The 58794-nt window shown below is 43.6% G+C and overlaps 3 protein-coding genes across 4 annotated transcripts; all 3 read left to right on the top strand.

Annotated features, from left to right (window-relative positions):
* The first annotated feature begins 23800 nt into the window (after positions 1 to 23800).
* On the top strand, positions 23801 to 36899 carry LOC136456364 (probable serine/threonine-protein kinase SIS8). 2 transcript variants are annotated; one of them, XM_066456198.1, is made up of 17 exons: positions 23802 to 24169; positions 25602 to 25941; positions 26322 to 26525; positions 26814 to 27002; positions 27117 to 27376; positions 28161 to 28244; positions 28400 to 28492; positions 31616 to 31711; positions 33495 to 33590; positions 33848 to 33965; positions 34375 to 34645; positions 34959 to 35082; positions 35173 to 35192; positions 35319 to 35475; positions 35847 to 36135; positions 36339 to 36411; positions 36559 to 36899. In XM_066456198.1, exons 2-17 carry the CDS (start codon positions 25720 to 25722, stop codon positions 36639 to 36641), a joined length of 2379 nt encoding a protein of 792 aa, XP_066312295.1. In that variant the 5' UTR covers positions 23802 to 24169; positions 25602 to 25719; the 3' UTR covers positions 36642 to 36899. The 2 variants fall into 2 exon arrangements, with proteins under 2 accessions (XP_066312296.1, XP_066312295.1); XM_066456199.1 differs by lacking the exon at positions 28400 to 28492 and having other exon boundaries at positions 23801 to 24169.
* A 2015-nt stretch (positions 36900 to 38914) lies between these two features.
* LOC136456365 (trihelix transcription factor ENAP2-like) lies at positions 38915 to 44113 on the top strand. Its single transcript, XM_066456200.1, has 2 exons — positions 38915 to 40838; positions 43761 to 44113. The coding sequence occupies exon 1, from the start codon at positions 39877 to 39879 to the stop codon at positions 40822 to 40824; it is 948 nt and encodes a 315-aa protein (XP_066312297.1). The 5' UTR covers positions 38915 to 39876; the 3' UTR covers positions 40825 to 40838; positions 43761 to 44113.
* Positions 44114 to 49568: 5455 nt separating this feature from the next.
* LOC136458695 (uncharacterized) lies at positions 49569 to 53474 on the top strand. Its single transcript, XM_066458621.1, has 9 exons — positions 49569 to 49961; positions 50157 to 50921; positions 51085 to 51168; positions 51729 to 51887; positions 51958 to 52014; positions 52296 to 52369; positions 52689 to 52785; positions 52860 to 52961; positions 53053 to 53474. The coding sequence occupies exons 1-9, from the start codon at positions 49929 to 49931 to the stop codon at positions 53119 to 53121; spliced, it is 1440 nt and encodes a 479-aa protein (XP_066314718.1). The 5' UTR covers positions 49569 to 49928; the 3' UTR covers positions 53122 to 53474.
* Positions 53475 to 58794: the final 5320 nt, after the last annotated feature.

Genomic DNA, 58794 nt, shown 5'->3' with positions numbered 1-58794 from the left:
AAGAGGTTTCACAAGGGGCTAAAGAAGCAAGGCTACAAGGTAGTGAAGAGAAAGTTTCCAAACAAGAAAAAAAAGGATATGCTACAATTGTGGTAGCATCGATCACTTCATTGCCAAGTGTCCATATGAGATCAAGGATAACAGATACAAAAAGGACAAGAAAGAGGACAAGGCCAACTATAGAAAGAGCAAGAAGTACATGGAGAGAGGCTCACATTGGACATGAATGGGACTCAACTAAAGAGAGCACAAGTGAAGAGGATGAGAAGATTACAACCGTAGCTATTCACAAGTCATCCTCTACACCAAGGCTCTTCAACAACATGTCCGACGATGACTACTACTTTCCTCATATTTTCTCATGGCAAAGGGTGAGAAGGTAAAATCCAAATCGAAGGCCAAACCTCCTCCACCTCCTAGTGATATCTCTAGTAGTGATATTAGTGATAACTCTAGTGATGAAGAAATTGATCAAATAACTAAAAATTTGGATGGAAAGACCAAATTATGCATCACTAAGCTAATGAAGGATTTAGAGAGTGTCCAAGCTGAGCTAGAATCTAGAGAGAAGACTCTTATCCAATAAGAGGATCTCTACATTGCTAGCAAAGAAGCTCTTGCATTAGAGAGAAGTGAGGTGGAATCTTTGCGCAAGGCTTTGGCCAAAGAGCAAGACGACCATGCTATCACAAAGAAAGTAAATAATGCTCTCAAGAAAAAAATATTGTGACTTGGATGAAAAGCACAAAGAACTTGAGCTACAATATGGCATTCTTTTGGATAGCAACTCACATCCTTCTAAGGCAAAATAAACCTCTACTCCCTCCACTAGTCAAGGTTGTGAAAAATGTTATAATCTTGATTTGAATGCCTATTCTACTAACCTTGCCAATATAGAGGCTATGAGAAAGGAGATTGCAAGGCTCAATGAGATCATTGGTAAAGGGTGCATGATCGACAAGGCTCAAATCAATGGCAAAAAAAGGAGAAACAAAAAGGGCCACAATACAAGCAAGGAAGGTATCCCTCAACCAAGCATGGGCTTGGACACATAAAAGGAGCCAAGACAAATGGAAGAAGGATAGTGAATGGCTATGAGTGTGTGCAGTTTGAGAGGAAGAGCAGAATTGGTACAGATCAGCCTGCACAGCCCGTGGCAGTGCCACGAAGCGACAGTGCCACGGTGAAGGACGGCAGTGCCACACCCTGCAAAAATGGGAACGCTACCAATTCTGTTCCTGATCAAACTAAGCCCAAGAAGAAGATGTTCTAGCAGAAACATGTTATCTAGAAGCCTAAATAATCAATGTGGGGCACCAAGAACAGGTATGTCTATCAACCAAAGACCCATGCACCTCAACAAAGCTTGATATCATGCTTTGTTTTGAAGAACAACAATAGTGAAAAAGTGGTTGCCAAATATGTTGGAAAGGAAACCAACATATATAGGAATACTTCTATTTGGGTTCTTAAGTTTCTTGTGACTAACATGCAAGGCCCCAAGTCAAGTTGGAGATCTAAATCTAGCAACTAAACTTGTTTTGTAGGCATACTCCTCCGGTGGATCAAGTTGGGTGCTTGATAGCTAATGTACAAATCATATGACCGAAGAAAGGAGTATATCCTCATCATATTCCCCGATGGCACACTCAAATGAAAATATTGTTTTTGGAAACAATTCAAAGAGGGATGTGATTGGTCTCGGTAAAGTTGCTATAACCCTTGAGCATTCAATTACAAATGTATTACATGTTGATTCGTTAAGTTATAATTTATTGTCTGTTTCTCAATTGTGTGAGATGGGATACAATTGTCTCTTTACAGATAAGGGTGTAGAAGTCTTTAGAAGGGAGGATTCCTCTAGTGTCTTTATGGGTTGACTAAAGAATAAGTTTTACCTAGTTGATTTCAACAAAAGTAAAGCTAATCTTGAGACTTGTTTAGTGACAAAATCTAGCATAGGTTGGCTTTGGCATCGCCGACTAGCCCATGTTAGGATGAGAAACTTGGCCAAACTTCTAAAAGATGAACACATCCTTGGACTAACAAATGTTTACTTTGAGAAAGATAGGATTTGTAGCGCTTGTCAAGCTGGAAAGTAAGTTGGCGTACCTCACCCAGCGAAGAGCATCATCACCACGAAGCAACCATTGGAGCTAATACATATGGATCTCTTTGGACTGGTCGCCTACCTAATTCTTAGGGGTAACAAATATGTTCTTCTTATTATTGATGACTATTCCCATTTTACTTGGGTATTTTTCTTGTATGACAAGTGCCAAGTTCAAGAGAAGGTGAAGATATTTGTTAGAAGAGCTCAAAAGGAGCTTGGTCTTCCCATCAAGAAAGTGAGAAGCGATAATGGGACTAAACTCAAGAATACTCTAGTTGAGGAATTTCTTGATGAAAAGGGCATCAAGCATGAGTTTTCAACTCCATACACCCCTCAACAAAATGGTGTAGTAGAGAGGAAGAACCGTACACTCATTGACATGGCAAGGACAATGCTAGATGAGTACAAGACGCCGGACCTCTTTTGGTGCGACGTCGTCAACACCGCTTGCCATGCCATCAACCGCCTCTACCTACACAAGAAGTTGAAGAAACCTTCATATGAGCTTCTAACCGATAACAAGCCTAAAGTGTCTTACTTTAGAGTGTTTAGGTGCAAGTGTTTCATACTTAACAAGAAACCCAAAACCTCTAATTTTACACCTAAAGTTGATGAAGGTTTTCTTTTTGGTTATGGATCAAATGAGCATGCCTATCGTGTTTTCAACAAATCCTTCGAAAGAGTTGAGATCACGGTAGATGTGACATTAGATGAATCTAATGGCTCTCAAGTAGAGCAAGTTGACTCAAGTGTTGTTGAAAAGGAAGATCCACCATGTGAAGTAATCAATCAATTAGCTATTGGGGATATCAGACCATAAGAAGACGAAGCCACTGAAGTGGAGGTTCCTCAAGTTGCTGCTGCACCAATTTCTGTTGACGTACCTAATGATGAATAGCAGCAGACCCCTGCTGCAACACCTGCATGCGACTATGCCGCACCTAAGAGCGGCAGTGCTACGCCTACACAATTAGCAGTAGCTGATTCGACTCTAGCTTGTGGACAAGACCTATAACCCATATTTGAGCAAGAAGATGATGAAGGTCCAGAAGATGAACAAGAGGCCATTGATCATCCAAGGCTAAGGCAAACAATACAACGGGATCATCCCATTGACAACATCCTTGAAAGTTTTTGAAAGGGGGTAACAACTCATTCACATTTAGCAAACTTTTCCCAATATTACTCGTTTGTTTCCTCTTTGGAACCTCTTAAGGTAGAACAAGCACTTGAAGACCCGGATTGGGTGATGGCCATGTAAGAAGAGCTCCACAACTTCGAAAGAAACTAAGTGTGGACCTTGGTGGAACGACCCAATACTAATATCATTGGCACCAAGTGGGTCTTTCGCAACAAGCAAGATGAGAATGGCGTGGTGATGAGGAACAATGCAAGATTGGTTGCTCAAGGTTTCACTCAAGTAGAGGGCTTGGACTTTGAAGAAACATATGCACCGGTGGCAAGGCTTGAAGCAATCCAAATGCTTCTAGCATATGCCGCTCATCACAACTTCAAGCTATACCAAATAGATGTGAAAAATGCATTTCTCAACGGCCCTATTCAATAATTTATCTATGTTGAGCAACCACTGGGCTTTGAAGATCACAAGTTTTCCAACCATGTCTACAAACTCCAAAAGGTGCTCTATGGGCTTAAGCAAGCACCAAGAGCATGGTATAAATGCCTTAAGGAATTCTTGCTTAAACAAGGCTTTGAAATAGGTAAAGCTGATCCTACCCTTTTCACCCGCAAAATTGGCAAAGATATATTTGTGTGCCAAATATATGTCGATGACATAATATTTGGTAGTACTAATCATTCTTTCTATGAGAAATTTAGTAGGATCATGACCAAGAGATTTGAGATGTGCATGATGGGTGAATTGAAGTTCTTCCTTGGATTTCAAATCAAGCAAATGAATGATAGAACTTTTATTAGCCAAACGAAATACACCCATGATATGCTCAAGGAGTTTGGCATGGTGAATGCCAAGCCTATCAAAACTCCCATGCCAACCAATGGACATCTTGATCTCAATGATGAAGGGAAAGCCATGGATACCAAGGTATATCGTTATATGATTGGCTCTCTACTTTATTTGTGCGCATCTAGGACTGATATTATGCTTAGTGTGTGTATGTGTGCTAGATTTCAAGCTAACCCGAAAGAGTGTCACTTAGTGGTCATTAAGAGAATCTTGAGATATTTAGTACACACTCCTAACCTTGGCTTGTGGTATCCTAAGGGCTCTAAGTTTGATCTACTTGGGTATTCGTATTTCGATTACGCTAGTTGCAAGGTAGATCGAAAAAGCACTTTGGAGACATATCAATTCCATGGATGATCCCTAATGTCTTGGAGTTCTAAAAAGCAAAATTGTGTAGCCCTTTTCACCATCGAGGCCGAGTATGTTGCAGCCGATGTATGTTGTGCACAACTACTTTGGATGAGGCAAATCCTTCAAGATTTCGGATGTCGCTTCACCAAAATCCCACCTTTATGTGACAATGAAAGTGCCATAAAGCTCGCAAACAATCCCGTAAGCCACTCAAGAACTAAGCACATAGACATCCGACATCATTTCTTGAGAGACCACGAAACCAAAGGAGATATCGAAATTCGCCATGTGAGCACCGAAAAGCAACTAGCCAATATCTTCACTAAGCCTCTCGATGAGTCAAGGTTTTGTGCTTTGCATAGTGAGCTAAATATATTTGATTCTCGTAACATGGTTTGGGATATAACACACCTTTGATTGATCAACTAGCATGCCTAGGACAAAAGAATTGCAAAAGGTTTAAATATTGTGCTTCAAAATGATTTATCAAAAGGAACATGTGCATTATGATTATTGTTTGCATTGATTATCTACTGTTGATCATAGTGTGCTTGAGATATATGTCCATATCCTATATATATAGAGCTATTCAGTTAATAGCTAAATCGTGCTGTTCTAGGGAGTGCGGCAGTGCCATGTATGGCAAACAACAGTGCCGCACTTTGAATTCTAATTGGAATTCAGCCCACAATGGCTAGTTACCACGGGGCCCATCTTTCCTCTTATTCCTTCCGACCCTAGGGTAATGATCTCTCGCTTCCCATTCTCCCAGGTGTCGATGCCACGCGCTCTCTCTCCCTTGCGTCACCACGCCATTGTCAAGTCGCACCACCGCCTTTTGGTAGTGCCACGTCGACCACCGGCCTTCTCCCTCATCGCCGGTGGCCACTGAAGCTCTTAGGCAGAGCCGTTTCATCTCTTTCCTCCCCAATCCACGAGAACCAAAGGTATAACCCTAGAACCATCCTGATCTATGCAATGGAGATCTTTAGGCTATGGATATTGCTTTTTGGTAGTAGTGTGGATGGATTGGAAGTTGAATTGATGATTAACTTGAATCAATATGGAGATTCATTGGTGGAGTGGAATCTACCCTTGCGGCTATACCGCAGGCAGACGCAGCAGTGCCACGGGTTGTAGTCTGATTCTCTCAAGTTTGTAGCCCCACTCGATCTGTGACTCTCAATATTGATTGGATTTAGTAACCAATCCCCATACTTTTCATTCACAACACTATCTTGCATACTATTATGCCTAGCTCCATATGTTGATAGAACTATATCACTATTATTCCTAGCTCCATATGTTGATAGAACTATATTTGCTGAGATTGTGTCATTGGTTGGAAGTTAGACTATGAGATAAGTTAGGTAAACAAGAAGGAGCAAGATGTAGTCCTGGAGAAATAGCTGGTGCGGCAGTGCTGCTCCCAGGTGTGGCAGTGCCGCATGCCTGGGGACAGTGCAATACCAGCTGCTTCCCTCGCTTGTACTTTGACTCTTCTTGATTACTTAACTTGTTTTATAGGCTGACTTCTACTCACCATTAAAGCAGTTTCTTATTTCGCTCTATCATTGTGCATAGATGGTCTCCAAAGGTGAAGATGAGTGAAGGGAGAAGAGGAAAATGACTGAGCCATAAGACAAGGACCCTCCTCGTTGTGGTCATGGGAGGATAGCAGGTGGTAGTAGCAGTGCAACAGCTAGAGAAGCTACAAGAGACAGGGGAGGAGGGGTCAGATGATCCAGGAGGAGGAGAACTTGGAGAGGGTTGGCCACACCATTCCTCCTGGTGCTTGCCCAAACACTCCTCCTCACCTTGAGGAGTTTGACAGAGGCTATATCAAAGAGTACCCTGAGGAGGTGATCGTGAGGCGTCCAGTTGACACCCGTGCTCATCCTATGCTCAACTATACGGGAAAATAGAAGATGGTGGAAGAAGCATGTGAGAACAATCCTTATGAGAAGCCAAAGGATTTTAGGGTGGACTATAGATTTTGGAATGAGTTTCATTCCAACTTTTATGCCTCAGTGATCTTCAACTCAAGGAAGTCCAAGATTGTGAAGATGCAATGTGTTGATTGGGAGGAGATCAAGGAGAAGGATGATCCTGAGTTCAACAAAGTGATTAAGGCTTGTGAGTTTTTTGGCCTCACTAACATCATGTGTTTCCAGTATAATTGAAATGAGGAAGTGCTAGCCCAGTTCCATGCTACCTTCTTCTATGACATCTATACTAATGAGATATAATAGATGACTGAGGGACGACACTATCAGTTTGACTTTGTGACTTTTAGCCTAATCCTTGGTTTTGGTGAGGAGGAGCGGGGCTTCACTTATATCCATGATGAGGCAAGAGCTGATGGCAAGGTTAGTGGCTTGCAAAGCTACTACTACATCTTGAACAACCTAATTAGGCACACTATCAATTCCAAGGATGAAGCAGCTTCAGATCTTAATGGGTATATGAGAAATGTGCTTGCTAGGTTTGCTCCTAGAGGTGACAAGTTCAATGTCCCTCGCTTCATGTGGCGTGAGCTAAGAAATGCAATGTATGATGGGAGAAAGGGGTTGCCATATGCCCCCTATCTCATGTTCATGATTGAGAGGGTCACTGGTTACAAGTTTGACAAAGATGGTCTCCACACCGTATACAAGATTGAGAAGACCCAAGCCTCATGTGCTAGCAAGGCAGTGAGATGCTCTCCATCAGTTGAAGACATGCCTGAGTCCTCTCGCTCTAGGTCTCGCAAGGACAAGAAGATGAAGAAGTTTGGGAAATGGATCAAGGTCATTTTCACTACTTGCACCTATACAATGAGGACCGCATATGAGGACCGGTTGGAGAACTGTGAGGCCAACCAGGAGGCTAGAGAGCGTGTAGGGCTACCACCCCTTCCTCCAGCTCAGTCATCGCTGAGGTTTGATAACCTCCCTAGCCTCTTCGACATGGATTTAGAGGATGAGGAGGAGGAGCAGCAGGAGCAGCTAGAGCTTGACCCTCACATGACGTTGAGTACTACATTATAGTCCTTAAGGAGGAGCACTAGTCGTAAGCGCCACACTTTGACCACCCATCACCAAGGGAGGGCGGTGGTGTCCTCCTCTGACGATGATGATGATGGTGGTGGTAAGGAGGCTGCTGTAGGTGGTGGTGGAGCTGCTGGTGGCGATGATGTCGATTGGGAGAACATCCAAGAAGATGAGGAGTGAGCTCGTTGGTCTTTCTTCTTTTCTTCTTTTTTTGGTGCTTTATGCCAAAGGGGAGAAAATTAGAGGGGTCAACAACTTTTTTGACACCATAGAGAGGTTACTGCAGCAAGAGCTTCATGTTCTTATCCATTGAGAGTGGACTTCACTAGGTGAGAGTTTGAGAGGCAATCAAAACTCTATTTTTGTAATAATACTACCTAAGTACTCTATATGTATGGATATGTATTAATCTGTGCTGTAACTTGTGATATAATTGTGCTAGAATGTACTTCTTTATATGTGTTACATGTTGTGTGGTGCCTATTCTTATCTGTGCTATTGCAGCAAGTGCGGCAGTGTCGCACCCTGGCTCGGCAGTGCCGCTCTATGGCAGTGCTGCGGCTAACGAGCAACAGTAACGCACCCAGCTGTCAAAGCTATCTTGTTGTGCATGAACTATCATTTGCATCACGGTTATATATTTGACACAAGTGTGCTGCACCCCACAGGAGCATAGATGTAGGTGAAGCTCCATCACTTTCACTAAAAATATGAATCTTGACCTCTTATGCTAATTTGAGAATTCACATTCTCCATTCACATATTTAGGTGGAGGCTCTACACCCATGGCTCAAAAACTCAGTATTTATTTCTTATCGTTTATAAGCTCTAATTAGGTTGTCATCAATCACCAAAAATAGGGAGATTGAAAGTGCAATCAAGGCCTAATTATGGTTTTGGTGATAATAACCATGTAATTAGAGGACTAATGAGATTTATCGAGATGATAAGCAGGGAATCTATGATCGAGGATGTTATACAAAATGGAGGAGCCCTCAATTACAAATGTTGATGGCTTCAAATCCTTAGTTTCACAGCCAAGACAGCCAGCACATCACTCTTACCCTTACTGTCTTGTCTAGTGCGGTAGTGCCACACCTAGAGAGAGGCACTGGCACAGAGCGACACTGCCATACTTGAGCCACGGCACTGCCGTGACTTAAGTGACCGTTGAGGGCTAGGGGGGTATTTATACCTTTCCCCTTCCACCCCAATGGCTCTCTCTATTTCCCAATCATCCAGTTCACCCAAGAACAGAAAAGAGCTTCTCTCTCCTCCATTGGTGACCTTGAGCTCCCAAGTTTCTCCATTGATTTCCCCATCAATCATTGAGAGAAAAAGGTGCCAAACTCGATTAGAGAGCAGATCCACTGATTTCCATCCTCTAAAGAGCACTGGGTTCACGTCTCAGTGGTTGTGTTTGTTACTCTTAGAGCTTGGCTCTTGTCGATGTTTGACCACTGATAGCCTGCCACGGGGGTACCTAGGGTAGTTTGTTTGGGCTTCAGCGTATGCAGAACTTGACAGTAAATGCAAGAGATAGTTGATTTATCCTAGTTTGAACCCTCAATCTTTGATCGAGTAATAGCCCTACGTCCAGTCGACGTTAGCCTTTACGTTGGATTGATTGTAAAGTGTTGTTCGTACAATTGTTAAAGTCCATCTCCTTAGGATCCCTGCCCTCCTTTATATAGTTAGGAGGTCAGAATCCTAGTCGGTTTACAATGAGAGTTCCTAGTAGGATTACAGAATAATACTACTACTAAGATTACAGGGGAAGAATCCTAGTTAGGCTAGATCTTCTCTCTTCCTTGCGGGGTATCCCATGGGTCCCGCACCGACAAGCCCCCGAGCACTTCATGGTTGAGTTCTGGAAGCCTCGTCTTGCTCCTTCAAGTCTTGTTGAGTAGGAACAAGCGTCGTCCGAGTGCTTTCTTGAGCGAAACCGTGTAGCGCTTCATGAGATCTTCGCGTGGTGTGTACCTTTTTGAAGAAAAAAGTACTCCCATTTGGATGCAGCCCCGAGCCTCTTGCTATTTGGCACAAGGAGCATGAGGGTCTTTTCTTGAAATTGCCCTAATTCTTTATCGAAGGGCTCCCGAGCATATACTCGGGTTCTTTGTCGAAAAGAGCTCGGATATAGCTATGTTTGGGTTCTTTTTGTCAAAAAGAGCCCGGATATAGCTATGTCCATGTTGTTTTTGTCGTGTGGCCTTGAAGTCGTCTGTCTTGAAGAAGTCTTCTGAGTGACGTGCGCTTTTTTGAAGGAAAAAGTGCACTCACTGAGTGTAGCCCCTGAGTCTCTTGCTATTTGAAACAAAAAGTTAGAGAGTCTTGAATCTGAGTTGTTCGAAAGAACTGAAAATCTCTCCTGCTACAGCCCCCGAGCATATATCCGGGTTGTTTTGTTCAGGAAGAACTTGGATGCAGGGTCTTGGCATATTCTCTGGTAGTCTGCTGTTGTTAGATGTAGTTGTGTGGTGGTGGTTGAGTGTAAATGCTGTTTGTTCACGAGTTGTACAGTGTTGGTATATCCTTTCAAATATGCTTATCCTTGGGTACTGTTCCTTCATGCCTGAGTCTTCTTTCATTGAATTATGTCTTTTCACTATGTCCTTTGTTAGGTTTGTTCTGCTGGTGCTCCTGGTCCATGTGCACCGCTCCTTTGGTCTATAAATACCCTCCTAGAGTGCTGTTTTAATTCATTAAGCGTTTTGTTGCTTGTTCTGAAGTCTCTGTAGTCATGAATATGGTAGTTTGTAAAGTAGAGCAGCCCCTGGGCGTATTTTGTAGTTCTTGTGTGTCTTGCCGTAGCTGGAGGGAGTCTTGTGATAGGGATTAGAGGTAGACTAATCCTGCGGCAGCAATGTACTAGGATGTACGTGGCGGTAGTTGGAGGAAGTCTTGTGATGTGGGCTTCATTCCTTCATCTGGTAGTTCTAGGTTGATCCTCGTCGCCTGTCCTGAGACTGTCCATTGTAGATCAATACCATATCCAGCATCACATCGGACTTGGGTAGACAGATGCATGTCGGCCTTCTCTGCTCCATGTTGTCCCGCCATGCTGTTGATTTCCGCCTTGGATGCGCTGCGTTCGTCCTTTGAAGAAAATAGTGTAGCCGAGGGCGGTTTGTTCTACCGAGTAGCAATTTGGAGCACGTAGTCGTTCCAGAGTCTAGCCATGTCCGGGTTCCTCTTTGCTACTTTGCTTTTCGTGGTACCGAGTTCGTTGGGTCTTGTAAGATGTGTAATCTTCTATTTTTTGAAACCAATTATAATGGAAAGAATCTTGTCTTTTGAGTTGTAATTCTTTATTTTCCTGATGTCCTGGTTGTTGATGAGATTTCTGAGTTCTTTCTGTAAGGATCGGGTTGTTGCGTTCCTTGTGAGATAACCCTTCTTTGCTTTACTATTGATGAGTTCTTTTATGGTAATATGATAACTCCGCCGTGGTGCTGGATGGATAAGTCTGAAATCTGCCCGTTGAACTATACCGTTGTGTGGATTTGAGCCATCCGTCATTTTAGCTGTGTCGGTAAATGGACCGTTGCATCCTCATGCCGTGTTAAAACGGGCCTGGTGGGCCGTGTTTTTACCGGTGTAAAATCTATTTAAAGGTCTTTCTCCTCCTTTTCTTTGGTACCCTGCCTTTGCCTTGAAACCCTAGCGTTTGCAACTCCACCATCGCCATTGCTGCCATCATCTGAGCGCTGCCATCCGAGCCATCTCTTTCCCTAGTGCGTTTTTGCTTCTGCTAGTACATGGGTAGGAAGAAAGCCACGAGCAAGTCCCAGGCAGCCTTTGTGGATGAGGAGTCATCACTTTCTGTGATCGAGAACCAAGAGTTCATGGCCATGAGGGCTGCCTAGAAGGTTTGGCCGGCTCCGACAATGACTGAAGACTAGCTTCACGAGCTTTGTTGGCGATGGTCTAATCTAGAGCAAGGACATTACTGAATGGAGGGCTCTGGGCGAGCATCGGGTTCCTGCTCCAGGTCCTGGTGAGATTATTCTCTTCATTTCCTTTATCCGTGCTGGACTTTGCCTCCCGGCTTCTGCTTTTCTTCATCGGTTTCTCGGCTATTTTGGGATTAGCCTGAATCACCTTGCCCCTAATGCTGTCCTTCATCTTTCCGTTTTCGTTCATCTTTGTGAAACCTTCCTTGGAATTCCTCCTTCTCTTTCCCTCTTTCGCTACTTTTTCCGCCTGAAGCCACAACCCCACCGCGATGACACCAATGTTCTTAGTGGCTGCGGGATCCAGTTTCGCCAGGGTCTTAAGAGCAATTTTTTGACTATGACCTGGTTGATTCTGTAAGGGATTGGCGTGCTAACTGGTTCAATGCTGCCAACTTGATTCCTCCTCTTTCTGTTCACTCTGGATCTGGTCCCTTGGTTAATGACCGATGGGAGAAGAACCCTGTGAAGACTGCTGAGCTCCAGACAATCCAGCCTTTTCTCGAGAGGATTAGCACTCTGAAACAGCAAGGCTTGACCGGCTTCGGTATTATTTCAAGTTTTCTTCGTCGCCGAGTTCAACCTTTGAAGGAGCGCGAACATTATGGTTTTGAGTACTCTGGGGCTGAGGACCCTTCTCGTATGGTCCCTGCCCTTGAGTTAACCGATGAGGAGGTGCTCGAGCATCTCCAGAAGATGCTGAAAGGAGTAAGCATCGTTCCGCTTGCTGTCCTTGAGTACAACGCTAAGAACCCGCCCCCTGCTATGAGTTGTTCTTTTCTTTATGCGAGTACTTTTGATTCTCTTTCGTTGTATCTACTTTTGCTTAATCTTCCTTGTCTTGTTGTTTTACTCTTTTATAGGAATTGGGGCATAATTTTGTTGATCTAATTCCCCTTGATGATCTCCCTGCAAATGTGGAGGCTGAGGGTAGTCTTGCTATGGCTTCCTTGACCAGTAAGTTTCAAACTACCATGATGCTTCCTGGTGTTTCTTCTGCATTTTCTGACGTATATGAAGAGTATGTTCCTCGTCTAGTTCCTCGAGCTCCTCGCACTTTCAGAAAGAGGGGGCAAGCGGATAGCTCTTCTTCTGCTCCATCTGCTACCAAGAAGTCCCATCAGACGAGTACTCGTCTAGGTACTCCAGTTGTAGCTAGCATGCTCTTAGGTGAGCATATTAATACGCTCTATCCTTTTGTTGTTTGCTTATATCTTTGACCGAGTACTTTTGTCCTTTTTTAGTTGGTGCTATGGTGGCCTTGGTCGAGAGTGAGGAAGAAGAGGGTGATGATGCTGCCCTCGTTACTCGTCGGTGAGTTCTTTTCTCGTTTCCCTGTTGTTGAACCCTTCTTTTTGTTCTGACTTTGGTCTTGTTCTCTTGTAGTAAGCGGTCATCGGATTCGAGTTCTTCTAGGGCTCCCGTACCGGCTGCACCACTCCTGCCATAGGGTGGTTTGAGTTCTTCTAGGGTTCTAGTATCTACTATGCCGCTCTTGTCGTAGGGTGGCGGTGATGTTTTTGTCGCTGTGGTTCCCCCTGCGAGGTCTTCTTTTGGCTTTATGAAGAAGAAGATAGCTGGGTGAGTGAATTCTGGTTTTATTTCTTTGCTTCTGTTCTCCTTTTTTCTTATTCTTTTTGACGAGTTTCCTTGTCAACTTTTAGGCCTTCGTCTTCCCCGAGCCTCTAGTCGACTTCTTGTCAAACCTCTAGTGCGCCCTTGCATACTGAGTCTCAGGACTCGGAACGCACGGTCATCGAGGTGGCTGTGAGGGGGATAGAGTCCGCTGCTGCTGAATTGCCAGCTCCCGAGGTGACCGTGGCCATGGCGGTGGGTTCATCTAAGGGGTTGGCCATTCTAGCTCCCGAGGTGACCGTGGCCATGGCGGCGGGTTCATCAGAGGTATTGGTCGTTGCTTCCCAAGAGATTGCCCTGGTCATGCCTTCTTCGCCTCGGCCGTCTTCTCCCTCTCCTCTTCTTGCTTTCGGTGGTCTGCCTTCGGCTGATGACGTGGTGCAGCAGTTTGATGCCACTCATCGATTGTCGAAGCTAACCGCCGCCTGGGGAAGCTTGTCGACCCTTGCGACTTCTTTTGGGGAAAGGCTCCAGGTAAGTTTTTCTGCAATTCTTTCTTTGGATGTTTGTTTTTCTTCTATCCTTATGTCTTGTTTTTCTTTCTCTCTTTTTGCTCAGTCTTTTTCTCATGATCATACCAGCTTCTTTTTCTCGTCTAAAAATGAGAAAAAGTTGTCTTTTGAGGTGAGTACCCTGAAGGTAGAGCTTGACATCTATCGGGCCAAGTTGGAGACTGAGCGTCAGATGCATCAGAATGAGGAGAAGGCTCTCCGTGCCCGGGTAGTTGAGGCAGAACAGCAGAGGGATGCAGCTGCCCTAGAGGCCTCAAAAAATGTGGAGGTCATGAAGGAGTGCCATGGTATCGCGAGTTCTTTTTCGCTTCCCTTTGTATTCAAGTTTGCTTTTCTACTGACTTGTCTTTTCTTGCCTGGTCTAGCTCTCTAAGTTGAAAAGCAGAAGCTCTCGGAGGGTATCGAGGAGATGAAGACACTCGTTCGAACTAGCCACAATAAGGCTGAGGAGGTAATTACTCAAGCTGAAGAAGAACTCACGCTTGCTAAATTGATTAGGTGTGGAGCTGACAGAGATCTTGTGTAGGCCCAAAAGACCGTCGAGGACTTGACTGGCAAGTTGGCAACGGCTACTGAAAACTAGAAAGCTTTGTGGAAGTCTTTTCAGTCAGTAGCCGACCTTCTTCGGACTTTCAGCAGACGATGGTCATTCTTGGCCTCAATTCATTCCCCAAGTGCCGACCCGTTTCTAGGAGTTCGTGAAGAGGTGTGCCCATCTTTGCACCAGGAACGTTCTTGCCTAGGTCCGGGTTCTTTCTCCGGATTTTCCTTTGTCCAAGGTTGCCGATGAAGCCGAGAGCCAAGAGTACCTGGATGCTGTTGAGAGGTTGGAGCCTGAGGTCGATGACTTAGCCAGGAAGATTGTAGATAATCTTAACATTGATGTTTCTTCCCCTGATGACAATGCCTGATGTAATCGACCTTTGTATTCTAGCTTCTGTAACAAAACACTATACTTGAAAACTAAATGGAGAATCTTTATTTTTTGTTGATGTCTTCTTTGTCTATATTTCTTTGTCTCGTAAACAACTCGGCTTTGGTAAATCATTGTCTTGACAAACTTTCTTGATCTGTCGAGTGCTTTTCTGGCTTTCGTTTGTGCCTTGTAAACAACTCAGTATATGTAGATTGATGTCTTGACAGACTTCCTTGACTTGTCGAGTGCTTGTCTGGCTTTCGTTTGTGACTTGTAAACAACTCGGTATAGATCGTTGTCTTGATGAACTTTGTGTTCTTGTTAGTACTGAAAAGACTTAGGACGTCTCCAGCTTCTTGTTTTTGGCTTAACTTGGAGTGTGGTCAGCATCTTGTCCTATCTCTGGTTGCAAAAACATCTTAGGACCGGCAAGCCCTCGAGCACTTCATGGTTGAGTTCTAGAAGCCTCGTCTTGTTCCTTCAAGTTTTGTCAAGCAGGAACAAGCATCGTTCGAGTGCTTTCTTGAGTGAAACCATGTAGTGCTTCTTGGGATCTTCTGATTGTAGCCCTCGAGCCTCTTGCTATTTGGAACAAGGAGATATGAGGTCTTGTCTTGAAATTGCTCTGATTTATGTTCAGGCTTAGTTTTAGTCATTTTCCTTTTTGGTTCGGGTGTTAGCTTATTAGCTACCCTCATCGGTGGGCTCAAGCATCTTTTCAGCTCTTTTGCTCTCGACCGGTATGCTCAGGCATCTTTTCAGCCATTTTGCTTTTTGTTTCGGGTGTTAGCTTGTTAGCTACCCTTATCGGCGGGCTTAAGCATGTTTTTAGCTCTTTTGCTCTCGGCCAGTATGCTTAGGCGTCTTTTCAGCCATTTTGCTTTTTGTTTCGGGTGTTAGCTTGTTAGCTATCCTCATCGGCGGGCTCAAGCATGTTTTCAGCTCTTTTGTTCTCGGCCGGTATGCTCTGGCATCTTTTCAGCCATTTTGCTTTTTGTTTCGGGTGTTAGCTTGTTAGCTACCCTCATCGGCGGGCTCAAGCATGTTTTCAGCTCTTTTGCTCTCGGCCGGTATGCTTAGGCGTCTTTTCAGCCATTTTGCTTTTTGTTTCGGGTGTTAGCTTGTTAGCTACCCTCATCGGCGGGCTCAAGCATGTTTTTAGCCCTTTTGCTCTCGGTCGATATGCTCAGGCGTCTTTTCAGCCATTTTGCTTTTTGTTTCGGGTGTTAGCTTGTTAGCTACCCTTATCGGCGGGCTCAAGCATGTTTTCAGCTCTTTTGCTCTCGGCCAGTATGCTCAGGCGTCTTTTCAGCCATTTTGCTTTTTGTTTTGGGTGTTAGCTTGTTAGCTACCCTCATCGGTGGGCTCAAGCATGTTTTCAGTTCTTTTGCTCTTGGCCGATATGCTCAGGCGTCTTTTCAGCCATTTTGCTTTTTGGTGCTCATTGGAAACAACTCGGAGAAAGCCATAATAAGACATATGTTTGTCAAGAAAGAACCATCTTTATTGATCATGAATATTGATGTCATAATAGTACATATGTTGTTGATGAGCGCTATCTTTGTTGATCATGAACATTGATCTCTTGTGGCTTGTATATATATTTTCCCTTGAGTTGTTTTCATGCGTAGAATCTTCATAGCTGGCTGATGTGCCATATATTGTTGACTTCTTTTCCGTCTTCAGTTATCAACTTGTATGTTCCCGGTCCGGTGACTTTTGTGACGATAAAAGGATCTTCCCATGGACTGAGTAGTTTATGGCGTCCGTCGGTTTTTTGTATTCTTCTTAGTACTAGGTCTCCGACTTGTAATGATCGAGACTGGGTATTCTTGTTGTAGTGGCGCCTTAATCCTTGGAGGTATCTTGCTGATTGAAGGGTAGCGTTTACTCTGACTTCTTCTGTACAGTCGAGCTCTAATCTTTGGGTGTGTTCTGCTTCTCCTTCATCATATTGTTCTATCCTTGGTGACGTCCGGATCAAGTCGGCAAGTAGTACGGCTTCTGATCCATAAACCAGGAAGAAAGGTGAGTATCCGGTGGCCCTGCTTATTTGAGTTCGTAGCCTCCATACGACCTTGGGTAATTCTTCAATCTATTTTGATCCATAGTCCACTAGTTCTTCATACAGTCTTGGTTTTAATCCGGCTAGTATGAGTCCGTTAGCCCTTTCGACCTATCCATTGGCCTCTGGATGTGCGACTGATGCGTAATCTATTCTGAAGCCGCAGTCCTATGCCCAACTTTGGAATTCTGTGGCTGTGAAGGGAGAACCCAAATCCATGATGATTCGATTGGGCATGCCAAAGCGGTGCATAATGTCTTGGATGAACTCGACTGCTTTGGCTACGCTGTATTTTGTGAGTGGTTTGTATTCAATCCACTTGGTGAACTTGTCAATTGCTACAAAGATGTACTCGAAACCACCTTTTGCTTTTTTGAGAGGTCCTACTTGATCTAGCCCCCAGCAGGAGAAAGGCCAAGCGGGTGGGATGCAGATGAGGTTGTGAGCTGGCACATGAGCTTGTCTTGTGAACATTTGACAACCTTTGCATCTTCTGACGAGTTCTTCTACGTCTTTTAAAGCGGTTGGCCAGTAATAACCGATGCGGAATGCTTTGCTGACTAGTGTTCTTGAAGCGGCATGATTTCCACAGCAACCTGAGTGTATTTCATCTAGGATTTCTTTGCCCTCTTCAAATGAGACGCATTTTAGGAGTACTCCTGATGATGCGGCTCTTCTGTAGAGCTTGTCTCCTACTAGGACGTAATTCTTGCTTCTACGAACAACTCGGGTAGCTTCTTCTTTTTCCGCTGGCAACTTATTCTCTTTCATGTAATCAATAAAAACCTAGGTCCATGAAGTGGTGACTACCAAGATCTGGGTGCCTTTGGCTGAGATTTCAGGGGTTATCTCACCGGGTTGTTTGATAGAGGGAGCTGATAACTCCTCTATGAATACACCGGGCGGGACCTTCGCCCTGTCTGATCCAAGCTTGGCGAGGACGTCTGCCGCAATATTAGAATCATGTAGAACATGTAGAATTTCTAATCCTTGAAAATGTTTTTCGAGCTTTCATATTTCTACACAAGAAGCGTCCATGTTTTCTTTGGTGCAATCCCAATCTTTGTTGACTTGATCGATTACCACTGCTAAATTGCCGTAAACGAGTAAACGCTTGATTCTGAGGGTAATTGCCACTCATAGCCCGTGGATGAGGGCTTCGTATTCTACTTCATTGTTTGTAGCTTGCCATAATATCTGAAGGACGTACTTGAGTTGCTTTCCATCTAGAGAAATTAGGAGGACGCCTGCACTGGCTCCGCCTAGCTTGAGTGATCCATCAAAGTACATCTTCCAATGATCAAGGATGGTGCTTGACATAGGTTGTTGAATTTCTATCCATTCGGCAACAAAATCAGCCAAGGCTTGAGATTTAATTGCCTTCCGTGGGGTGAAATCGATATTGAGAGCACCAAGTTCAACTGCCCACTTAGATATGCGTCCTGTTGCGTCTCTGTTGTGTAAGATGTCTCTGAGTGCAAAATCTGTCACCACGGTAATCTTGTGGCTTTCAAAATAGTGGCGAAACTTGCGTGAAGTGATCAGGAGTGCGTAGAGTAATTTTTGCACATGCGGATACCAGATTTTTTATTCTGTCAGTACTTTGCTGATGTAGTATATGGGGCGTTGTACTTTATATACACATCCTTCTTCTTCTCTTTCTACGACAATTACAGTGCTGATCATAGTAGAAGTTGCCGCAATGTACAACATCATGTCTTCGTATTTCTTCGAAGGTGTGAGAACTGGTGAGGAGGTGAGGTATTCCTTGAGCTTCTTGAAAGCTTCGTTGGCTTCTTTTGTCCACTCGAACTTGTCTGTCTTCTTCAGCAATTTAAAGAAAGGTAACCCATTTTTCACCCAGTCTTGATATGAAACGATTAAGGGCCGCCATGCAGCCTGTTAGTTTCTACACATCTTTGACACTTCGAGGAGGGCCCATCTCTGTTATGGCTTGAATCTACTTGGCGCTTGCTTCAATTCCGCGATGACTGACCAAGAATCTGAGTATTTGTCCCGAAGGAACTCCGAATACACACTTGTTTGGGTTCAATTTCCACCTCTATCTTTTCAGGTTTTCGAAGGTTTGCTTTAAGTCTTCAATTAGTGTATCCGGGTTCTTTGTCTTTACTACTACGTCATCTATGTATGCTTCTACGTTTTCACCGATCTGATCACTGAGGCACGTCTGGATAGCTCTTTGGTAGGTGGCACTAGCGTTTTTAAGTCCAAATGACATGGTTTTGTAGCAGTAGGCACCGAATGGAGTGATGAAAGATGTCTTGCTCTGGTCTTATTCTTTTAATGTGATCTGGTGATATCCTGAATAGCAATCAAGGAAGGATAATAGGGCAGATCCTGCTGTTGAATCAACTATATGATCAATGCGTGGTAGCCCGAATGGATCTTTCGGGCATTGTTTGTTGAGATCTGTGTAGTCGACACACATGCGCCACTCGTCCGTATTCTTTTTCTGTACTAAAACTGGATTTGCTAGCCAATCTGGATGGAGGATTTCTCTGATGAATCCGGCTGCCATTAATTTTGTAATTTCCTTTTTAATTGCTGTCTTCTTTATCGGGTGAGAATCATCATAGTCGTTGCTTCACAGGCTTGGAACCTTCATTTATATCAATTCTATGCTCAGCCAACTCTCTTGGGACCCCTGGCATGTCGGCCGGCTTCCGAGCGAAGATATCTTTGTTGTCCTGAAGAAAGTTGGTGAGTGCGAGTTCCTATTTTGCCGAGAGGTGAGCGCTGATTGTTGCCGTTTTGGAGGGATCACCGGTGCCTAGGTCAATTTGCTTGACATCGACTTCTTTTGGTGGTGCTAAGATGTTGGGTTTTTTAGCCGGTATCACTAGCTCTTCTGGGCTCATTTCTGCTGCAACAGTGGCTATTTCTTTTCTTCCATCGGCGGCCTGTGCTTTTATTACAATTTAGATTGCTTGAACATCGCAGTCAAAAGCGCGCTTCAAATCACTCCGAAGAGAAAGGACACCGTTAGGCCCTAGCATCTTAAGCAATAGGTACAGATAATACGGTATTGCCATGAATTTTGCAAGTGCTGGGCGCCCGAGGATTGCGTGATATGATGAATCGAAGTCCGCAACTTCAAACTTGATGAACTCTGTACGGTAGTTTGAGGGAGTTCCAAAAGTAACTTGTAGAGTGATTTGTCCAAGTGGCACTGCTGCCTTGCCGGGTACTATGCCATAAAAAGGCGTGCTTGTTGGTGTAATCATCTCGGCGAGTTGTAGTCCCATCTTCCTTAGAGTTTCTAAAAAATGATGTTGAGTCCGGCTCCCCCATCGATTAGTACTTTCGTAACAGTCATACCGGCAATAGTTGGATCTAGAACCAGTGGGTAATGGCCTACGTTTCCTACGCTAGTCCATTGGTCTTCTCTTGAAAATTGGATTAGATACTATGACCAATTGAGATATCTTGGTGTAGCAGGTTCTACTGCCATGATGGTTCGTAATGCTAGCTTTTTTTGATGTTTGCTTCTGGAATCTGGAACCCCGGCAAAGATTACTGCTACTGTCCCCCTGGATTTTTGGAATCCCTTGTCTTCGTGGTTGTCATCTTCTTTTTTCTGATTGCCTTTTTTGGTATTCTCCTTACTATCTTTCCTTGTGTATCGATCTTTGAAGGTGTAGCAATCTCTGATGGTGTGATTTCCTTTGGGTTGCAAGGGGCAACGCATGTTTTCAATGTCGTCATATCTTCTAGGCTTGGAAAACTTCCTTGATTTGTCAGTCACTGCTACGGTGTTGTCTGGTCCACGTTTTCTTTCATGTTGTCTGTTGTTTCGATGATTTTGCCTGTCCGGATTGTCTCGGTTGTTTCTATCCAGGAATCTTTCTTGTATTTTTTCCTCTACAGTAATCATCTTTTCCACTGTTCGTCTGAATTCTTCATTGTTTCTTGGGTTTTCTTTGCAGAAGTCTTGAAATTGCCACCTAGCCATGATTCTATGAGAGAAAGCTTCGATTACTTCTCGTTGGGTGATGTCATGTACTTAAGCTCGTAGTTCGCCAAATCATCGATAGTAATTTCTGAGACTTTCACCTCCTTTCTGCTTGAGTCCTTTTAACTCTGCGTGGGTGATTGGGTGTGTAATGATACCCGTGAAATTTTCATAGAAAGCTCTTTGCAAGTCTTCCCAATTTCTGATTGATCCTAGGTTCAATTTGTCAAACTACTGAAGGGGCATGGTTTCTAGGGCCATGGGAAAGAACAAAGTCTTGATGTCATCGTCCCCTTCGGCCAATTCAATCGATTGCGAGTAAATCATGAGCCACTGCCTTGGTTCGGTTTTGCCATCATACTTGGAGTGGTTGGATGGCTTGAACTTGTGAGGCAGTCGTATTGAAGCAAGTTTGTTTGCAAAACAGGGGAATCTATCGTGCGTTCTGGCTTCTGTATATTCTGATTCAGCGCCCCCTTCTTGCCAACTATTGTCTTGGTGAGAGTAGTTTTGCGTGGCTGTCCGAGTAGGTGCTTTGCTTCTGGCCTTTTTTGGTTGTTCGACTCGGTCGTTTTGACTATGATTTCTTCTACTTTCTCTGTTGTGACTTCCACTTGGTCCAAGTCTCTCGAAAGCGGACTTCCTTTGATTTTGATCTTCCTGCTCATGAGATGTTGACCTGTCAGGTAGTTTTGAGCGAGCCCTTCGGTCGTGCGTCCTTAGGACTGTTGACCGGAGAAAGTCCCGGAGCTGTTCTTGTTTTTCATTAGGATGTGAAGTCGCCCTAAGTTCTTCTAGTGCTTCTCGGATCTTATCATAGGGCGTATTCGCTGCTCGTCCTTCTTCTATCTCTCACTCTGATTTTCTTCTATTGTACTCGGCTAGGTCTGACTCATATTTGATCCAAGTTTCCTTTCATTGCTTAGCACGGCGTTGACGTCCTTGTTTCAATTTGTTCTTTCTTTCTCTGGCTTGCCTCTGACTCTCAGTCTCACCATCGTGCCCCTGGATAAATGGTGATATGTTGGATTCAGATTCATCTGAAGACCTGATGTCGGGTGCTTCTTGGGGACCAATGGTGATCGAGGACGGCGAATCATGAATACTTCTCTAGCATGTGTTGTTCTGTCATCGTCGTTGGTTTCTGTACTGCCAGAGTTGTTGATAACTTCAGTAGAGGCTTCAAGGTCACAGATTGAGTCTCCTTCTTGGTAGGGTAGAGCTGTTGTTGTTGCGTTGTCGACTAGTTGAGTGCCGTTATCCTCAGGAACAGAACCTGGCCAGTGGACGATGTAGTCTTGAGATGTTATAGTTAAGACGAGACCTTCCTAGGCTTCTTTCAGTGGCATTCTAAGCACCGGATTGGTGGATCCTTCGGGTCGTATTTGATAAGACGTTGCCATGTTGTGGAGTCCAAACGGAAGAGGACCCGACTTCTTGAAAGTACTCTGAGTGTACTTCGAGTAGTATTCTTGATAGGTTGATGTTGTATTCCAGAGCCTTGTCGGAAAAGAACTCGGTTTTTCGAAAGAACTCGGATAAGACTCCATCTTGGAAGCGGAACTTGAGTTTGAATCGGATGTGTGAAGTCACGAAATCTGAATTGGATTGGACATCACGAGCTGCGCGAATCTTCCAGCAAGCTGATCTGTCGTTGTTGCCAAAATGGAAAAGTCCTGATGATGATCTGAATCTTCGAGGAGATGGCTTTGGAGCTCGCCATCGTCGCTCGCCTCATAGATCCATGAACTGAAGATGAATGTTGATCCCTTTGAGAAGATCATGTTGTCGAGGTCCATCGAGCTCTCGGATGCAAAGTCGCCGAAAGCCCCTACCTGGCGCGTCAGCTGTCGATGTTTGACTACCGATAGCCTACCACGGGGGTACCCGGGGCAGTTTGTTCGGGCTTCAGCATGTGCAGAACTCGACGGTAAATGCAAGAGACAGTCGATTTATCCTGGTTCGGACCCTCGATTTTTGATCGAGTAATAGCCCTACGTCCAGTCGACGTTAGCCTTTACGTTGGATTGATTGTAAAGTGTTGTTCGTACAATTGTTAAAGTCCCTCTCCTTAGGATCTCTGCCCTCCTTTATATAGTCAGGAGGTCAGAATCCTAGTCGGTTTACAATGAGAGTTCCTAGTAGGATTACAGAATAATACTACTACTAAGATTACAGGGGAAGAATTCTAGTTAGGCTATATCTTCTCCCTTCCTTGCGGGGTATCCCGTGGGTCCCGCACCGATAGCTCCTAACTAGCTAGAGCGTCGCCCGTGGAGCTTGTCAACTTATGTGGCAGTCCCGAAAGGTTTGTAACTAATTCTTGCAGCTAGCAAACTCACCCCTCATCTCAAGAGTTAAGTCTCTTGACTTGAGAACGATGAATGGTTGAAAAGCCCTAAGCCTTAGTGGCTAACCTCAACAACGTGGAGTTAGGCAAGCCTTAGTGACGAGTTGAACCACATGATAAATCATTGCATCACCTTTTGTTTGCTTTACATTCTTGTGATTCATATTGTTGTTGAGGTAATTTCTAGGATTTGAGGTCGATCTACGTGTGTGTGATGTTCCTATCACTTTTTGCTGTCGTTATGTGTTTAATATATTTGCAGGGACCTCAGTAACCGCTTGGATCCAAGTTTTCTTTTACAGATTTTGAATTACATCACGAAATTGTCTGCAGGGGTGGCAGTGCCGTGGGCATAGAGCGGCAATGCTGCAGATTGAATTTGACAAAAAATTCAAGTTTTGTTTTAACAAGCCTATTCACCCTCCTCTAGGCTAACCAGAGATCTTACAACAACTCTCACGTACAAGCATTTATTTCTTTTCCGTTGCAATGCACGGACATATTTGCTAGTCTATATCATATCTATATCTATATTTATATACTAAAAATAATATTAAAGAGAAAAGTGATTTGTATCATATCTATTTTGACTCTACAAATTAATAGTCACTACCAAACCTGATTTGTTATGATTGTATTTGTGTAAACGTATAAAATACTATATATATTTTAAGTCAGTTATGTGATTATATTTGTGGTAAATTCTCTCTTATCTTTTGTAAAAAAATCACAACAAATAATAATACAATTACGATAAGTCGATACTGCAGCGAGATACAATATAGACCTAGAGTCATAGACTAGAGGCCCCACCAGGGCATTGGGCGAGAGGTGATCCCACCCGGGCATAGAGCGAGAGGCGACCCCACCAAGCCGTGGCCCCACGGTTTCCTGATTTCCTCCGCCTCGATGGTCGTCTGGTCCTCCCTCCTCCTTCCCTCCCTCGCTCCAGCGAGTACCGACGCCTCCCACCGCTGGAGACCGTACTTTACTGGCAGTAATCTTCCCACCCGCCTCGGCGCCTCCTCCCTCTCTCCCAACCTCGCCCGCTCTCGCCTCGCTGTTCTCCTCTGTCACTTCTCCCGGAGAAGCGTGGCTCCTGCAGCCGGCCTCCCACCTGCTGCTCCTCCTCCGCGCGCCGAGCACCACACGACGCGACACGGCCGAGCACGGCCGCTGCCAGTCCGCTGCTTCCGCGGCGCCGCCGCTCCACTCTCGTGCTGCAGCTAGCGGAACGGAGATCCATGGGGACATGAACCAGGGTTTCTCCTCTCTGTCGGTGAGTGATCCTGGGTCCTGGCTTGCTTCCCGTGTTGCCCTGTTTTTCTGGGAGTAGGTTCCGCTCTCAATTCGGATCCAAATCTCTCATTCTCTTGGTTCGTAGGTCGTGAATTTGCGTGCTGCGCTATTAGTCTCCTACCGATCCCACTCACGGTTTGGTTAGGTTCTTCGTCCCCTTCAGTTTGGGAGGTTGAAATTAGTTGACACCGTAGGAGTAGGAGATGGGACTTCTCGTTCTACGTATCATATCCAAACAGTCAAGGTGCTGGTGCAGTTTGTTTTGCAGAATTTTCGCGTGTTTAATTAACTTCCGCTCGCTCGACGCAAGTCCGCCCTGGCCCTGCGAGCATCCGCCCTGATTCTGCCCATTTTGGCTGGAAATAGCTTTAGCTTCCGAAGCGGAGTTGCTGATGTACCTCTAGTGTTTTACTCCATTGCATAGTAGTTTATGGAATTCTGGACCGTATTGGGGCTAATGTATGTTGTGTGGATGGGCTGAGTCGCCGTGAGACTTTTGTTTGCTTCTTTCTTGGAGGTTTTACTGTGGTGCTCAATTCAGGTGAACATGAGGCTGGATCTAGACCACAGAATGCATGGTGTCATGCACCAACTGCACACGGTCCACAGATAGTCCCCAGTCATAGATGCCTTTAATTGACTGCGTGTCTTGACGAAATGAACAGTACCCACTGCTCTTGAAATGTACTAGGAATCTATGATGACAGTGAAACTGGACAGAGTTGGATGCAAATCTACTATTCCCGCAGCAGACTTTACACTGGAATTTTGTTGTGAGCAAAGGAAAGAGGCCCCATGGAAAGTTTCATGTGATTACATTTCAAGTTGGTTGCCTTTTTTAGGATCTAATTGACATCAGTATGCACATCAGCTGATAAATAAAGGATGTGATCCACTTCTAATACTTGCTAGCCGGCCAATGTAGATCACTAAATAAGCCTAAGTCGATGATAAAAAGTTCCCCTCTCTCCTGGAAGTGCTTATGTAGTCACATGTTCTCATGCTTTTCAGTTACATGTTACTATCAAGTGGCTTGTGGTTTTTGAGAGAAAAAGGTAAAAGGTAGTTGAATTATATTATGAAGTTTGCAAGTTATACTTAACTTTCAAACAAACTGTAACACTGATAGCCTTTGTTTTTTTTTTTTTTTGTTAACAAAGTAATGCCTTTTGAATCATTTGCTTCGTTACTGGATGAATTTAGAATTCAAATTATGTGAAACCTGAATTGCACAATTATTTTTGCAGTAGAATTTGTCTATAAATTGTTTGTAATGAAAGAGAATGCAAGGTTTCCATGCAAGCATTGTTGCAATAAAAGCTTTAGATTCTACAAAAACCTTCTAATGAGAAAGTTGTCAGAGTGGCTTCTTATCTTCTATGATTTTATATGAACATCCTCTTTTTGCACAGGTATGAACTAAATTTATCAATGGTCCTATTGAATACGGAGCTACTATTATAGGGCATATTCTGTCATGCAAATGATGGTGGCTGTAAGTTGTGATTAAGGAACTCCATTGTCTGAGAAATGGATGAAACACCATCTAGTTCTGGGCAATCCGAAGCTAGTTCATGTGAACCTAATTGGTGGCCACCAGACTTATTAGAGAAGATAGAGTCTGCTTCCATATCAAGGAAACAGGATGTTTTGGGTAATCTAAGGTCCTCATCCTGGAAGGCTTCTCAATTACTGTGGTCAACAGGATTTTATTCAGGGTTAATCCCTAATGGTTTCTATTCAATCATCCCGGTGAGGATTACTCTTTAGCTAAGTACTTTCCCCCCTTCTGGAGACATTTCAGTAAACCACACTAGATTGATTTACAACTGTTTGCAAAAGCATACTAATCACTTCTATTTATCAGTGTCTTTATTCAATAAAAAAACAAGTTTCTAAATATTAGGCATCAAGGGAAAAGTGATAGAACTTAGATACAGATTTCAGTACTTCATAATTTTTTTTGTTAGCTTTCTTCACAATTTGATCAATACAATGATTTTGTTCCTCTAAAGAAAACAGATAACAATTTAGTGAAAAGTTTTCTTTGTTTCAATTCTTTATGAGTTTGGGAGTTTGGTATTTTCATTTTCTCTACTGTTATGCTGCTAACATGTGATCAATTCATGCAGGATAAAAAGTTGAAGGAGACTTTCCCAACAATTCCATCACTAGACGACTTGCAAAATCTTGAAGCAGATGGGCTTAAGGCTGACATAATTATTGTAGACATTGAGAGGGATAAGAAGATTTTCATGTTGAAGCAGCTTAGTGCTGCACTTGTGAAAGGGTTAAGCTCTAGCCCAGCATTAGTGATAAAGAAAATAGCAGGTTTGGTAAGTTTTTACGTGTTATTTGGATACAGTTAACAATTTTCTGTCTTCCAATGTGCAATTCTTTGGATCTCAGTTTCATGAATTCATCACAACATCTATTGATACTTTTTATAGCTACAGAACATTTAGAGCTCATTTGTGTAATGGTGTTCAAATATTTCCATGGGAAATTTTGGACACCTTGCATTAGCCACACTAAGGGCATCCTTGCTGAAATGATGTTAAGAGTTACTAAGCATTGCCTTATAGTTTGTTCATGTGAAACTTAGCTTACTTTTCCCATAATAGGTTTTTGACTGCTTCAAGCGACAAAATCCTGATGCCTGTCCAGCAAGAGGCTTGATTGAAGATACCCATTTCTTTGGAAATAAAGGACCACAACTTCTAGGGCAGATAAGACATGGATCATGCCGACCCCGAGCTATTCTATTTAAAGTTCTTGCAGATGCCGTTGGCCTTGAGAGTAAACTTGTAGTTGTATGTCTACTTTAAACCCCTTTCTTCTCTCTCTATATAGTCTGTTCTTCGTTTTGCATATGTTGTTTGTGTTAAAATATAAGTTCAAAAATACTTACAATATGTCTTTCATAGGGTCTACCTGATGACGGTGCTGTTGGATTTGTGGACTCTTACAAACATATGTCTGTGGTAGTTTCGCTAAACTCTATGGAACTGCTAGTGGATCTTATGCGATTTCCAGGCCAGTTGATTCCGTTTTCAGCTAAGGCTATCTTTATATCGCATATATCTGCTGCGGGGGAAAGTGACTCAGCTGAAAATGACTCCTGTGATTCTCCCCTTGAGCCCAACAGCCCTCTTTATGGATTGTCTGATAAAGTTGAAGCTGAAGGGTATGCTTATGTATTAAATATTTCTCTCAGTTATGTGATTCAGGTCTTGTCTATGTTTCCGTATACTGTAAATATCTATCCTTGTTCCATAAAAAAAAATCTATACTTGTTGTAGAAAAAAACGCATATGGTTTTACTGGTTATTTTGCATGTTGAGTTGTTGACTTATTGAGTGTTTCACATATTTCAATAATTTAAAGGAAAAGGTCAAATACAGTTGAATTTCTATCTTGAACCTTCAAATAAATAGCAGTAACATAGGATTTTCCAAGGCAGATAAGTGATTGTCATCATGGCTTGCATTGTTGGGTAGGCTAATAGTATTCTACTCTGTAACACAAAATTCTAATATAGGCAATTATAGCCATAGTAATGGAAGAAAATGAGAGTACCCTGAGAATTATTCTATCATATTTCTTTGGAATAAAAGGTGTACTCCATAGCTGGAAGACATAGGTACTTAGGTTCTTAAACAGCTGTTCAGCAGCTCGTAGATACTTTACTGAAGTGAATCTTCACACTGGTAGCAATAGAAGCTGAGATTGTTAGTGGCATGAAGGGAAGTATATACAATATATGAGCATGTTAGACAGCAAAACTATATGGATAATTTCATTGTACTATGTTATTGTCACAAGGTGTGACATTTGAAAAGCATGGCTATAGAGGAATTTACATGCTCAGATACACGAGTGACCACCAGTCAGCTGTTTATATTCATACCTTTTCATCTCAGTTTTGATTATGCGCAAGATGAGAACATTTTGTCTCTATCTCAGTGCAGAATTGAATCTTCATCAAATCTATCTGGACGATCACTGTGTAATATGATGTTGAGATCAAGGACATTTTCTGAAGGGAAATTAAGGTAACACCTAATAATGATTTCATAGCTAGTTTATTGGAAAGCTTGTTTATATCATCACTAGATGATATATTCTGCAATTTTTTATGGTAGCTGCGTCTATAATTTGGTTCCTTGTTCATTACATTTGCTTATAAGGTCCTAATTCTGTAAACCAGCACGTCATGTAGTGAACCAAATATAGCAAATGCCTTTTGGAGGCGCAGCCAAAGGAGAGGAGTTGCCGAGGAACCCCGTGGTGCTAGTTCCAGGTTTCCATTTCCCATTCAACTCTAACCGTTGATCACTTTAGTCCAGTTCTCTTTATCTTTTGTATAGTTGCTTAAATTTCTTATCGTGAAACCTTTATTGCTGAGATGAGGACAAAAGGGTTTTTTAAATTATGGTTGAAACAATTCTAGGTGCTATCCGTTATGATAGGTGTGCAAGATTCCTTTTGGAGGACTAACCTTTGTTCTTTTTGGTTGATCTTCAAATATTCTTATGTTCCTTAATGAAGATATCACTATTGATATCATCATAACTTGGCATTAGTAGCCCCTCCAGAACTTGTGCCTTCAAACTGTTGCAAGTTTGACCCACATTATCTTCATGCAACTTATGGTCGGCCATATGAAAATGGTATTTTAAATGTGCTATGAAAATTACTTGTGATACTTGGGGTTGCAAGTTGGCTTTCTCTCTCTCTCAAATACACATGATAACTGTATCATTGCATTAAGGAGAAAGAAAAAATATCTACAAGACATGCAAACTCACACAACCTTACCTGTTCAGGTGTCCCACACGCCTAATACACAAAACAACTCGATCGGAACAACTAAAACGACCTTTAGGAGGCAGCTGCCATAAGCTGTTAAGGTATAATAGTCAAGGGTATTAGTGTAATCTCCTAGTCTAGTTTTTCTTTTTACCTTAACATAAGCCACTCCAAACCTTTTGAAACAACCTATGCCAGAGGTTCCCTTCTTGAAAATTCTTCTAAGAACAACCTGAACACTTGGTGCGGCACCATTAAAAACACATTCATTTCTGCATCTCCAAGCTTCCAAGGTGATCAACGAGTTTACTCCGCATTTTCAGTGTCCTGGAATCAAAGTATTAATCCTAAGCCACATTCACAGAATACCTCTTGACTCGTGCTGAGAGGTCCGGTAAACCAGAGCGGCGTAAGAGTAAATACCAAACTTGTCTGGAGAAGACAATTTGTCAAGCTATGTTGAATTATCTCATACTCTTGATCACATGAAGGGCACTGTTTTGGATGAGGCAGTCCTCTGCGGGCAATTCTATCAGAAGTCCTTCATCTATTATGCGCTACCAGCCATGGAAAAAGAAAAGACATTTCCAATGTTTTTGAGGCGTTGCCTAGTCGTCGCCTAGGCGTCGCCTAGGCGACAAGGCGTGGTCGAGGGCCTGGGCGTCGGGGTCGCCACGACCTCAGCGTGTATGGCGTCTGCCTCATAGGGTTAGGCGTCGCCTAGGCGCAAATGGCGTCGGGCGGACGCCTACAACCGCGCGGGCGCCCAGGTAGCTTCTTCGCGTGGGAAATCTAGCGCGCGAGTCATTCACCGCGAGTGCGGGCGAGGAAAGGGGAAGAGAGAAGGCGGCGGACGTACCTCGACCTCCGCTGGGCGCGGACTCTGCTCGTGTCCACCGGCCGGCCGCCCCTGCCGCGGAGCCGGCCCTGCATCTGGCCGTCCGCCCCTGCCGTGGAGCTTGTCGGGCCCTTCCGCCCCTGCATCTCCGCTTGACTGCGCCTCCGTCGGGCCCTTCCGCCTGGTATGCTCTGCTTGTCTGCTCTCTGCTCTCTGCTCTCTGCTTGTCTGCTCTGCTCTCTGCTCTCTGCGCCTCCGTCGGGCGCCTCCACTCTGCTCTGCTTATCTGCTTGCCTTTCGTCTGCTCTGCTTGTCTTCCGTCGGGCCCTTTTCCAAATCTCGTGACTCTGCTTGTACTGCTGCACTAGTATATGTATGTGCTCTGCTTGTCTGCTGTCTGCTCTGCACTAGTGCGGGAGAAGAGCTTTTGGAAAGGAAAGAAAGGAACGTGGGCTCAAGAATTGGCAACAAACGAGGTATCTATGTGCTCCACTAGTATATAAAATTCTAGCTTACAACGCCTTACAATGTGTGTATGGCGTCGCCTAGGCGTCCGCCACAAACGCCTAGGCGTTGTGAAGGGGGTCCGCCACAAACGCCTAGGCGTTGTGCTCAAGATTTCCATATAAGCTCCCAGGGCTCAAAATAAATAGCCCCATCGAAGAAGGTCATATAAGCCAATTTTGGTGAATACTGACTGGATTCCACAAATCTCCAGCGATGATCATCCTGTACATCTGGCTGTAGCTGCAGAATAGTGACCAAGTCCCATGCACCAAGAATTCCAGAGAGGGTTGCAACAGAAAAGTCATAATTGATACCCTGAATCCATCAGTTATCCATCAGGACCTCTCGCAGTACACCCGTTCTCTCTTCTCTTTCGAATTCAAGCGAAAAGATTGAGGGGCCATACCAGCGATGGATCTTCATTAAACCAATTATCAGTCCAAAATAAGGTGGTATACCGTTACCCACATTACATTAGCAACCATGGCAATTGGGCAGAACCGCAGAAGGCCTTGACCGAGGCATGAACTTTGGATAGGGAAAGCAGCCCAAGGTTTGTCAGGTTGCGTTTTGGCAAGACATAGCCATTGCATCCTCAAAGTCCATCCAAAGGATTTAAGATCAAGCCCTCCAAGCTCTTTCAGGTGACAAACTGTCCATGCCAAATAATGTCCACCGTTTGCCTCTTTTCTTCCCCTCCAAAGAAACTCTGGCGGATTTTGTCTCTAGCCTTGATGGCCCAAGGAGGAAGGTAGATAGACCACCATTGAGGTCATAACATACTTGACCTGAAACAGTCTCCAGCCTGACTCATAAGATCAGCCTTCCACCCTGGCAAAAGATCGGCAATACGGTTGATGAAGTGGGTCGGCTCAAAACCCACCCATATACACTTTTATGCAATTTCTAGTTCATTCTGTGCATGTGGCTGTAGATCAAATGAAGTGGGTCAATAAGTTGGTATGCACAGGCTCACTTGCATCCATAACAATATTCAAAGTTGTGTTCTAGTGGTCGTGTCAGTTTCTGGAAGAACCAGACTGCCACTTCTGTCCTGTGACTAGAATGTGTATTATGAAACCGATTTTGGTTGTTTCATGATTATGGATTTATGGTTTCCATGTTTTTCTCCATTTAGTATCTACACCTATTTTGACCTACTTGAGTGGTGACTTACATGATAGTTATGGACATTGATCGTTGTCTTTGAACCCAGAGTATCTGTGTACTTATTGGACTTCTCTTTTCATTTTCCTTTCCCTGGTGTAGTCCTGAGCATCCATTAATGAGAGCAAGGGGAAGATCTATACTTGGTGGTGAGAAGCAATCATTTCAAGAATACACAGAATCTGGAGCTGCTTCAAGGTTTGCCAATCATGCTATTTTAGGGTGTCATGTTCTTGATTCTTCTCGTCACTAATATGTTGTCCTGGTGTCATAAGTTCCACTCATTTGCTCCTTCAGTCTGCTTATTTTCATTTTATTCCCTAGCTAGCGACAACTGTATGATTGTGTATATCCATTTATCTAGGAAGTGGATACAAGATTTGTTCTGTCTTTACTGAGACCAACTTAGTGTTTGGGTTCTTCATAGTGCAAAGCTCAATTTGAAACTGCATTTCTACCCTATTCTTTTTTCCCTCTAACACGCAGGAGAGCTGCATATCATTATGTTAAGAGAATGAGTCTAAATGACCCGTACAACTCCTAGAGGGGCAAGACCATGACAACCGAAATCACCGGAAAAAAAGAAGAAATGACCAACAGCTATACAGTCAAGGCCATATGCTACAGAGCCCTTTGGCTCCCCGCTATACACCACAATTTGACCTCATCTCTAATATCCTGCATGATGGTATTGAAACTAGGCTGAGTTCCCAAAAAAACACAAGTACAAAACCATTCCTATGCTTCCATATCCACCATGCCACTGAGACGACCAATGAGTTGAAACCCTTGCGATAGTATTTAGGATTTTTACCATATTCTGAACTCCTATGGCTCTCAGTTGGTGGTGTCTGGTTTTATACCGACTACCAGATACGGGATACATGATTTGGGTTATTTGTGGCGCTGGAAAGACAAATTGCTTTGGCTTTTCTATTTTGTTAACTGGAATATGATTGAACCATGTGGCGTACTCGTCGCATTTCTCGCTCCAAGTAACTCAAAAAGTGTAAATTATATTCCATTTTGTAGTTTATATGTTATACGAAAATACCTGGCACTTTTAAAGTTAGAACCTAACTAATGTTTGGATCACTCTAGGCATGTGATGTATTTCCTATATTCTAGAAATCTGAAGACTGAACTGTGTGAACTAAAAGCCTGACATGACAAGTGTAGAGAACTTGGTTTGCAATGGTTGATGCAATAAAGTTTGAGCTATCTGGACTACATTTTGAATTGCTCTGTCAGGTTTTAATCATGGAAACCATTTGACAATAATCAAGAATTTTCGATAAATGAAATATTCAAAAGAATAGTTTTTGGTGTATTTTCTTTCATCCTTTTTCTAAACTATGAATGTGGCTATGAGTGCCACAGTAAGAAGTTCTGGCTTTTGTAGCTAACATTATCCAGATGGATGAGTATTCTTCTTCTTTTTTTTTTTTTGGAGAGCTCTTTTCGTGCTCTATAGAATACATGAAACTTCCAGTCTCACCTATATAGCCAATCAAAAAGGATGCTTGATTATGTGAGTACTTCAATAGCTGAGCACAGTTGTGGGCAAAATGTATGTGAAATGAGTTGTTTTCTGCCAAATTGCGGCTAGTGTTGTGGTCGAGGTTGGTTTGTGTTTTCTTCAAGTGGAGAGTGGGTATAAAATCTTCTGTTCGGTGTGAGTGGGTGTTGTACAGGTTCTAAACCCATCTCTTTTCTTCTTAATTCATAATGCAGCTCTCCTGCACGTTCGAGAAAAAAAGAGTTGTTTTCTTATGATTTGGCCGGCTGGGGTGTCAAGAAATCTTTACTAAGGGCAAAACAATTGTTACTTTTTTTCTTTCCCTATGTGAAACCTCTTTTTTTATGAATCTATGTGGAACCTCTTTTTATATGAATCTATGTGGAACCTCTTCTCATAAGTGTGAAAAAATATTTTGGTTAGCAATTCTGTTATTGAACACACAATCATATGCACTTGTAGATCAGATGGTCTTGAGGGCACTTCAACTTCTAATGCTCGAAGAATAAGGCGAAGAAGCATTAGCATCACCCCTGAGATTGGAGATGACATTGTGAGGTAATTCTAGTTTTGAATTATTTGATGATAGCTGATATGTCCATTTTTCCTTTTCATAATTCACTTATGGCATGTGTTGCTTTCACTGTATCTCATTTTTCACGGCATGTTTTGCCCATGGCTGAGCCTACATACTGGCTATCTGTTATCCTCATCGATCATCATACTGCTATGTTTTAATTTCATATACATACAGGTAGTCTAGATACTGTTATTGAGCAAGAAGCATTTATTTTTAATTTTAAACTGTTTAACAGGGCAGTTCGGGCTATGAACGAAACACTAAAGCAAAATCGCCTCCAAAGGGATCATGTCGAAGGTTCATGCTCATATGTTACGGAAGACCAAAGCAACGCCAATGACTGCCCAAATAAAGTATGCCTCTACAAGTTGCATTGTTTTCTTCTTCTTCTCCATATTGGTCCTCTGTATCTTGTGTGCACAAGGAAAATCTGTAGTGGAAACCACATCTTAGGTGGAAACATGGAAACCAATTCAGGAAACGTATTTCGATCACTCAAAAAATTTGTAACTTGGCACATCCATTATGCATGTATAGATAGATGTACTTAGTCGCACTTTTGCAAAAAAAGGGGTACATCTATGGATGTACTGTAGATGTGCCAAATTACAAATTTTCGTTTAGTGATCGAAATACTATTTTTTATTTGGTTTCCATTTTCCACCTAAGATGTGGTTTCCACTGCATATTTTCCTGTGCATGTAAATGTAATTGTTAGTTGAACCTTGGCAGCTTGGGCTTAAAATTTATATTCATGTTTAGGATGATGCATCTCGGGGAATTGGTGCTATTGACAGTGACTCAAGAAACCGAACTGGTTCTACTCAGAAGGCCGTGTCATTACCTTCTTCGCCTCATGAATATAGGGGTCAAGTTACCCCCAAAAATGATGATTTTATAAGTAAAGAGAAGATGGCATTGGCATGGAACAAAGTTTTCCAGAGCTCCCCATTTCTTAATAAACCTTTGCTGCCGTTTGAGGAATGGAACATAGATTTCTCCGAGATAACAATTGGCACGCGGGTTGGAATAGGTAAGTAACCTTGAACTTCCTCAACTATATTCACTAAAGTCTACAGTGTCCTTATTATAGCTTATATGCTCAATATCCTATCATATTCTTGTATTGCCAATTATGTTCTTTAATGTGCTGCAAAACCTGTTTAGTGCTTCTATTATGGTGTGCTCTCTTTTCACTATGTCCTTCACTATATTTGCATTGTTGTTATCTCATATTTCATTCTTCTGCTTAGAAATGACACAATTCTTTTCTGGTTGTCTTTTGACATTTTTGTTCCTGATTATAGGCTACCAAGCTATAACTATTTACTGAATTGTTTCATCAGGATTCTTTGGAGAAGTTTTCCGTGGTATATGGAATGGAACTGATGTTGCCATCAAAGTGTTTCTAGAACAGGATCTGACAACTGAAAACATGGAAGATTTTTGCAACGAGATATACATCCTGAGGTATCAGAAATTCTCTTGATTTTTTTACTCAATGTCCTATTTTTCATTATATATTAACACTAATTGTGGTAACTTATTCTTTCCTTTCAGCCGGTTACGACACCCAAATGGTAACCATCCCTTTTGACCGATGTGAAACAGTTCTCAAACTGCTCCACACTAGATACCTAAACTACCTTATTTCTTGTAAGATTGCTTTCTAACCGTGTGTGTATATATATATTTGTGTTCTGTAGTTATATTGTTTCTTGGTGCATGCATTACACCTCCACACTTGTCAATGGTTACTGAATATATGGAAATGGGATCACTGTACTATCTCATCCATATGAGTGGTCAGAAAAAGAAACTTAGTTGGCGTAGGAGGTTGAAAATTATCCGTGATATATGCAGGTATGATCTTTTCTATTGCAGAATAACTATTGCTCTATATTTTTCTTCTACCAATTTTTTTTAAAAATATTTTTTCTTTGTAGCACTGTTGAGCCTACCCAACTTGCTTGGGACTAAAAGGCTTTGTTGCTGTTGTAGCACTGCTGCATGCGTGAAGTGGAAAGTAGCATCTAATATGAAGATGCCATGTTAATGACATGATGGATGCTATTTTCCCATTTGCACAGCTCTAGTGTTACTGAGCAATTTGACCTTAAATGATATCAGCCTTTTTAAGACAATTGAATTAGTTATTTTCGTCACTTAGACTTTAATCCTGTCGACATGCCTTTTAATGAATTGTCTGAAAGATTATCTTGTTCACTTAAAAGGGGATTGATGTGCATACACCGCATGAAGATAGTTCACAGGGATCTCAAAAGTGCAAACTGCCTGGTGAACAAGCATTGGACTGTCAAGATCTGTGACTTTGGTCTATCTCGAGTGATGATTGATAGTCCTATGACTGATAATTCCTCTGCTGGCACCCCAGAATGGATGGCCCCTGAGCTTATACGGAATGAACCTTTTACAGAGAAATGTGATATATTCAGCCTTGGTGTTATCATGTGGGAGCTGTGCACATTGAGTCGCCCATGGGAAGGCATCTCCCCAGTTCAAGTAATCATTCATCCACTATTTTATCGATATAGTTGCAGCATTGACTGAAGCATGTGTTGCATTTTTATCCCTTGCCCAAATATACTGTTCTTCTGGCTCAGAGCCTGAGACCACTTTTAAAGTGCCTCTCTGATGCATTCATGTTCTCAATGTTCTTATGGTCGGGAAAGCTGTTAACTGACAGATGATCTGGGCAATTACAGGTGGTGTACGCAGTTGCTAATGAAGGGTCACGGCTTGAGATTCCTGAAGGACCTCTCGGCAGGTTAATTGCAGGTAAATACTTAGAGATCGCCGAGTTTTCTTGTGTGATTTAACTAAGTGGAGATCAGATTAATTAGAAACGTCAACTCATGTTGAGTTGATTAGTTTATATCCTGCTTCTGTTGCAGCTTAGCGACTACTGTTTTTCGTTTGGTGCAGATTGCTGGGCAGAGCCTGAGAATCGGCCGAGCTGCCAGGAGATCCTAACCCGTTTGCTGGACTGCGAATACACTGTCAGCTGAATGGAAGCTGCTTGCTCGTCCACCCAATTCCTGCACAGGTGAAAACATTTCTTGTATAAAACCTGTAAAAAAAAGGCTGCCGATTCTTGGGACTTGAGGTCACATATTGAAGCCCTGTGTTTTTTTACAACGACGACCCTTTCTCCCAAAAATGTAAAAAATGCTTCCCTGGTTATAGAAGAACATGTCTGGTTCGAGATGCATCGCAGGGCAAGCTGGTTGTTGTACCTTATTCTAGATAAGTAGCATGCCCTCGAATCAACCAAGTGATTGTTCTGAAGAATGTTGCCAGTGCTCTGAAGAATGTTGCCAGTACTCCGGGGAATATGGTAAGGAAGTGCACGGTGCGAACTGCTCCCTCTCGCCCCAAAAAGAATGTCATGCCATCCTAGATTTGGAATAAAAATATTATCAAAATTATATCTCTAATTAGGTTTATCATGAAAATATATTTTATTATTTATCCAATGATATATTGCATATCATAAATTCTTAGTATTTTTTATATATTTGGTCAAATTTGAGATCTATTGACTCAGGATTTGGAATCTACTTTTTCTTTTTCTTTTTCCCTTAGAAAAATAACTCAATCAAAATCCAATCATTGTTTTTGGACGGAGGGAGTAGGAAGCTATTTATCTCAACATGTAAGATGTCGAATTAGGCAATGCACTATCACATACAATTAAAATTTATTAGCACATGCAATTGTAATGATTATGTCAGCGAGACAAAATTATTTTGTTGCTCACGTCATCATACCATGTAATCTACTAATCTGCAATTCCCGCGGCAATACGCGGGGTGGGTATGCTTCTAGTTAATATAGAAATACATGTAAGCATAGACATATGCGTCATTAAAAAAAGTACGAGCTTTATTCTCTTATTTTTACACAATAAAATGTTATATGAGTTATATCTTTTAACACTGTTGGAGCTGCTCTTATAGAAAACCAGAGATTATTGCACAATTGTTTTTATCTTTTAAAGTTGAATTAAATATCCCATGCATTAACTTTCTACTTGGGAAAGAGAACCATATATCCCATGCGATCTAATTAGTTTTTCTGGCCATATGACATTGTGTTTGGTAGTGGTTCATACTCCTGTCCCAAATTAGTGCACATCTCGCATTAAGCAATTTTATGTTTGATCAAATAGATATAAAATAGTAATGTTTATGACACCAAAAATAGATATCATCAGATTAATCACATCATATATTTTCACACTAAACATATTTTTTTATAGATCTAATCAAACTTTAAGATTTGTTGACTCCTGTGCGAGATGAGCACTTTATGGTTTGTTTGGTAGGAGACCCGGACAACTTGCCTGTTGAAAAATATTGCATGAAAGTTGCCTGAAAATATGATGGAATATGCCTTGTCACTGGTGAGGCAATTTGGGTTATAGTCTGTTTGGTTGGAAGCCTATGCCTCATAACACCGTCTGTTTGGTTGGAAGTCTATGCCTTGGAACGCCGGTAAGAGAGAATAAAACATTAATCTGTGTTTAATGGCATTGTATATGGTTAGTTGAACTCTTAATGACTCTTTTAGATACTAACGATTTACATTATACTTTTTCTAGATTTATAATAAGATTAAAATAAATATTTTGTAATCACAATACTTTTTACATATATTTAAATTAAAAAGAGCGAGAGAAAATAAAATGAAAGAAACGTAGTAATCATTGGGGATGTCGTTTGCTTGATTTGGCGTGTCTTTAGAAAAGTTATGCTGCGGCCATACAAATTGGTGTGTAATCATGGCCATTAGCCCAGGCAAGAACGGTGACCGGAACGGATGTTCTGGGCCTGTTTGTATAGTGGACTCCTAGGTGAGCTCTCCACCAGGCCACCATTTTGACGCCCAACATCCCAAATCAGACGCCTCGGAGCCGCGCTCGCGCCACGTAGCTTTGCTGGGTGCAAAACGAACACTACCCTCATTTTCATCGGTCTGGGTGAGCTACCTTTGTTTGGACTAAGAAGTTTACTGGGATCTCAACCAAACAGTGGGTTCTCAACCAAACAACATGTAGATAAGCATGCATTTAGATAATCGCCCTGTTCGTTTGGACTTGTTTGGCTTATAAGTCATGGTTGAAAGTGCTATTGGCGGGTTTGGTATGAGAGAAAAATACTGTTCATTGGCTAATAAGTCATGGCTTATAAGCTAAATACGACTAAGCGAACAGGCTGAATTTCAACATAGATTCGCATCTAGACAGATCCTTATTTTGGGATCGAGGTAGTAAACACTTGCTCCAATACCTTGTTCCCTTCAATTTTCTGGCCATATCCACTATACTTGTATTGTCATATCCACGGTACTTGCATTATATTTTGCTCTCGTGCCCACGAGGGGTATAGGACTAGCAGTTACTGTACGAACTGATTAGACGTTGATTCCTTATAGTCAAACCTAGTAGTGAGGTGGCCGGGTGACGTTTGTATTGTGATTAAAAAAATAAACAACGGGTCGTTGGCGCTACGGCGAGAAGCAACCACAACTGTGGTCAATGACAGCCTCACTCAATGGTCAGTGGCACCCCGCGAAACTCGGCGTGCCAAAAAGGAAACCGCCGAAAACAAAGCACCCAACTGCCGGACTTCTTCCACGCCCAGCAGCCGCACCCATCTCTTTCGGCGCTGCGCGGGCGCGCCTGCCCCGAACGAACGGCGGCCAGCCGCGACCGCGATCGGTTCACGAGTCCTGCTTCGGCACGGCGCGAGCCGCGTAACTTCCCCGGCCCGCACCCGCACCCACCTATCCCGCGCCGTGCCGGCCGGCCGGCCAACCGAACCACGCCGAGGCCGATCTCTCTCCCTCTCTCTCTCTCTCTCTCTCTCTCCGACTCCGTCCCCAGCGCCAACAGCTAATCCCTCGCCGGCTCGGTGTCCCGGTCAAACCCGACCGACGGGCCGATCCAACGGCGGCTGCTCGCCCACACGACAGCCCCATGCATCTGCGCCGCTCCTCCACGTGCCGCGTCGCGGTCGTCACGGCCCACGGGCCGGCGCTCCTCCCCTCGCCGCCCGCCCCCTCCCCCTTCTTTTATTCCCCACCCCCGCCTCGTCTCCTCCACCGCCGCCCCCTCATCTATCCACCCGCCGCCCGTCCGTCCGTTCGCCCGTCTCCACGCGCAAACGAGAGAGAGAAGGATAGGTCGTCGTCATCGTGACTCGTGAGGCGGAGAGAGATCTGGGAGGAGGAGCCAGAGCCATGGACGGGAAGTTGCCGCCGCCCAACCCGAACCTGCCGTACCGGGAGGACTGCTGGAGCGAGGGCGAGACGGCCGCGCTCGTCGACGCCTGGGGCTCGCGCTACCTCGACCTCAACCGCGGGAGCCTCCGCCAGCCGCAGTGGCGGGAGGTCGCCGACGCCGTCAACTCCCGCCCCGGGGCCTCCGCGCGCCGCCGCCCGCCGCGCACCGACATCCAGTGCAAGAACCGCGTCGACACGCTCAAGAAGAAGTACAAGGCCGAGCGCGTGCGCGGCGGGCCATCGCCATGGGCCTTCTACGGCCAGCTCGACCTCCTCGTCGGGCCCACGCTCACCGGCAGCAAGAAGCCGTCCCCGCCGCGCGCCGCGCTGCCCGTCTTCAGGAGGCGCCAGACGCCGCCGCGCTCCCCGTCGCCGCAATCGCCGCCGCCGCTCCCCATGGCGCTCCCGCTGCATAATTACCGCCGTGGCTCTGACCTCCCCTCCGCAAACCTCATCCATAAGGCGGCGGCCGCCGCCGCTGCTGCCGCGGAGTCCGACTCGGAAGATGGCTACAACAACAACGACTATGACGATGACGAAGGCTCTCAGCAGTCGCCGTCGCGTTCTGTATCTTCTCGCTCCGGTGGTGGTGCTGCCGCTCCTGCTGTTGGCAGCAAGAGGAAGATGAGCAGCGGGAGTGGTGGATTCGGGGAGCTAGCGAGGGCAATTGAGACCTTCACGGATATGTACGAGCGCATGGAAGCTGCTAAGCAGCGGCACGCTGAGAAGATGGAGAGGCAGCGAATCAAGTTCCTCAAGGATCTGGAGCTGAAGCGGATGCAGGCTTTTGTGGACATGCAGCTGCAGCTTGCGAGGGCAAAGCACGCCAGGAAGGGTGATGCTTCCTCAGAGATGCTCATGTCTCTCGCTGCACTGCCATTCCTCAGCAGCCCTGCTTACCTTTAAATTGGAAGAGTTAGGTAAAGGAATATTTCGGCCTTAAAATAGGATACAGTCAGACCCTGTTCGGCTCGCTGAATCTTGGCTGAAACTGGCTGAAAACACTGTTCTAGCTAAATTATTGTGAGAGAAAAACACTGTTTCAACTGAAAAAACAAGCTGAATAAGCCGAATATGGGGTAAACCGAACGGGACCTCAGTTGGTTGCTGTGATAGACTTGTTAGTGGATTGTTTATTATGTGCTTGCTAAGACACTGTCGTTGTTTCATACGAACCACGGAGGTATTGCAGGTCTTTAAAATTTAAATGTACCTTGCAATGCATTATGCTCAAGTTTTTCTTAGATGAGATGGAATTTACTGGTTTATGACATGTAACTGTCAATGTATTACGAATTTAATCTCAGCTACCTTTGCTCTGTATCACTTACATTCTTTTTTGGCAATTTCTGTTTATACATGATTGGTCTGCAGCTTTGCATGATGAGAAACCTATGCTTTATTTATGATACCACAATATTTAATGACTGATGTTATTTCATTGTCACCAGCCTTTCTAGTTGGGAAGGGAACTAATAGTTTTTTAGTGTATGTGACCCTTCGCTATAATGCTACATCAAATTCTGTGTTCCCATTTTCATTCATTTGAGATGCTTGGTTGTCCCAGATGATATAGGGTAATTTTATTTACATTTCTAGTAGCTGGGGATGGAAAGTCAAATATTTCTCTCTTTTTTGGGATAGTGTATGTAGCATCTGCTACGTCAACTATGTGTTTGGTGTACATGACTGGTTTGTTAGATTTTTGGTTTCTTGTTTTGGCTTTTCTTTTGAGATGCACTATTGCTGAAAAATCTCTGTTTTCTGGTACGATCTTTAAAGACTGACTGGAACCAGGATTAGAAGATTAGTGGGGTATAAGTTAATTCAAAGATTCAAAGATAAATTACTAACATGTTAAGTTCTTCTCAACCTCATGGGCTTTAGTAGAAAAATTGGGTCATGACAGGGCCATGGCCCCTGCCAGTCCCCTACTGGCTCCATCACTGCTTAAAGACATGTTCATTAGTGGATGATGGTGATCCTTTGTATTGGGTTTCATTTGGAGTCTTTGTGTTTTTGGAATTTGAGGATTTTGTACTAGGGTTCAGTTTTGGGGGGGTTCTGCCTTGCTGGGAGCCTGGGAGGCATTTGAAGATCTGATTCTGAACTTCTCATCTTAGTTGACTGAACTGGTGATGAATTAAAATTGTTCAATGGTTTTCCGTTGCAGAATGGTATGCTTCTAATGTACCCAATGTGTTTATGCTTGTGCCTGAGATATCTTAATTTGGGATTCTCACAAATCTTTTCTGAAAAAAATAGCTCATGCCATCCTTATATAAATGGAATTGATGTGCACAATGCTGATAATCAGAATATGCTTTTTGTAGATTCATTCTAATGTATGTTATAATGGCCTCTGCTTATGCCAATTTGCTTGGGATGTGATACTGCATTTTTATGTGCCTGTTAATTGCACCTACTGTATTTGTTTATTTGCCATGGTAGAATTTGTCACCAAAAGTAGTTTACATGTATCCGGATCTTGCTGTGTTCACATTATGGGAGTTGCAAGCTCCTGCATGATAATTCTGGTTACTTAATTAGAACACTTAGGCCGGTCTCAGTTGGAGTTTCATGTCCTAGTTTCCAACAATCTCCCATATGTTGGAGACAGTGCAGAAGAATTTTATCCCCATGAAACTCTCTTTATTTCCATGAAACTTTTATCACCAATCTCTTCATAAATATAGTGCCATGTCAGCATATTTAATGTCCATGAAACTCTATGAAACTTTCATTGAGATTGGCCTTAATGGTATGTACATGGGTATCTTTGCATTTGAATTCTGTTGTAAGCCAATACCTTATATGGTATCCAATTGTGCTAGGGAGACAAAGAGCAGAGCATCTGTGAACTGCAATGCTCATTAGCCACCCTCGACCGTAGAGCTAAACTAAAATACTAAATTGTGCTCAACTTACCATTGTGGCCATGCCCATGCAAATATTTGGAAGTAACATGCGAGGTTTTACTCCTATTGCAAGTTTGGCGCTTTTGCTTTTTTTTTTCTTTGATTGGCTTCTACCTGTCCCGATTTGCATTTTTTTTCTAAACGTAATGGTAGGAGCTCTGCCTTTTATTTAAGAAAAAAAAGTTTATATACAATAATGGCAGAATCTTGTGTTGTAAACTTGTAATACACTGATATTGTAGTGGTACTTCTACAAGGTCATTGATGTCATGTGGCAACAATGGTTATACTGTGGATCCGCCCCTGCAATAATGTGGCATTAAGCTCCCCCAAACAAGACGGGGCACAACTCCTTTTCTGAAAGGAGCAACCTAGGATACCCCTCGTAGCCAAAAGTGACTCCTACACCTTCCGATTTGCAAAATTGGCATTGTTTTGATACGGCGAACACTTTCTCCCCAAATCATAGCATCGAAGGGTTTAGATCCCCTTCAATTTCAAATACTCTAAGCATTGTCATATTTAAATGCTCTTGGCGTGCTGAGTGATGGTTGGCGTCAACTGATACCGATCTAAATTTTTTAGTTAACAATCTTTATCCAATTTTCTATTATTACCTAATGGTTTTTCCCCAGTTTCTCTTCTGCTTTAATATAATGAATGATGATATGCATCTCTCCTGCAATGTTCAAGAAAAAACAATCTTGCAAGCGTTATTTAAAGACTACAGTTGTTTTTTTTACTTCATTGCAGCATGCTTGTGTATTTCTGATCATCATTAGTTTTGGGCTTCATCATCAGATTTATTGTTTGTACACTTTAACCATCAGATTTGTAACTTCAGAAAATTCTACCACTTGTTCACAACAGTATTGTGTACTGATATGTTTATTGATCTCTGATTCTGATCATCTGATGTTCCAGATTGTTAGGAGCTAACGGGATGATGTCGCTCTCAGATGAAGATCGATCTGGGCTCGGTGGTAGATTGGTACGGTACATAGATGGCCTGAAGTAGTGAAGTTGGTAGTGGGAAGCTGAAGTGGAGTTGCTGATGCGCGATGCCTGTTCTCGCCAGTCGCCCAATCAATCCCCATGTGCCATGGTCGATGAAAGATCAGAACCCCTCAACCTTTTATAGTTTTTGCGTTCCTGAAACAGTCATGTAAACAATGCCCAAAGGCCTTTGTCTGCTAATTTGTTTTGCAATTTTCATGTAACTAAATTTCAAATGGTTCAGTTAAATTTATATATCCCATGACATGGCTATGACCGATGGATGCATTTCTTATTTATCCCTCTATAAATAAAATACAATTCTAGATTTAAGTTTGATCAAGTTTATAAGAAATAATATTAGTATTTATGTCTATAAATAGATTTACTATAAAATATATTTCATATTTAATCTAACGCTACATGTTCGATATTATAAATTATAAATATCTATAATTTTATAATTTTTGTTATATTTAAAGTTGTTCGACTCTTTATGAAATGATAGTTGTTTTTTCTTCTTCTTTTGAACCCGAGGAGTATGTATCAGTGAGTTGATCAGACAGCAGCATTCGTATCCAGCAGCTTAGCAAAGGCTCCGTTCGCTTCGCTGAAAAAACAAGCTGAAACGTTGTTTCGACTGATTTGTTGCGAGAGAAAAACACTGTTCCAGCTAAAAAAACAAGCTGAAAAAAATCAATAATCAATGAGCATAAGTACTACTCTGCGCGAATGCATAAATAGGGACAACAATTGATCGGGTACGATGCGGGTAGAGCAAATATCCGTTTGCAAAAATGCTTGTAACGCGGGTGCAATTTTGCGCCCGTGCCCCACAGGTCGTCTGCATTAATAAGCATATATAGAAAGATAAAAACAGGTGAAATTTGTTATCTATATGTCGCTATCACATACGTATGTGCTATGGAACTATACAAGTTTTTAAAATACACTAAATATTTATTACTAAGGTGTCAAATATGTTGTTACCAAGACGATTTTCTTATATTTTAGGTCCAATAGGCACGGCACCTTAGACTGTCTCCAACCGGATAGCCATTACGGCACCCAAACCCATTTTGCATCGTCCAAGAGAAAAAAACGACGTCCAGCGGCGTAGGCAAATGAATGATGCATTTTGCATCGGCAGCGAGTCGAGACCCAAATATAGGTCCTCTGTCCGTCTCTCTCTCTCTTCGTTTCCCGCGGAAACTTTCACGGCGCGCCCGCGAATGAAACCGGCCGTGCTCGGTCGTCTGTCTTTGGGTCACCTGTTGGAACATGCAACGTTTGGGTGGCTGACCTATTTTTCCTGCAAGACCCAAAACAACAAATGCATGTCCTATTTGGGTAACGACGGTTGGAGTCAGTCTTACGGGTGCGATTTTGCACCCGTCCCTCCTTTTCGAGGCCTGACCCAATGAAACTTGCGATGCGATTTGGCACCCATGCCTGCACCCTAGCAGGTGTGGCACCTGCACGAATCCACACACACGAGTCCAACTATCGTTCCTACGTTACTATCTCATAGTCATAGTACTAAAATAAGTGTACATATATGTTGCAGTAGCTTTTTTACTCCCTATTTTCAAAGTGTAACCATTGCATACTGAAATAGTACGTACTTAATAGGAGTAAGGGTAGTATATAATTTGGATGTAACAGTGCTGTTCGCTGGTCTGGTTCAGACCTGCCAGCCGGTTGTTTCCCCTCTCAAGTTACTATTCACCAAACCAGCTGAACAATATTTTTCTCTCACAACAAACCAGTCGGAACAGTGTTTTTCAGTCAAGTTTCAGCCAGCCGAATAGGGCCAACATTGATCTCCTCTAAGAATTTTAGAAATGTATTTATTTTGGGCATAGAGAATGTGGTACTTGATACTTGTCGAGTGCCTTGTCAGTCGTCACGTGCGTCCAGGCGTCAAGGGTGGCAGGGCCTGAACTCTGAACCAAACAGGCAAACAAACGGGCAAACAGCTGCTGCCGCTCCTTTAGGATTTCACGGATGGGGTTCGACAGCCAAGTCATTCAATTCTGTTTTCCACTGTCTCTTTATGCCTCTCTAGAAAAAAGGAGCACCGTCGGGCCAATGCACCAAAGCAAAGCTGCAAAACACTGCATGTCGCTGTACAACAGCCTTGCTGAAAATTACGAGAGGTAATCTCCATGTTAGAGGAGTCAGTCAATCTTAACTTTGACTAGTTCTTTTAAAAACTAGTATCAAGATTTGTACCTTCAATTAGGTTTTGTATAAAAATATTAACTTAATGATGTTTATTTGGTATCATATTAGTGTTTTTATATATTTGGTGAGTTAAGCTTGTTCCCCAAAATACGAGATGGAGACATATTTTAGAAAGAAAAAAATAGTGCAATTCTGCAATGTTGTACATAACTTGTTCCGAAATTCCGCTTGCCTGCTCCCTTCTTGTTTGGACACTACAGATCCATTTTACTGGAACTTGCTAGAAAAATTACTCCCCCACTTTAACAGCCCGGCTTTTCAGCCGAAATCAGTTTATTCTCTCTCACAGAATACTATTGAATCAGTCAAAATCAGCCGAATAAACCACCGGCAGAACAGGGCCATTGTAAACATGAATTGTCCATTTGTCAAAATATATATATGTATGTTTGTTGCAAAATGGCTTATTTGGATCCTCTAAATCGAGCTGAATTGAAATTACTTTCTTAGACCACTCGTTTGGATGGGCCGTGAATTGGAAAGCAATATTGTGCGCTATTCCACGATCGGAATACGTAACCTACATTAGATTCACGACCTAAAATTTTGAAATTGATTCTAGAGCACCCCCTCATCTCTCCCGACGCTTGCCGAGCGCTGCTGCTCTCCTCGACTTGTCACTCACTCGACACATATCCTTGGGAAGGAAGCGATGAGGCCAGGTGGAGTTGATGAGAGCAGTTTGGACAAGAACGACAGCCATGGCTGTGGCCTACCTCTTGGAAATAAATTATGTTACACCCAAACAAAAATGCTAGATTACAATCAAATTATGGGTAATTCAATTCAATTCCCCTTAAAAGCAATTGTTGAAATCTTGTTACTTGAATTAGATTCAATTTATAGGATACAAAGAGAAGTAACAATTGATTTTAAGTAATATATTGTTTCTACTAACGGTTAGTAATATGTTCTAGGAGAAACTAGTGGACAAACTTTCCTTGAAAGACTTTCTCTAATCCAAACGTCTTATAAAAAAACTAGCAAGATGCTTCGCCGATTGCGCAACTAGTATATCATTTGATTTTATGTAATTTATCTTGCACTCTTCTCGCTCATTTTTACACACATGTCACATTCTATAGTCAATGCTCCGTTAGCGTTTGTCGTCATTAGAAGTATTGTCCATCATGAGCAGGAGTGGATCCAGCGTGGAGGCTCAAGCCCGTCCATAAGCCATCTGCATGCATGCCATATATATTTCTTTGTTTGTAGTCACCCCTATGACCTCGGCCTATATATATGAACCTCGTATATCATCACTTTCTCCTGAAGAAATAAATTTGATTAAGTAAATAAATCTTTTGTTCAAACATACTATCAGGCCGGTCCGGTCCTATACTTTAAAGAGCCCTATGGCGAACTAATGGGGCCCATAAAGCTATATATTAATACCTAATTATACTTGCAAAGCGCAAAACAAATTATCTCATTTAAGATGTTTAATAATGATCCTTCGTTTCCTTTTCTGAGCCCCGGACAAATGTTTCTTAGGTAATATTGTAAAATTTCAACACCTAATATCCTAAACTAGAAGAAAAATATTTCACCACATGAGACTATTATCTCTTCTACACCTAAAATATACGGACAGTTATCGTCAGCGTTGCCTCGCCCACTCTCGCTCAAAGTGAAAATCGTGTCTGCACTACGTAGTCCGCATCGTCATGGTAACATTGAATTGAATATTTTAATATGTAGATTGCAGCCACCAGACGAGGCGTCTAGACCCTGTAGTCTTGTTGCGAGGCTGTAGCCTGCAGACCGGCTGGCTCCAACTATAGCAGAGCAACCCTGTGTGACGGATGACGATGATCCATTGATCGACGATCCTATCGCTAGGCGGCGCTGCGTCGAGTTCCCGAGAGGAACAACCGAACAGGCGGAGACTGGAGAGTCGCGATCGTGAATTTCTTTGGCAAACTGAATCAAAGTCGACTTACCTTCCGAGGCTATTGTTATTGATAGCTGGACTATAGCCTATGGGGCTTTACTGTTTATATATCTAGGTCTGGGCCCTCAGCGCTCCTCCCCCCCCCCCCCCCCCCCCGCCGCACCCCCTTAGGGTTGGCCCTTCGTACTATAAATGCCTTCACCCTCTTTAGGGTTCCTCTACCCCTTTTATCCCCCGCCGCCGCTCTCTGCTCTCCGCTCTTGACTCCACCTCGCTCTCCACTCTCCTCAATGTGCAAGTGCGTCTCCCTTCTTCCTCCGGCGGGAAGGGCCTTGTCTGGCTCGCGACGGCTGCTCCCTCTTCCGTCTCGCCGGTTGATGGGGTGTGCCTACGCTTCTTCGTCTTCTTCTTCCTTGGGCCTTTAGATGAGGAGACGCGCAGCGGTGTTTGACGTGTTTGTTTGTCTGGACTTGGGCTTGTGGTGGACCCTGGTTCACAAGCTCGAGTCATCTTCCTCGCTTGATCTACTTCCTCCTCACCAAGCTCTGCACTTCTTCGTCATTGCTTCCTCTCCGTCCTTCAAGCAAGGTGAAATCTTGGCATTTTGTTTGTCATGTGGCCTGATTCGATGGTTTATGTGTTATATTCCGCTGTGATGCTCAGATTTTGGGGGTGCCTCGAGGCAGTTCTTGGCTTAATCCTATGCGGTATGGCTGGATCTGTGATTGCCATGTATTAATTGATGATATTTTCATGCTTTATTGTGTTGGCGATGATCTATATGTGCTAGGGTTTACTATACCACAATAGTTGAGATTGGGATCCACTTAGTTGTTGTATGTTCCTGCTTTTCTTAGTTGATGATGTTGAGGTGGAGCCTCTAGGTGGTTGTGCTCTACACACAACAGCTGAGGTGATGAGCCCTTGTCCACCAATACAGTTTGATGACTGAAATGATGTGTATTTAGAGGTCAACAAGATTTGCTTGAACCTAAAATCAAACTTTTTATTTATGCATGTAGATGAATTTGCAGCAACAAAGATTTGTGATGGCTTCACATGCTACTGCCATGGTAGTTGTCATGGTAGCCGTTCATTTCTTCCTAATTGAAGAGGGGTAAAGTGGATAATGAACCAATGGCCATGTTCGCTTCGCTGAAAAAACAAGCTGAAACACTGTTCCGCCTGATTTGTTGTGAGAGAAAAATACTGTTCCAGCTGAAAAAATAAGCTGAAAAATACGAATTATAAGACAAGCGAACAGAGCCAATATGTTATGGCCCTAGGTTAGATGCAGACGGGCATAGGAAAAAAAAACTCTTGTTTACAATTCTGTTGACCGGTGATATTAAATACCCGACAAGACTAAGGATAACTAGAGCACCATTTTTTAAACTGTACAACTTGTTTAGCAAAAAAAACACGCCTACCAGACGGTCCTGTTCTCAGAAGTCGAGGAACTGTTTGGTTGTGACCCTGGCAAAGGTGCCTAGGCCAGGCAGCTCCCCAGACGCCAGGCAGCTCCTCAGGCCGTCGATTTTTTAGCGCCTGTGGTCGCGTGGACCTGCCTGGGGGTGCGCTGCAAGCCAAACAGAGAATTCACGGCCGCGTCGTTCGTCCCCTGCTCCTCGACCTTTTCGAGATGGTGGGCCCGGAGCACCCTCCGCCTTCCGCTTTTCAGTTCCTGGCCCTCCCTCGTCCCTCCTGCCCTCGCCGTTCTGGAAAATTCACCTCTCGCCGCTCTCCGCCTCGCCGACGGCCGGGTCCTCGCGACCCCATCCCCAGCTCCCTCGATCATCAGCCAAACCTTCCAAGCCTCACCGCGCTGCCGAGCGCATCGCCGAGCCCCCGCCCACCCAGACAACCTCGCCTCGAATTGTCCTCCCGTTGTTCGTTGGCCTCCTCCTCCCCTCCCCTCCCCTCCCCTCCTCGACAAGTACCGTCGGCGTGGATCTATGCGGACTCGTCTCCTGTATTATACCTCGTTGGTAAAGAGTTCATTTCGGTTCTCCTTTTTCCCATTTCCGTTTATTCCATGCCTCTGTTTCCGAGATGATTCGTCCGCTCCTTGTTGCGAGTTTTTCCGCCTTTTTTGCGTGCTTGCTGGAGTTTGTTTCCTTCTTTTTTCGCGTTGAGCTCGCCCCCGATCCTCATTGCATTTTCCCTTTTTTTTTTGTTTGCAGGGGATGGAGGTGCAGGTGGTGGATTTGTCTTCCGACTCCGAGGGCGAGGTGTCGGCGCACTCGTCCGATCACAAGCGCCCCTCTCGGCAGCCGGCTCCAGACCCCAATCGCGGGGGTGGCGACACTGGTTCCAGCGCCATGGACATCCTCTTCGAGCAAGCGGCCGCGGGCGCGGCGTGGGGTGACGCGCTGAAGAAAGGGAAGGAGAAGGTCGTCGAGGGGGAGAGCGCGGGGCCTCCAAAGCACCATGTAGAATTGCTCGGTGCTGCTGGCCGCGTCCTGGGAGCTGGGAGTGATCCGTGGAGCGCAGTGGTGAGCAAGTGCAAGGCTTGGGACGGTGGGAATAACGGAGCTGGGTGTTGGGGTAGTTGGGGTGACCGGGGTGATCAGCTTACTAACTCGCCCCCCATGCCGGGTCTACGGTCAGAGAGGAAGGGGTTTCATGAGACATCCAGTGACAAGTGGAAGGGTATTCTTGGTGCAAGCCCTGCTGATCCTGTCAACTCACTGTGTAGCTCCTGGGATACTGACATGAAAGATAATGAGGATGAAGGATCTGCGGCTGCTCGTGAAATTTCTAGCTGTGATGATTTTCTTATGGAAGATAGTAGCTCGTCATGGCTGTCGAAGATCAAAGGGCTGCACTTCCCACTTCCTGATGAGCATCAGTTGAGAACCAGGCAGATTGAGAATGATGAGGCGTTTGCCCGCAGACTTCAAGAGCAGCTCAATCAGGAACAGCCAGGCTCTCAGCATTCCGAAGCGGTTGTTACCCTGGACTACTCAAGTCTTAATATTTCTGTTTCCTTTTGGTGTCTTTTCCAACTAATTTTTGTTTCTTAGTAGTTGATTTTGCCTTTTGTTTGTATGCTTCTGATTAGTTGATGTGGATGTAACCAATTACTTTTTCATTGCTGACATCTTGTAGGTTGATACAACAATAGCCTGGACATTACATGAGCAAGATGCTGAGCATGCCAGATTTGCTGCAAGAGAAGGCCAGTCTAGTTCTGTAAGTTGTCACGTGGTGTGAGGGTAGTTTATCGCTTGCGAAATCAATGTAGATATGTTTATGCATAGCCAGATCTTTTATTTATGAACTGTTATGTTGATACCTATAGTTTTGTTTGAAAGTTATGGAACACATTGTCAAGTTGGCCAAGAGCTATGTGTTGAAACTGAAGAGGATGGCGTATCATCGTATCTGCCTCTAACCGTCTGAAATTCAGCACTTGGTGGATTCATTAATTAGAAAACAAGTCTCAAAACTAAGACATGTCTACATGCATCAACAAAAACATTATATATAACTTAAAAATATCTCTTCCTGCCCACCATTATTGGCTTACTTTTTAGTTTTGTGCACATATATTTCCCTGTATTGGCTATGACATTTCATATCTATTGTCCATTCTGTTATATATATAAGAAAAACCTATTCTCATTTATATGAACATGCATCCTGAATTCCTGACTCATGTACATATTCTCTCCTATTTGCTATTGTTTTCCATACCATTTTTCTGAATTTCCATAGCATCCTTTCTTTTCTAAATGTACTCTTGTTCTCAGAGCCAGAGGGACAGATCAATGGCACACCTATATTCTTATGGACGTCACTCACCCGTTCAAGGTTTTGCTTCTTGGGCATCCAACCGTACTCCAATTCCAATGCCAAGCAGAAGAGGTTTGCAAAGAAACTCCAACTGCCCTCAAGCGGAGCAACGCAATGTGAGACACTTTTAATTTGTTTCCTGGACCTCCACCTCTGTCGCGTGCACTGACATTTTCTCATTGTCAGATGCTTATCTCTCAGTTAACCAAGGGATGCTTCGGAGAAGACATGGACCTAGAAATGGTTAGAACTTACTCTATATGCTAGGGAGGATCATGCTATGTTGGGATTTTGGGGGCCTTTGCCTAGAGCCTTCTTATCTAGTACAATACTAAAATGTATGTAGAAGCAACTTGCATATACTAAAATATTCGCACATCTTGCATTATGTTGATAGTAACAGAGAAAGTATGGGGAAAAAACTTTTTTCAGATCCCTAACTGGATGTGAAGAGGATATTTCTCAAACATTTGAATATCCACATCACAATAACCATGCTGAGTTCTTTGTTTGGTAACATGTAGAGAATGGCTGTACTGGACTCGCTTTCTGAAGCATTTAGGAACTGCGAGGACACACTTTCTCCAGATTCTGACAAGTAAGCATTTACTGTTCTGTAGCATTTTTTTCCCAACACAATGTTTGTTTAGATGGACATTTCCGCAACTATGTGTTCTCTTATTTTGATAATTTCATACCTGGTACCATGTTTGGTTGATTGTGTGCTTACCTTGTAACACATTCTGCAAAGTTTCGTGTACAGAAGCGTGAATGCTCCAAATAGCTGACGTGTGCTCTGTAGTAGCTAGTAGGTGCCTGAAATGGCTTGTCCCATGGCCGTTGACGTGTTCTTTCCTTGCTTGTATATACTTCTTGGTTACATCCATTCTGACTAATCAACTTTTTATCACTTATAGTGATGATTATGAGGACCGCATAGCATTTGATGTCGACATCCAATACAGAGGTGCTTCTGATGATCAAATAAACAGCCTGCCACTATCACTAGTTGAGGTATGAATTCAGTCTTACTGAAGATGGATCGTGCATCCCCTTATAATTTGACTCCAATCCTTTCATTTGTCAAGGGTGAAAATTGTTCGGATGAACCCTGTAACATATGTTTGGATTGCCCTGCTGCTGGTGATTCCATCCGGCATTTGCCATGCTTGCACAAGTTTCACAAAAAGGTACACACCCAACAGTTGAATGATTCAGAACTGTTTTCTGTTCTAACATTCCAGTTTAATGTGTTCATTGGATTCAACTCTTCTTCTGCAGTGCATTGACAGGTGGCTCGGGATGAGGACGTGGTGTCCGATTTGCAAGTCAAATGTATTCTCCCAGTAGGCCGTCGGCATCTCTTATACTTCTGGAGTAGCATCTCTTATACTTTTGGAGTAGCATCGAAGATAGACTATAGCTGACTAATAGGAGGCGTTGGTACTGCTGGTATAGCTGTGATGTGAACGTTGTGCTGTTGTTGACTTTGCTCTCTTCTGCTCCGTGGTTATCTGAAGGGGGAGCATCTAAATGCTGTGGGTGTGGAGAATTTTTCTGCTGTGGGAGAAGGCATGGAAAACCTCCTGTTCTGCTATTTCCGTTTGTTTACCTTATTGTCGGCCTAGAGAGTTTTGGGCGGTGCCATGACCTGGGTCGCAGACTCGTAGTTCCAACTTCCAATTACAATTGTCTCTGATCCAGTTTGATGTTTGTCAATTTTCTTCACCTATGTGTCTAGGATCTCAGGCCTCGTAGCTGTAGCTCGGGGGATTAGCACAGTCGTGCCTAATAAGTTGTTTCTCTTTTTCTTTCTTCCATGATTATACGGTGATGGTGGGATGCAGGTTAGTAGTACACAAAGGTGGCCCGTCCTGCGAAATTGTCTTCGTGGCTCATGCGAAGCAGTCGCAACTAAGAAGCTCGCGGGAGCGGCAGGACACGATTCGCGTGCTAAACACAGAATAAGGCGATGACCTAGCTAATTGTCCATACCATAGTGGTTTAGAAAAATTATACCATTGAACGGAACATGCCGAGGCGATGACCGACCTAATTGTTTGTAGATGATGTCGTCGTGGCAGGTGGAGGAGATGACCGACCTAATTGTTTGTAGATGATGTCGTCGCAGGTGGAGGAGCGATGTTATTGGCGGCCACAATAGTCGAAGCAATACCGCCTGCGTTAGCCTTTAGTGAACAACATGAGTAGGGCTGGACGAAAAACTCGAAGCTCATTAGCTCGCTCGGCTCGTGGCTGGCTCGACTCGGCTCGGCTCGGCTCGTTAAGATAATGAGCCGAGCCGAGTCAAGATTTTAGCTCGTTAGCTATAACGAGCCAACTCGAGTCAGCTCGCGAGCCGCTCGCGAGCTAAACGAGCCAAGCTTCCAGGAAAAAAGGTATCATTTAAGGTAGTTAGATGCATGAATACTATAGTATTTTATTATACTTGTATATATATTAGCACATATTATTATTTTTATTTGATTTAAGGTTGTTAGATTCATTTCTTTTGTATTATTATTATTCTCAAACTTTAGATAAATACAAATATTATATTTTGTGTATTTTTTATACCTGGCTCGCGAGCTTAACGAGCCAGCTCGAGCTTTTAACGAGCCGAGCCGAGCTGGCTTTCTGGCTCGTTAGGATAACGAGCCGAGCCGAGCTAGCTCATTATCTTAACGAGCCAGAACGAGCCGAGCCCAAACGAGCCGAGCCGGCTCGTTATCCAGCCTTAAACATGAGCATGCTCTCCCCATTACCGGTGCACATCAGCGATCACGATGGAATAGACTATGGTAGCTGCGCAATAGAGACAAATAAAAAAAATGTAATTTACTATCTTAGAGATTCTCGAGCCTAGAGGCTCTCCATATATAGTATCTTATTATGCAGCTTTTCTAAGAGTGGTTAGTATATATACATGGAGAAGAACCTATATCTCCATATCAACCAGCAATATGGTACTAATTAATGTTGTAGTTTTCACCTCCATTAGTGGGCTTAAACATTAAAGTCCCATTAGAGAACATAGATAATGGACTTTGATATTTATTAGAATTTTTGTATTTGGGTTTAGGAGAACTACTACACTGTATCAATTCTAACGGTAGTCCTGCTCTCGCACCGATATTCACAGCGAGCGGCAGGCTGCCAGCATGCAAAGTCGAGGCCCTTAGGCGTTAGGTCCAGCAACTGCACTTGCAGCCCTCCAGGGGCTTCCCGATGAATCATCGGCGATGATCATGCAGTAAACCTCATCGTCTGCTTTCAAGTTCTTCATTCACCTGGCTGCCCACCTTGACGCCGACGCCGAACATGTCGTAACCCGGCACGGTATCAATGCAGAACAGCAAGTTCAAACATTAACACCGCCAGGAACCGTTGGCCTTCAAACGCGAAGAGCTGATCAAACCGGGAGAAGGGAGTTGGTGGCCTGAAACTCACTGCTCACAGTGACAAAGTTAGAGCAAATGCACCCCTCGATTGTTAAGTAGCTTCGCCAATTTCAACCTGGTCTAGGCTGACGCCGAGTTGCCGGATACCCAACCTGCTCCACCGCGGCGGTGTCGAGCATGTAGAGGACGTTACGCTGCTTCGTTCCCCTCAGTGAACGCGGCGGGTGTGTTGCAACTCGCTTACCACTGCGGGCTTTAATCACCTAATTTTCTTGTTGGACTAACAAAGATATAATATATAAACAGGCTTAAAAATCCTACTCTCCGCCCAATGCCCATCAAAATTAGTTTTCGACTGCTCCCTACACTTTTTTTCTACCAAAATCACTTTATTAGAGAATTAATGAACTGGAGCTAAAAATCAGTAAATAAAACCGAGGATAGAATTCCGTCGACACAGACCAAAAAAAAAAATCGGTGGCTACCGTCCCCGTTCGGACGTCCGTGCCTGCCCCGTCTCGTGCACAAGCTGCTGCGTCTGCTCGTGCTTGCTGCGTTTGCCCACCCCGCCTCGTGCATAAGTTGCTGCGTCTGCTCGTGCCTACTGAGCCTGCCCGCCCCGCGCCTGCTGCTGCACCTATCGGACGTCCGCGACTCCACGCACTCGTCGGTTGAGCTCAAACTACGACCGGAGATAAAGGGAAGGGAAGGAAGGGGAGAGAAAGGAGAGGGCGAGGCGCGCCGTGCAAGGAAGGCGCGAGGTAGGAGACAAAGCCCTATGGCAGGCCGCCGTCCGCTAGCCTCCGACGCTATTGCAGCATGTGAAACACCTGATCTACTTTTTAAACATCCACATGAAACATCTACAACATACGTACAAAGAAAGATGAAACACTTGAAACATGCGTGTATAGCCATTTGCAACATGTGCCGTGCAACACTAAGATCTACTTTTAAAACATCTAGATGAAACATATGCAACATACGTCCGAAACAGTTAAAACACTTGAAACATAGACTTGCAACATGTGTATTTTGTTATTGCAACATATGCAACATCCATATCTACTTTTACAACATCCAGATGAAACACTGGAAACAAAAGTCTGAAAACATCTAAAACATTTGAAAATACATCTCAGATATATTTTTGCAACATCCAGACCAAACACTTGAAACACGGCGTCACCGTCGCCCACGGCCTAACTAGTGGCCAACTGCTGTAGCCAGCAAGCTTGGGCCAGGGAGACTTTGGCCTAGCGTACACCTCCGCTGCAGGACGTCGGCCCATCGCTCCTCCTGCAATTATCCCACGCCTACTCGCTGTCCAGGCTCGCGCCCGACGGCAGGGCTTCTCCAGCGCCGTCGCTGATCGGCCGCAGTTGTCCAGCCCCGTCCGCTCGCGGTGCGGTGAGGTGGGGGAAGGGCACGGCTAACAATGCCATTGGGTATCTATACTCGTTCCCTATATCCACACCTGTAACAAACGGATAGGGTACAGGTGTATCCATTTGAAGCAGGTAGGGGACGGGTATACCCATTCGTGAAGAGGGTACGAGGAGGGTACGGGTAGGGTATTACCATCATTGCCCATTTCCCCGTTCATGCCTGTACACAAGGAAGACACCACCGCAACAGCGATTGGGCGAGGCCGCCACGGGTGTTATGGAAATTCAGCTGCAAGCGGTAGCAAGCAGCTCAGCAGGTTCCAATCCACCATTGACTCTGTAGCAACAGCGGCGGCGGCGTGATCAGCGTTGTAACTATGATGCTGCACGCCGCTGTTGACAGTCATTAACATCAATTATAAACCGTCAATATAACCTACATATATACTTAATTCCATCACTAAATATAGGTATAGGGGTTTTAAACTGACAAATTCCATAGGTTTTGGTGAATCTGTGTTTCCAGCAGGGTATATCCAGAAAACTGTCAAGGGGGACCTAAACATCAGAATTAATCATACTTATCCGCGATGAAACCAGCACCAGAAAGGTTCCAGAAAATACCAGAGGGCAACCCACCGCAGCAGAGGCCAAGGGGCTGCCAGGTGGGGTCGGCCAGCCCCACCTATAGGCCGGCCGGCCTATGCCCCCCCTAGTCAGCCTCTTCTTCGAATGTTGGTTCTCCATCGCTTCCTAGATTTCATCTACGCCGTCCTTTTAAGTCGGTTTGATCCGAGGGTACAGAATTGGCGCTACCCACTATATATATAGCCATGTACCCCCTCCAGTAGAGCCATCCTGAAACCCTAATTTATATCCTCCTCATCAAGATCAGAGCCAGCTATCAAGAGAAGATTAGTGCTCTATAGGATCTTGTCTTGTATTAGAAATAGAGAGATATAGTGTGAGTGAAGAGTTTGGAGGAAGTACTAGCCTATCGATGCTCTCTCTACGGCTTGTACCCTGGAGGAATCAAGTTCTTCATGAGCCTGCTTCTGATATTTCTCTAGTAATCAACTTTTAATTCAAGTAAGTAATGTGTTTATATTGTTCTTTAGGTTTGTGACTCTTTTTGAGTACTTTAATCCTTGTCATTCCTGGGTTAAAGTAGTATTCGTAGTGTAAGCATGGTGTTTAGACTCGGTTACTCATAGATGTACCCTATATTCTGGATCGGTGGTAGCTCGCGAGGGTGACTTTTATAGCCTCGTTGAATCCTCTGTAATCCACCTCCCATTTGTAGGCCGAGCATGATTTAGTTACTATAGGAAACATACTCTGCCTGTGTTTCCCTTAGTAATATCCCTAGAATTTAACAATAGAAGACATAACTTACCAAAGTTAAAACTAGAAGACCTTAGTGATCTCCTTTATACTCCTGTTATCTTAAGTCTTGTTGCTACTCCGGGTTAAGTTAGATGTAGTTAATCTCACAAATTTCCATGTGGATACGATACTTGAAATACTTTCGGGTGAAACCTACAGTGGTATCCATGCGCTTGTGGATTTATCTATGTGCGTTAATAAATACCAACAAGCTTTCTGGCGCTGTCGCCGGGGAAACGGTTGCTGAATTAACTACGAACATAGCTTAACCTTGTATCTTTTATCTTTTTATTTTCTTTTATTCTTTTCCTTTTCACTATGGATTCCACGCCTATATATCAATATGCTAAACCTACGAGTGCACGCCTAGAGCCACCAAAATCTACAGAGCCTATCCTAACACCTGGCTATGAGTTGTGCCCGCGCTTAATAAAATTGATTCGGGAACAATCCTTCTCGGGAAAAGGCGACGAACACCCATACTCACACTTACAGGAGTTTGAATAGACCTGTGCATGCTTGCATATCGCTGGCATGTCAGACGAGACCTTAGGATGGAAGTTATTTCTGTTCTCTTTGATGGGATGAGCTAAACAATGGTATAGCCGAACCATAGGAAGTATGAAAGGAGATTAGCAAACGTTATGCTCTAAATTTTGTTTAGCTTTCTTTCCCACCTCTAGAGTTGCCTGCCTTTGAAAAGAGGTTCTATCTTTTAAACAAAATCTTTTGGCACGTCATGGGCTCGTTTAATGACCTCATCACCACTAGCCCTGACCTTGCCATTCAAGACCATGTAGTTTTTCAACATTTTTACATGGGTCTTAACAAGGATTCCAAGAATTTCC

This window comes from Miscanthus floridulus, chromosome 6 (genome assembly GCF_019320115.1).
Source record: "Miscanthus floridulus cultivar M001 chromosome 6, ASM1932011v1, whole genome shotgun sequence".
Lineage (NCBI taxonomy): Eukaryota > Viridiplantae > Streptophyta > Magnoliopsida > Poales > Poaceae > Miscanthus > Miscanthus floridulus.
Note: the sequence above shows the minus strand (reverse complement) of the source record. Positions and strands in the feature narration are given on the sequence as shown.

What these genes read in the sequence shown, in the direction of transcription:
- LOC136456365 (XM_066456200.1), top strand. Translation starts at nt 39,877, where the DNA reads ATGGACGGGAAGTTGCCGCCGCCCAACCCGAACCTGCCGTACCGGGAG.
- LOC136458695 (XM_066458621.1), top strand. Translation starts at nt 49,929, where the DNA reads ATGCGGACTCGTCTCCTGTATTATACCTCGTTG. An exon ending in AAGACATGGACCTAGAAATG is followed by an intron (nt 52,015 to 52,295) that starts GTTAGAACTTAC and finishes GGTAACATGTAG; the next exon opens with AGAATGGCTGTACTGGACTC. An exon ending in CTTTCTCCAGATTCTGACAA is followed by an intron (nt 52,370 to 52,688) that starts GTAAGCATTTAC and finishes TATCACTTATAG; the next exon opens with TGATGATTATGAGGACCGCA.
- LOC136456364 (XM_066456198.1), top strand. Translation starts at nt 25,720, where the DNA reads ATGGATGAAACACCATCTAGTTCTGGGCAATCCGAAGCTAGTTCATGT. An exon ending in GTTTCTATTCAATCATCCCG is followed by an intron (nt 25,942 to 26,321) that starts GTGAGGATTACT and finishes CAATTCATGCAG; the next exon opens with GATAAAAAGTTGAAGGAGAC. An exon ending in TAAAGAAAATAGCAGGTTTG is followed by an intron (nt 26,526 to 26,813) that starts GTAAGTTTTTAC and finishes TTCCCATAATAG; the next exon opens with GTTTTTGACTGCTTCAAGCG.